Source organism: Puma concolor, chromosome E4 (genome assembly GCF_028749965.1).
Source record: "Puma concolor isolate L17-30 chromosome E4, mPumCon1.1.hap2, whole genome shotgun sequence".
Classification (NCBI taxonomy): domain Eukaryota; kingdom Metazoa; phylum Chordata; class Mammalia; order Carnivora; family Felidae; genus Puma; species Puma concolor.
Window position 1 is genome coordinate 59,050,491 of NC_141683.1, and position 71,812 is coordinate 59,122,302.

At 47.5% G+C, this 71,812-nt stretch overlaps 1 protein-coding gene across 1 annotated transcript; it reads left to right on the forward strand.

Moving 5' to 3' along the window:
• The first annotated feature begins 15,026 nt into the window (after nucleotides 1-15,026).
• On the forward strand, nucleotides 15,027-41,576 carry DPT (dermatopontin). Its single transcript, XM_025926315.2, has 4 exons — nucleotides 15,027-15,388; nucleotides 27,033-27,158; nucleotides 37,360-37,467; nucleotides 40,379-41,576. The coding sequence occupies exons 1-4, from the start codon at nucleotides 15,084-15,086 to the stop codon at nucleotides 40,443-40,445; spliced, it is 606 nt and encodes a 201-aa protein (XP_025782100.1). The 5' UTR covers nucleotides 15,027-15,083; the 3' UTR covers nucleotides 40,446-41,576.
• The last annotated feature ends 30,236 nt before the right edge of the window (nucleotides 41,577-71,812 follow it).

Here is a 71,812-nt window from a genome sequence, read left to right on the forward strand (position 1 = left end):
CTTTACAGCAAGATGGGCGCTTTACAGCAAGATGGGTTGAGCAAGTCGGACGCTCAACCGACTGAGCCACCTGGCGCCCCATAAACCATGTTTTTGAGCAGAGCGGGACGGCAGCCCCCGGCCCGGCCAGATCACCTCCGTGCATTTTGCCCGCCGAACCGCAGGCTCTGGGGGCACAACTTTATAGAACAGGGAGGGCTTCCTGGTTCCAGACTAAACCGAGCTGACCTGACGTCGGAGCCTCTGCGTCTCCTATTTCTCAGGAGCCTTCAGCTCTACTGCAATTTGCATTTCACACGGTCCCTGCCCCCCACTTGTCAGCCACCTTGACGGAGTGCCCCCCGCACCGGGCTCCAGGGCCCTGGCTTGGAAGGGCACAACGTGGAACAGAAACCCGCGCACCTGCTTACCAACTGGGCCCTCGGCTCCTTGAACTTCAGTTGCTCCGTCTGTAAAGCGGGGATACGGTTCACGGACATGCGGGGCTCTGTCCGTGCTCCACGAAAGCCACGAATACGACAAGTAGTAGAATAGCGTCATCATCAGGATGGTCATCACGAAAAGCAAAAAAAAAAAAAAAAAAAAAAGTGTGTGCGCGTGTGTGTGTGGAGGGAGGGGGATAAATTCAGAGATTCCATGACTGATAAATTCAGAGAGGCAGAATTATGGAGAATGACCTCAAAGGCATTGATTTCTGACAGATGGTCACCCTGGTTCCGATAAAAGGCAGTCAGCTCTAAGGGGGCCTCAGCTTTAAAACCGCATTTTAATGAGAAGGATTTTTAACTTAGTTATCATCTGGCTCAGGGGTGCTGGTGATCATTTCATTCACTCCACAAGTATTTCTACTGCCTACCATGGGCAGGGTTTTCAAAATAGAACAACTACCACATTCAGACGAGAGCGGTACACACGATTTCTTGCTAACCGCTCGGAATCCAGTGGGGGTGATACTGAAAAGAGGGCAGCGTGGCCAGTTCTTTCAAATCACAATGCAAGTGGAAAGAAAGATTGATTCATTGGGAAATTTTCATTTACAAATGTACAGAAAGAAAACTATGGCTTATAATTTGATGACATTTTGATTAAAATCGTATACTACTGTATGATATGGATTAAAGATCAGGAAATAACAGATTTAACATTTTTGAACCTGACACTCTCTGGAATATTGAATTTGAAATTAGTGTCTTGAGGGCAAAATTGATGTCCCTGTGGTTTACTCCCTCTTGGAATGAATTCGCAGTCATAAAATGCGAAGAGAGGAAAAAAAAATATGAGGACAGAATCCTTTAGAGCAGGGACCCACGGTCTGCAGATTGATTCCAAGTGTCCACAAATTCCCCCAGAGACGTATGCTAAAAGTCTAATGAGCATGTTTCTTCTGGAAAGAAAGTTTACATTTTTATCAGATTCTCAAACTTGTCTATGATTTCCCAAATGTTAAGAATCACCGTCTTGGGGTGCAGACCGTGCTTGGGATTCTCTCTCTCCCTGTCTCTCTATCCCTCACCCGCTTGTCCTCTCTCTCTCTCCGATAAATAAATAAACAAACATTAAAAAAAAAAAAATCAGTGTCTCAGAGATAAGCCACATCAGTCCTCCTTCAACCAGTTGGGCCACTGCTCCCTCCTTCTAAAATCTGAATGTGTTAGCAACCTGCCCAACATTCGCCAAGAGTGTGAGGAAGAGCTCAGGAACACAAGAATTGAAACCATGCCCCCTAGCACAGTTTGCCTTTCAGCCAAACAATAGAGGCTAAATTGAGTCTTTAAATATATCATTTCCACCGTAAGTAGCTTGTAAATGGCCCATTCACACTGACGGGGAGCTGGGACCTTACCCTTGAACAAACACTCTCCCCTTCCCTTCTCCCGAAATGCCTCCTGCGCACGTGTTTGGTGCCTTGGCAAGTGTCTGGTCTCCTTTGATGAAGTGGGGAGGCGCCATCCGCTTTGGTTTCATGGAAAAGCACTCCAGTGCCTGCCCTGACACCTGAAACCTCATAGCGCGCTTCTCATCCAACAGGTCTTTCGGGTGTGAGGCCTTTGCAAAGCGGCCCCTGGGATAATAACAGAGAAGATAAAATTTCACAGATAGGGAGGAAGTGGTGCGAGTGGAAACCTACAGGGGTTAGTCAATTTGCCCGCTCCGCTCCCCGCCTCCCCTTGTCTCCACCGCTGCCGGGGTCTGGCCCCGGGACGCCTGTCTGCACCCGTACTGCACAGAGCCGAGCCCGCACGTCCTACTTGTGAGTGATCCACCGAGTTCATTCTTCCTCTGCGGGCATAAGGTGCAAACTGCTCTGTCTCTAGCCGGTCGGGACTAAGCAAAGTTGGATCTGAAAGGTTAAACGGCCTGTCGGCCTTCGAGTGACCTCAGTTCCCTTTTCCGGCAAAGCTGGAGAGCACCGCCCCGTGCATCCATCTTGGGGCGCCCAGAACAGCCTGTTTCCCGCCACTGACTCCAGGAGTTGATGAAGTCCTTTCTCTCCGACACATAAAGAGTCGTCTCCGTGGTCTTATTAAAACTGCAACTTTCACCCACATGCTTCAGTCGCTTCTCACTTGCTGTCAATTTCCTGATGGCCCAGGGCAGGCGACTGTTAAACGTGACGTGCTATGGAAGTCTCTGGCACCCTGCTAAGTCTAGCCGCGTGGCCGCCTGACCCTTTCACGCTGGAAAGACATGCGGGCCATGTGTTAGGGCAGCTCAGAGATCGACTGTATCTTCGTTGTGTGATCGGGAGAATCCGCAGAGCGGAGGGCGCGTTGGAGCTGAGCCCGCATTGCCTATGATGGTTAACAGGTATCATTTATGGGGTGCTTACCACCGAGCACCGGGAATGTTCCCATCTCGTACTCACAACATCCTATGAAGGAGACACAACTCCAGCTACCCAGGGCACTTTTTGCTGATTCCAGCACCCGTGTCCTCACCCCTCCACCACGCACCTGCTTAGTTCACAAGGCTTGGTGACTGGCAGAAGACGGAAAGCATCCCAGGCTGTGCTTCCATGTTCATGGGGCAGACGGAAGAAATGCAGTCCCAGAGGGCAGGACTGCGGCAGTCTAGAAAATAAGATAGGAATGTTTCTCAACCCCCGCGCTGTCACTCTGTGCCCGGCTTGCCTGAGCACCCCGCAGACACAATTATAATCGCATCCTCATAATGATCTTGACAACCGAATATTATTATCGCAATTTCACAACTGAAGGGACCCAGAGAGTTGCAATTACTTACCTGAGGCATCAAAGAGTGTCGAAGAGCAGGGCTTTGACCTGGAGTCCCGGTCACTCCTTTCCAACCTCCCGAATCCACTAGAGGAAGAGGAATTTCCGCAGACCTGATCAAAGACCTCCGGTCTTTAAACCATGACTATACCTTTACCTCCGTCCTTTCTTCAACCCCGACGCAGAAGGCAAATTTAAAAAATCCTAGATCCCTTCTATCAAATTGTCTTCCTGTTGTCAGTCGGAACGTTATTGGTTGGATTATCGACTGACAACTCAAAAGAAAAGGGAGTAGATTAATGAGTATTATGTTCTCCATTTTACACATGAAAGAACTTATACTCAGTGTAGGGCCTTGATCAAAATCAGAGAGCCACTATATAGAGGGGGTAGGGATGAATTCATCACTGGTTATAGAGATTAGGAACACGTAAGACACTCAGGACGCTCAGATATTTATCCCTGGCCTCCTCTGGACTATTCTTTTAAGGGATTCAAAGTCAGAATTTGTAGATGGATCTCTTTCCTCATTGTTTGGATTAGGGGTGTTCTATTCCTTGTGTGGTTTGGGGAGCTTTTCATTGGACCCACCTTAAACGGTGACAAGTGGTCCTTTGCAGTTCGTTCCTGAAATGTTGGAAGTAGGTCCATTCTGAGGCCACTTTCACAGGTCTGGATCATCTCTACATAGAAGGCAAGGAAAATCCCCGTGGTTCCATGGCCCTCGGGGAGACTTTGCAAAAATGCGCTTCCTTCTCCGTTCCAGAAAAGTGAAAACAGCGTGTTTCTCAGATGGTCATAGAGTAAATGCCCAAACGCCCTTTGGGTAGCCACACCACGCTGGTGATGTATGGAGCGGCTCTCTAAAGACAGTGGCACTCAGAGGAACCAACTGACAACCACAGAGGTGAAAATCTTATTCCAAGGCACTAAACTCTCATGCAATTATTAGTGATTGAAAACTGCTCAGAGCTTAAAGTTCTACAAGAGCCACACTCTGTATTTATTGAGCACCTATTATGGGCCAGATACTCCGTTTAGAAATGGGATGCAAGGGTGAATAACATAAGATTTCTACCTTACCATCTAGAAGTGTCTAAAAACTAAAGAAGCAAGAACACTAGAGTTTGGAAAGTATATAATAGTGGCACTTGAAACAAACAAGAATGCCCAGCCGGGCACTATCCACCTGGGAGAGTCAAGGAAGCCTTCTCCAGAGAGGTGGCAGCTCAGCTGGAGTCTGCAGGGTGAATTAGGAGAGCCAGACGAATGGAAAGGGGAGATGGAGAGTGTCCCGTGCCGTTGAAAGATCGTGCAAGGGTCAGGATGTAAGAATGATCATGGTGTTTTAAAAAACCTAGTAGTAATTTGTGTGGCTAAATCGTACAGCTCGGGGAGGCGGGGGGGGAGAGGCAGGGGGCAGATCGTCAGAGGACATCTCCTATCCTCTCAATAACCGATTCTTCTCCCTAACCAATAATACGATGGTGACTTTGAAGTTTTAGAGACAGAAGCTTTGTCGACACTAAACAAAGTATTTATTTTTTCAAGATTATATTTTAAATGTATTTCCAGAGTCCGAAACGGCCTCTCGTCTAATGCACACCCCTTGTTTGACAAGGGAGGAAACTGAGGCTCAGGGAGGTTTGGTGACTTATCCAAAGTCCCCAACAAGCTTTTTTTTTTTTTTTAATGTTTATTTATTTTTGAGAGAGACAGAGACAGAATGCGAGTGGGTTAGGGGCAGAGAGAGAGGGAGACACAGAATCCAAAGCAGGCTCCAGGCCCCGAGCTGTCAGCACAGAGCCCGACGCGGGGCTCGAACCCACAAGCTGTGAGATCAAGCTGTGAGATCGTCCGAAGTCGGACGCTCAACCGACTGAGCCACCCAGGCGCCCCTGAAGTCCCCAACAAGCTTTAATCAAGCTTTTCTTTTAGTAAATGCATGACTATCTTACGTTCCTGGATGGCAAGAATATGTATCGCCAAAGTGAATACTTTTTCCAGATCCAGGTACAATGTTCATACAGCCCCCATTCAGCTGGTGAAAGGACTACGTAGAAACATCCCCCCAAAATCATTCTAGAAATCAGTGATACGGAACTCTTCCAGTCATTCCAATGGTAGCTGTCTATTCCACAGTACATTCTAGCTTCCAACCGTAATAATAATGGATGCTTATATAACGTCTTTTATCCTAGGGATTTACTAGCATCACAGTGCTTAGCTCCCTTCTGATTAGCCATGGGAAAACGTCAGCTCTCGTTTTGTCCGGGAAAAACCCCACTCCCATCACTGGAGCCGGCACCTGGCTTTGGTGTGAAGACCGTGGACGTCGAAGTCGGAATTCTGGAGTTCGAGCCCCACATGCTCTCTGACCTGGCTGTGTGACCTGGGGCTGAATCTGCCTACGAATCAGCGATTCTCACCTCCCACGTGGATCCAGGCCCACCTCAGAGGGTCGTTGTGAGGATTAAATGTGCACAAAGAGCTTAGCTGGGCACCCAGCATGGTCACAAGGTGGTTGTTGCTGTTGAACTTGCTTCCAGTTAAGCCAGGGACCCTTTGTTTTTGTAAAAAGGGACCAGGAGATAGTTTTTCTCTGTTATGATAATCAGGGTGTTTTAAAAAACCTATGAACTGAGACCTTGCCAAAACAGTATTAACGGTATCGGGCTAATACTCTTGGGTGTGGACCCCACTCTTGGGTCCTTTACTTCGAATACACCTTGCTTCGCATGTGTCGGCTCACTTGATTCTCCCACTCATTGTATGAAGTAGGGACTGTTAATTTTCCCGCTTGACAGAGGAGGAAACTGAGGCCCAGAGCCATTCATTAATTCGCTCGGGTGATGCCTCTGTGTCTTCCCAGGGTCAGCTAAAACTCAGCACCGGAGGCCAGGACTGAAATGTTCAGGCTCCGTTTGGGGGGTGCAAACCTGAATGTAAGAGACGGGGGAAGAGTCGAAGCATGGGCAGGCATGTTCCCTGGGCGTTTGGACCTCTCTGGAATGTTTACAAGGAGAAAGTACACTTGGGAGCAGTGGGCGGAAGGGAGGACCCATTCCCTCCATCCTCTGGATGCCCTTGGATGGAGGTGCCCCTTTCCCCCCACCCCCCAGGAGCTCCATTCTTGCCTCCAGGGCTCGTTCGTTACCCCGCGCGGTCCCCAGCTCAGCAGCTGCTCTGGAAGTCAACGCTGTGAGGCTCCGTCCGAGTTACAATGCGGAGGGGCCACTTGGAACAGGTAGGATGGGGTCAGAAAGAGAGGACGAGGGAGTGCTGGAGGGAGACTGAGAAGGCTGGTGGGGATCGTGTCTCATTCGAGGAGGGCAGCTGTCAGCCCGGTAGCAGAACCCCTGGAACCCGGAGGTACTTTTTTCCCAGGACTGCCCCCAATAAGTAACCACAAACCCGGTGGCTTCAAATAATGGAAATTGATTCTCCCACCATTCTGGAGGCTACGAGTCTGAAGGCAAGGTGTCCTCAGAGCCAAGGCCCTTGAAGGATCCAGGCAAGCATCAGGCTCCCGGCGATCTTGGGTGTTCCTGGGCTTGTGATGCATCACTGTGGTTTCTGTCCAACAATGTGTTGTCGGGACAAGATTTATCTTTGACTTCCTGAGGGGAACAGGTTGCAAAGGAGGACATTAGGACGGAGTGATTTTAGGGCTGAAGACGGAGAAACAGCAGGTGGACGTCTGTCTGGCCTCACACTGAAGAGGGAGCCATGCCGATACTGCCTGACATCGCCCAGAGGGCGAGAACTTTCTTCTCCTGTGAATAGCTAATGTCCACAGCAGCTGGAGACGGATGTTCAGTGCCTGGGACAGTCACGTCATTTCAGGATTTTCCTTGTATTGGATTCAGCCAGTCATCGCTTCTATCCATCAGGTCCCGGCAGGAAGCAGGTGCACGCTCGAGAGGGGTGTGGAGAGAATTAGTGGGAGAATTACTGGGGAGAATTAGTGAAGGAACTGTCGACTAAGGTAAGAGCAGGGTTAAGGTGGAACATTCCAAGGCCAGCTGTGGCTAGAAACTGCTGAAACACCTCTCCAGGCCTGAAGTGGCAGGGTTGGGGGGGGTGGGGCGGTGATGTTCCTGGAGGGACTGGCCAGCAGAAGCCAAGGCTTCATGGAGGGAAACCCAGCCACTGGCAGCCAGGGCTTGGCAGGCAGGGAACCAGGGGAATTAATAATCTGACCCTCTCCTCCCGTCCTTCAATAGTCCCCTGATGCCTGCCGTTGGCCAAGCCCCCCCACCAGGAGCCAGAGCGCAAGAGGCACATTCATGCAGCTAATTGAGAAGAGTTCCAGAAAGTGCAACAGAGAATGTGGAGCACAACACCTTGTAAAATGAGAACTCTTCTTCTTTTTTTTTTTTTTTTGAATACCTGACTCTGTTCAAGCCCTTTCCACGTATTGTCTCATTTAATTTTCACGAAGGAGGCAAAGTAAAGTATGTGCATGTGTGTGTGCGCGCGTGCGTGCGGGTGTGTGCCCACGCGCACGCACATGCACGCAAACACGTGCGCACGCATGCACACACACACACACACACACACACACACACACTGCAGCGCTTTGGCAACAGCAGAAATGCTGCGGCTCTGTTCGCGCAAGCCCACCGCGGAAGAGAGTCGAATTCTTCTGGGAGGTGTTAATATCGCAGCCTTTAAAAAGCTGCCAGAGAAAATGAGAGTCATTAGCTCAGCCGCAGGCCGGCGACGGGGACAGGAGGAGGACTGAGCCGCCATTCTGTTCTGCCCTGTCACTGCACAGTGGCGTGTGGTCAGGAGGCAGCTGGGGCTCCACAAAAGCAGGATTACAATGCAGAGCCCTCAGTTTACCCTGGGCCTGGACCAGCAGCGGGGGGACGGGGCAGAGGCGACTTGCCCCATTCGGCCTCACACTCGGGAAGAACACAAAACTCGGAAGCATCCTCCAGGAATGAAAATGCACCTTCGCCTACGGTTCCAGGCTCTCGCATGCATCGAGTCGGAGTGAGGGGAGAGCTCGTTGGGACCACAGATTGCAGGCTCCGCCGCCCCCCCCCCCCCCACTGTCTCCCGGGACTCCGCTTCAGCAGGAGTCACTAGCACGTCCCTCCCTGACTGTGATGCTGCTGGCTGCGGACCTCCCTGGGAAAGGCCGATTTTGGGGGGTGGGGGGGGCCTGTAAGCCTGGGAAAGGCAGGAGGCCTCCTCGGGGTCCACATCCAGCCCCGCAGCCTCAGAGGCGAAGCGACTGATCGATGCCAGGCGGTGTAGACGCCACCCGCCCTGCAGGGGAAGGGCCTCTCAGGGAGGCTACTGCCGCTGCTGAACCCCCAGTCCCACAGCCCTCAGAATGGTCAGCAGGAAGGGCTCGGTGAACGGGTATAACTGGATCTTCCGAAGCACTCCAGGATGGGTCCCCTCGCGTCCACGCAAGGCAGGTCCCCTGGAGCCCTGAGCCCAGGGTGCGCCGGGATTGCTCCTTACCCGGATTTGCAGGATGAGCTCACTGCCCCAGTGCCCAGGGGTTCTCCGAGCTGCTAATGACCACCTACCTTCGTGTCAAGCGTTACAATCTGCTCTCGCGCCCGGCCATCACCACTTGGCCCCCTGGGGTAAGGCCGTCGCCTCACTAAAAGAAACGGGCTGATGAATTCAAGTCCCCCTTTGGGTCTCGTGCCAGCTGTAAAAAGTGGGGTGAGTTACCCATCCTCTGTCCACCCCATTTTCCCCAGTGCTGAAAGGGTTATCCTAGGACTGATTGGCTGGTTAGCTCTCAGGGTTAACCTCGGCTGGCACCACGGTGGGTGCAAAAAGAGATCCGAGGAAAACAGTGGGTCGTGCCAAGGGTGGCAGGCTGGAGGGATGGGAGGACCAACAGGGATATTGCCGAGGCTATTTAAGTAAGACCTTCCCCGGCTGACAAACGTTCTTTTGGGCCGAAAGAGTATATATGCAGAATGTCTCAAGAAGGAATTCTATGCTTGAGGAAGCTCCCCGACTGGAGTGGGTCCAGACCCCAAAAAGGGTCCCCGGAATGGCTGTGGCTTTCCACAGCGTTTGCAATTCTACCTCTGGGTAGAGAAAGGAAAGGAAAACCTACGGCCGCCCAAGAACTTGCCCGTGAATGTTCAAAACCACGTTGTTCATAATGGCCACAAGGTGCAACCCAAACATTTAACGTAACAGCCCCAAATGTCCGTCAGCTTATGAATGGACAAATAGCAGGTAGTATATCCATACAATGGAATATTGGTTGGCCACAAAAAGAAATGAGGTCCTGACACAGGCTACAACATGGATCAAAAGTTATGCCAAGTGGCAGACCCGTCACAAAAGACCACATGATTCTATCGACATGAAATGTCCCGACTACACCAATCCGTAGAGACAGACTATAGATTTGTGATGACCCAGGGCCAAAGGCGGGGGTCCTGCTAATGGGTACGGGATTTCTTGCTGAGTGACAAAAATGTTCTAAAATCGGCTGTGGTGACAGTGGTACAATGGGAGTACCCTAAAAGCCATTGAATGATGTGCCTTAAACAGTGAATCATGGGGCGTGTGAGTTATATCTCAACAGAGCTGTTAAACGGAGAAGGAGGAGGAAGAAGAGGAAGAGAGGAAGAAGGAAAAAGAAGAATCATTCAGGCTTTGGAATGCCCATTGGCTGAGCCTGTCCAAAAGATCTCAAGTTCATTACTACTAGGAAGTGGGATAGTCCGGTGATCACTGTGTGGTCTCTGGAATGAAATGAATGATTTGGCATCTGATAGGCTTTGGTAGCACTCAGTTGCCCCTTACCAAGTGACTCCTGGAACTTGGGGAGAGTTTTCTGAGATGTCTTCCGTATAGTGGCTCTCACTTCGGCGTGAATCAGATTACCTGGAGGGCCTGTTGAAACACAGACTGCTGGAGAAGATATTTACAAATAGCATAGTATCCAAAGGGCGAGTATCCAAAATCTATGAGGAATTTATCAAACTCAACACCAAAAAATAAAAATAAAAAAATAAAATAATAACAATAACCCAGCGAAGAAACGGGCAAAGGACGTGAATAGACAGTTTTCCAAAGAAGACATCCAGATGGCTAACAGACTCATGAAAAAAACGCTCGCCATCACCCATCATCAGGGAAATACAAATCCAAACCACAATGAGATACCACCTCATACCTGTCAGAATGGCTAAAATTAACAACTCAAGCAACAGATAGACGTTGGCAAGGATGCATAGAAAGAGGAACCCTTTTGCACTGTTGGTGGGAATGCAAACTGGTGCAGCCACCCTGGAAAACAGTATGGAGGCTCCTCAAAAAATTAAAAATAGGATTACCCTACTACCCAGCAATTGTGTTACTTGGTACTTATCCAAAGGATACAAAAATGCTGATTCGAAGAGACACATGCACCCCCATGTTTAATAGCAGCGCTATCGACAATAGCCCAAGTATGGAAAGAGCCCAAATGTCCACCAACTGATGAATGGATAAAGAATACACGGTATATATATGCAATGGAGTGTTACTCGGCAATGAAAAAGAATGGAATCCTACCATTTGCAACAATGTGGAGAGAACTAGATGTATTATGCTAAGTGAAACAAGTCACTCAGGGAAAGGCAAAATCACATGTTTTCACTCATATGTGGAATTTAAGAGACATAACAGATGAACGTAGCGGAAGGGAAGGAAAAATAAGATAAAAACAGAGAAGGCGACAAACCATAAGAGACTCTTAAATACATGGGGCGCCTGGGCGCCCTTCGGTTAAGCCTCCGACTCTTGGTTTCAGCCCAGGTCATGAGTTCGAGCCCCTCAATGAGCTCCAATCCCTGCTTGGGATTCTCCCTCTCCTTCTATCGCTATCTTCTATCTCTGCCTCTCCCCCATTCGATCTCTCTGTCTCCAATAAATAAATAAATAAATACATACATAAATAAATAAACAAACAAACTTTAAAAAAAAGAGACTCTTAAATACAGAATACAAACTGAAGGTTGCTGGTGGGGTGTTGGGTAGGGGGATGGGGCTAAACGGACAAGGGGCATTCAGGAGGGCACTTGTTGGGATGAGCCCTGGGAATTGCTAAATTCTATTCCTGAAATCATTATTACATTCTGTTAACTAACTTGGATTTAAATAAAAAATAAGTTTAAAAAATCCGGAGATTAAAAAAAAAAAAAAACATGCAAAAGAGAAAAAAGCTAAAACACAGATTGCTGGGCCCCCACGTGTCTGATTCATTGGGTCTGGGGTGGGGCCAGAGGATTTGCATTTCTCACAAGTTTCCAGGCGGTGCTGAGGCTGCGGGTTCTAGAACCACACTTTGAAAACTCAGTTCTCGAGAGTCCTCAGATTATTGAGCACATGTTGCCGAGAGCCGCAGAAATCCATAGTGCAAATGAATCGTACGTGTGCGCGCTGAGATACATAACCTCATAAATATTTTACGTGGCGATCCATCCTGAGTGTTGATTTCTAGTGGTCTAGAAATGGACCTTCCCGTATGATTCTCATGGGCAGCCACTGTGGAGAACCACTGCTGTAGACGATTGATTGATTGACTTACTGATTTTCTTCCATCCCTTTCCCCTAAGGGTTTTAAGCGGTAGTATGCAGAAGCTCGTGAGTTATCCTGCATTCTGGGTACGACGTATGAGTCATCTGAAACCTTAACTCCCAGAGAGAGACGATGCAAGTGACTGTAAGCCCTTCACTCTATTGCACCTTCGTTTTCCAACCATTTCCAGGCCCCGCCTGTCCCCTGTTCTGGGCAGACCTCTCTGGCCTTACAGCTTAGAGATACCAGGGCTGGAATCCCAGTGTGCAAGAGTGAACATCTTGATAACATAGGCCAATGTGGGTGTAGCTTCCTCTTAGAGCCGAAAGCAGCCCAGCTTATGCAACGTCTCGGGGGATCCCAGAAACTGCTGAGGGCTTTGAAGCGAGTTGCCGGGGGCTTCACCGAGAAGGGTATTCCGGAGCGGACATTAGGAACCTGTTCCACACAGGAGAATCATACAGGAAGGTTTAAAAGGGTACTGTCGTCTGAGCCCTGCTCAGAAGCGTCTGGTCTGGTGGGTCCGGGAGGAGGCGCAGACATAGGTGTTTTTCAAAATCTCCCAGGTTTCTTTAGTGGTAATTTTTGACAGGGGGTGAGAATGATTATCCCAGCATATTATAAATCAGAGCAGCTGCCCTAAGCTTGAAGGACGCCGGTTGCCAGCCGTGGGGAATTACCTAAGGGCAAAGTGCTAGGAGAAGGTGATGCTAAAAACAAAACTAAGCCTCCGTCCAGCCCACGGCCTCCTCCCCTCCCTTTGGTAACCACAATCTCAGAGCAAATTGCATGCCCAACACACACACACACACACACACACACTCACACACACACACACTTGCTTTCTGTCCTAGTGCAACTTTCTTTCTCCTTCAAGGTTGCCTTGATGTTTAATCGAGCCCGAATGCCAGCTGGTGTATGGGCCATAGGTGGCACAAGGCGTGGGATTTCCAGTGGGATTTCTTTTTTCCCTAGCTCCACTTTCCTCTAGGAAAGTGGTTCTTCACCTTGGTGTGGATAGGAACCACGTGGAAAACTTTTAACTGTAGATACCTGTGCACCCCGCGTGAGGTTGTGATTTGGTACCTTCTGGAGTGGAGGCCAGGAGTCTGCATTTTAACAAGCTAAGAGATCATTGGTCTACAACCACAATTTAAGGAAACTTCCTTACGGTCAACCCCGAAGAAGATGGAAAATGGGAAATACTGTGCACTTCGGAGACACCCAGAAGGCTCAACAGATTTGAACAGTTAAATCACCTAACAAGGGGGCGCCTGGGTGGCTCAGTCAGTTAAGCGTCCGACTTCAGCTCAGGTCATGATCTCGCGGTCCGTGAGTTCGGGCCCCGCGTCCGGCTCTGTGCTGACGGCTCAGAGCCTGGAGCCTGTTTCAGATTCTGTGTCTCCCTCTCTCTCTGACCCTCCCCCATTCATGGTCTGTCTCTCTCTGTCTCAAAAATAAATAAACGTTAAAAAAAATTTTTTTAAAAAGAAAAAAAAATAAATCACCTAACAAGGCAGACAGTGCTGATAAACACATGACAAAATGCTCAAAATCCTTAGTCATTAGGGACATGCCAATCAAGACCCCACTGAAATACCTCTAGATGCCTATGACCCAATTAAAATGGTTAAAAAAAAGAAAGAAAGAAATGGCAGTTTTCTGGGAGAAATGCACAATGACTCAGCTGCTTTATAAATCAGATAGTTTCTTATAAACTTAAACATACACTTGCCTTATGGTCCAGCAACCCCACTCCTAGGTATTTGCCCAAATGAAATAAAAATGTGTTCACGCAGGGGCACCTGGGCGGCTCAGTCGGTTGAGCGTCCGGCTTCAGCTCAGGTCATGATATTGAAATTTGTGAGTTCGAGCCCCACGTCGGGCTCTGTGCTGACAGCTCAGAGCCCGGAACCTGCTTCGGATTCTGTGTCCCCCTCTCTCTCTGCCGCCCGCCCCCCCAGCCCCGCTCACGCTCTGTCTCTCAAAAATGAATAAACTTTAACAAAATAAAAAAAAATGTGTTCACATAAATTTTGTAACCAAAGTTCACACAAAACATCTGTCCGTGAATATTTATAGCAGCTTTTTTCACAATTACCAAAAACTGGGGGGAAAAAACCCTCCAAATGTCTTTCAGCTGTACCTGTGGTACAGCCATAACATAGAACACCACTCAACAGTACAAGGAGCTGAACTATTGACACACGCAACCGCAGGGATTGATCTAGAAAGCATTATTCTAAGGCAAAGGAGTCAGACACAAAAGACTACGTATGAGTCCATTTGCTGGACATTCTGGAAATCGCAAAGCTATAGTGACAGAAAGTAGATCAGGGATTACCAGGAACAGGGTATGGGGGAAGATTTGATCACCAAGGGGGTCTAAAAGGGATTCGGGGGCTGATGCACCCGTTCTACATCTCAGTTATAGTGTGGGCTAAATGACCGTATGCTAAACATTTTAAAAGATGAATTTTATTGTATGTACATTATACTTCAATACAAAGAAAACCCCCAACGTGGAGGAAAAACACTGAAGGATGAGTTCAAATGATTCGGATTAAATTCTTTAAGACTGGAGAGCAGAGCACAGCTTGTAGATGGGGGGGGGGGGGGGGTGGTCCAATTTCAGCAGCTCAGGGGGTTGCTCAAGTGCAGAGATGGTGCCTACCTTTGCTTCCCGGGGCCCACAGCACTTCCATGAGCGACTTACTAATTCACAGAGCAGCCTTGCAAACTGGCACGACATGCACACACTCAAGGTCAAAAGACATTGGGCTGGGAACTTCAAAGAAACCGGGCATCTGGCCTTGCAGAAATCTAAATGACTCCGTCCCTTCATCCCTACTATTTTGGTGTTTTGAAATCACTCCGGGTACCCGTGGGGTCCTGGAAGGCTAGTTGGGGGAACGAATCAGGGGGTTTGCTGGGGGAGGGGAGCAGAGGGAGGTGAGGTCCTGAGAGACGAGGGGCAGACACCCTGCGGTCTCAGGTGACTGCCTCTAAGGGGCGTGAAGCCATTTGCCTTTATAATCTCCCCGCAGGGTGGGTCTTTCTCCAGGGAGTTCCTTTCATTTGTATGTTCCTTACATTTGCCTAGCATTCCACCTTAAAACGAGCTGGACGGACTCATGGCCCGGGCTCTCCACGCTGAGGTTTTGCTTCAGCAATGACACAGTGCACTTGGAACCTGCTCTCCCACATCTGGAAGCCACATGTCGGCGGCAGCTGTATAAAACGGTCAGCCCCGCAGACCTAGGGTGACGTTTTTTGCCAGAAGCCCGGGCGGCATGGACCTCGCTCGGCTGTGGGTGCTGCTGGCCCTGGTCACCGTGGCCTGGGGCCAGTATGGTGACTACGGGTACCCCTACCAACAGTACCATGACTACAGCGATGACGGGTGGGTCAACCTGAACCGGCAAGGCTTCAGCTACCAGTGTCCCCATGGGCAGGTGGTGGTGGCCGTGAGGAGCATCTTCAACAAGAAAGAAGGCTCGGACAGACAGTGGAACTATGCCTGCATGCCCACACCCCAGAACCTCGGGGAGCCCACGGAGTGCTGGTGGGAGGAAATCAACAGAGCTGGAATGGAGTGGTAAGGGTGGCCTGGGCTCTTGGGCGGGGGCTTGGTGGCACATCTGTCCCCCGGCATCGGGGGGGGGGGGGGGGCGGGCCGCTGCCCAGCGGCGACATCAGACGACAGAGACCCAGGATGGGGAGTGCAGACGGGCTCCCCCCGCGCCTCTGCTCCTTCCAGAGGCCGCCCTCCTCGTAATCTGGTCCAGGGACTGCTTTGGGTCTGCGAGAAGGTTCCCAGCCTGCAGACCAGAGGAGTACGGAAATTGGCAGTCTTTAAGACACTTTAGAGCCCACAACCAACGTCGTTGTGGTGTCCGGACGGCGTTTTCGTTTCGCAGCAATTTATTTTTAGTGTTTCACCAAAGGACTGGTGCACGGTTGTCGGGGGACAAGAAATGACTGGCCCCTCCCCACAGACCGTTTGAGAAACATGAACTGAGAGCAAGCGAATGGGGGGGGGGGGCAGAGAAATGTAGGCAAAGAGAAGCGAAATGAAAAACCTCTCCGTCGCCCTGAGAAGATGTGCTCTCTCAACTATAAATACTGAGCCCCTTCTCTCTGCCCGAGCCGAAAGTGGGTTTCACCGCCGTAAAATAGTTTACGGAAAACTGTTGGGGGAGAAGGGCTGTTCTTTGCCCGACGGGGCTCCGCCACCGTCAATGGCATGGACACGGTCCAAGTCTGTGATTCGCTGTGGGGTGTGACCGTCCCAGCCCCAGCACTTGGTCAGGAGCCCATCCCAGTACTACTGATGGCTAGGCTGGTTATTCATTCAGCCTGGATTGGGGGCAGGAACCCTGTGGGGGTGGGGAGTGGGAAGGGGGAGGGGAGCCCTGGGAGGTTGGGAGGGGAGGGCAGCCCTAGGGGAGGCAGGTCCAGGGAGGAGGATGCCCAGCTGGGAGGCTGCTATAAGGCAGGGCTCTATGAAGGTTCCAGCAGGCATGTGGCTTAGAGGGGGTTGGGGTGGTCAAACTCTGGGGGATCGCTCGGTCAACAGACAGAACCATGATGAGAGGCCAAGAGGCAAAGACAGTGACCCGCGGAGGAGCCAGGCAAGAGAAGGGACCTCTGAGTGGGAAAAACAGCCACCGTTTACTGAGTGCTTCCGCTGGGCTGGCACCATGCTGAGTGCTTTGTATGGATTACCTCATCAGTGCTCAAAACAAATCTCTAAGTCATTTTATAGGCAGACAAACTGTGGTCTAGAGACCCAGGTGTTTCCTCAGCCGGAAAGTGCTAGAGCCAGGATTTGGATCTTAACTCCAAAGTGGATGTGCGTGGTCCCGGTGATGAGCTATTTGAGAGCCCGCTGCCCCCGCTCAGTGGGGACCATTGGCTCAGCTGGGGGGCCAGGGCTGGACTCAAGGCAGTTCTTCATCCTGGGAGGATGGGATCTGCAAAGGTCAGAGCACAAGCCCGGCCCTGGAGGACGGGGGACCAGCTCGGTACCCATGACTGACGAGGGGTTCCGCCAGCCTGTGGAAGGGATGGGGAGAGGGTCCCACAAGCAGCTGCAAGTGGGGCCCTTCATCCGGCCTTCCCCGTCTACCCCACTGCCTCCGGTGAGCAGATTTAATCAGCCCAAACTCCTTCTGGTAGGCGGCCAACTCAGAATGTAGCCTCACCTCAAAGACCGGAAGCAGGTGCCAGTGCCTGGCCTGGAGCTCAGGACCAACCCAGTTATACTTCCACCTGGTCCTTCCATCTGGGGGGCCGTGATATGGATGGGTCCCCTTTCTAATCCCCCCTTTTAGAGACAGAGTAAAACGGCACTCGGAGATGATTTCTTCACCCCAAAGGAAAAGCCCTGGGCTCTGAGTCAGAAGGCTTGGGTTTGGATCCGGGTTCTAAAGACCATGTGACCTTGGACCAGTGGTTCAACTCTCTAGGTTCCCACCTCATCTGGAAAATGAGTGGCCCCACTACATAATCCCAGAAGAATCCACATCTCCAGCACCCCACGCTCCGTTTGGCCCTGAAAACGCACTTGGATTTTTCTGGCATTCTGTTGATCCTTGTGTTTATCCCTGCTAGGCAGAGGAAGCAAATGATGTTTAGTTTTAAACTTGCCAGCTTGCTACTCTGCTAATCACAGAGTTAAAAATGCACAACCATGAAAAACAGCCCCTTTACGGTAAACCTCGGCTGCCCCAGGACCAACACCAATTACCCCAGAGGCATGTTTTTAGATGATTATTGCCTCGAGTTGAGACTTCATTGTCAGTGAAAACTCTGAAAGGAAGGGATTTGTTTGTAGGCTGAGGGGCAGTTACGTCTTCCCACGGGCTGCAAGCGTGTAATCTGCTCTGGGGAAAGAGTCGTTGATGGTTTTGCGCAATTTGGCCGCCTTTTATATATATATATATATGTATATTAAATATAACTTATTGTCAGAATGGTTTCCATACAACACCCATTACTCATCCCGACAGATGCCCTCAATGCCCATCACCCACTTCCCCCCCTCCCCTGTCCCCCATCCACCCTCAGTGTGTTCTCAGCATTTAAGAGTCTCTTGTGGTTTGCCTCCCTCCCTCTCTGTAACTTTTTCCCCCCTTCTTCCCCTCCCCCATGGTCTTCCGTTAAGTTTCTCAGGATCCACCTATGAGTGAAAACATATGGTATCTGTCTTTCTCTGCCTGACTTACTTCACTTAGCGTAATACTTTCCAGTTCCATCCACGTTGCTACAAATGGCCAGATTTCATTCTTTCTCGTTGCCAAGTAGTATTCCATTGTATATAGAAATCACAGCAATTTCTTAACTCGACACGTCTCCAAAGGCAAGGGAATGAAAACCAAAAATGAACTGTTGGGACCTCACCAAGATAAAAAGCTTCCGCACTGCAAAGGAAACAGTCAATGAAACTAAAAGGCAACCGACGGAACGGGAGAAGATATTTGCAAATGACATATCGGATAAAGGGCTAGTATCCAAAAGCAATTTGGCCGCCTTGTATAACTGACTCAGCTTGCCGGTTTATTTTAAGAGGCAGGAGGAATCTCGAGCTCAGGTATGACAACAATACATAAGATCTACTAAAGACGCTTGCTAAAAAATAATAATAATAAAAAATAAGTAAAAAAAAATAAAGACGCTTGCTAATAAGAGCACAGATTTGAAAGGTGCTCCAACCGTGGCTGAGCGGCTCGTAACACTGCTGTTTGCTGTGGTTTCTCTGTAGAAACCATAGTGCCAGATTCTGGTGTGTGGATCCTGGCTCCCCAACTAATGACCACCAGGAGGCTCTACGTAGGTCCCAAGCGTGGCATTTTGCTGTTTCAGGGCATGGTTGTGTTGTTCCCAGGGAATCTTCTCTAAATTGACACAGCACAAATTGTAGGACATGTCGGTCCTGGGCGGGACAAGATGAAGTTGGAATTTTCTAGTCAGGCTGAGCTGTTATGCGGTGAAAAGAGCTTTGGTCTTAGAGTCAGGAAACCCCTGATTCACAGCTCCTGTTTCTATCATCTGCCGGCCCTGTGGTCCTGCGCATTCATTCTAGAAAGAAAGAAAGGTGTAACACCCGCTTTGCAATAGGGGTGCAAGGAAAAATCTGTAGAGGAACCCTACGTGTATACGGGAACTCCAAATCTAAATGTAAACAGATGCCCGGCACATCCTGGGTGGTCAGTAAAGGTTCAGAGATTCTGGAATCTGCTGAGGCTGGGTTTGAACAAGCCACCTTTGCGTGGAGCCTGCATTCAGAGGAACAGCATTGTGTTTATTGGCACCTGCTTTCTTCCTCCACTCCCCTCCCCTGGACTTCAAAGGACCTCAGGAAGACCTTTTGCAATGGCTGCTTCCATCAGAGCTGACAATTTCAACGTATTCAAGTTCAATTTCTTACTCAACGTGCCTCCAAAGGCAAGGGAATTCAAAGCAAAACGAACCGTTCGTGAACAACAAGCCACGTGATGGGGAAGAGGAGAAAGGATAACTCTCCCACAGAGCTGTGGGAGCACCCACGTCAGTCTGAACCTGGGACTGGTGGGCAGAAACTCAGTTTTTTCCATAATCTCAGTGTTCCAATTCTAATGGAGACCGGGGCTCTGGGTAGTATGGGGCAAGCCCTCCTGATCTGTGGTTCTGAGCACTCAGGACACACAGCGCCCGCCTCCTCAGAGATCCTTCCTCAGACCACCCTCCACTCCCCAACCCGCTTTATGTTTGCGGTGGTGCACCGGTCATTAGCCAATGTGTATCTGTATGTTGCTCGTCTCCTTGAAAACAGGCTTCACAAATGTAGGGACTTCATCTTATTCAATGCTGCATAGAATATTCTCCAGCGCCGTGGATAAGGCTTGTGCAAAGCAGGCCCACTAAATACGTATGCAAGACTAAATCTGACTCGTTAGTGGCTTGGGCAGTCCCTATTCCAGCCAGTGTTCCCACCGCCCTCACCAAAGAAGCCTGCGGATGTTCCCGCAGGGGATGCTGTTTGGTTTCCATTTTTGAGTCTCGGTACTCCACTGTCCGTAATATAGGGCCCAACTTTATTGTTCACGTCTCACTGTGACGAGGTGCCTTTGCAGCCCTGCAGGATGGTCTTTTGAGATTTCCCAAAGTTCTCTAAAACATACAAAGGATGGCTGACACACTTACCTTAAGATAAATTCTTTTCTAACTTCCACTCTCCCACCCCCCCAAATGTTAACATCCCCATAAGCTTCACAAAAAAAAAAAAAGAAAATACAGTAGTGAGCTCTTTATCTCAAAAGCCACAGAGCCCAGTGCCATATGGATTCCGGGCTGGATCTCGGAACAGCAGAAGGGCATTAGTGTGAAAACCGGCGAAATTCCAAGTGAAGTCCGGACGTTAGGGCTGTACTGATGTCACTTCCTTGGTGTTCATCAAGGCACCGGAGTTCTGAGAGATAAGGTCAAGGGAACGACTCCTCTGTAAATCTGCATCTATTTCAAACTAAAAAGATATTTGAAAACCACGATGCAGGCTAGTAGGGTATGTACCGGGAGTTTATGAGGAAACGGCAACAGAGTCGAAGAAGCTCGGAGCTGGGAGGGATCTGGAGAATAATCCACAGCAGTCTCCTTGCTTTGTATAAGAGGAATAAAGGCCAAGAGAGCCAGAAATACATTCGGCATAGGAGCTATTACCCTTGGCCTAATTTATGTGACGCTTTGGAGTTTATAAACATTCCCCATTTATACGTTCCTTTGCTCATTCATTCACTACCAAATGCTCATCATCACAAACTTTGCCAGACTCCCGGAACCTGAAGACAAATGATATATAGTCTACGTACGCCCTTGGCTTCCTCATGGTCTACCTAATCTTACTTGTTCCTCACGGTAATACTGGGAGGCAGGCCTTACTATTTCCCGGTTTCGCAGATGAGAGACTGTAGCTCAGAGCGTTGGGAGACTTGCCGGCTCCGAGCTGATGAGTAGCAGAGGGGGGGGCCCAAGCCAGACAGTCTGATGCCACAGCGCTGACGGCGGATGTGAAAGGTCGGCATTGTTTTTGTGCTTGGATGGAGCCGTGGTGAGTGCTGGGCTGGCGATGATATCCCATCCACCGAAGAATGACTTCTGGAGGCAAGGAGGCAAGTGTGGGAGGAGGGTTATGGCAGATCCAGGATTCTTGCCAACTTTCCATCTAGGTCGCGCCTCTAAGTACTAGGAATCAATCGTCTGGGGGAAACCTTGAATTCTGCGAACTTGGCTCTTGGTTGGGCTGATCAGGATGGCAAAGCTTCCCTCCTCCGGTAGGGGGTTTGCTCCTGCCGGGGTACTTGTCAGACATAATTTTCCCAGTAAGTAAGTCTGACCCACAGACTTAGGATAGCTTCTTCTGGGCGTCCGCGTGTGTGTTTCTTTGAAGCAGTGGAGAGGTAATTTTTGGAGTCAAACAGGACCATTCTTAAAACGCTGCCCCCCCCCCCCCAGCTGACGCAAATCATGTCCACGTTCCAAGACCCAGTTTCTACCTCTACAAAGACAACCCCCTAGAATTGTTGTGATAAGCACCTTCGATAATATTGTAGGCATTCCTGGCTGTGTGTCCTTGGGGGAATCACTTAACCTCTCCCAACCTGAGTATCCTTGTGTACCAAATGCGAGTGGTGGGGGGGGGGGGGAAGGGGGGGCTGGTTATTCAAGCCATTTCACAGGATTGTTTGGATGATTGAAATAACGAACACAGAGACAGTGCTGAGCACAACGGCTGGCACATGGAAAGTCCCCGGCAAAGGTCGCTTCTTTTTACTCTTACGACTACTCTGTAGAAACCGAAACTCAGTTTCACACAGTGAATTGGACAGCTGGCGCTGAAATATAAATCGGGCTTACAGGGCTTACAAAGACCCCTGATGGGTACGTACCATTTTGTTTTAGGAACATGCAATTCGGTTCTGATCTATGAATATTTAAATGTACATTACGAGCGTCTTGAATATTTGTCACATTTTCAGTTAGACCTGGAGGTAGCGTTAGATCTCCTAATCAACAAACATTGCGATAATTGATGTTCAAGGTCTCCCGGGGCTGAGCCTGCAGTCCCCACGTGACCTGAAATTATTCCCAGGCCATAGCTGATCTCAGGCCATAAATCCATCATAGAAGCTCATCTGCATCTTCTCAGAGGCCTTCGGGGTAGCCTTGACTTCTGGTGTTTTTCCAAAACGGGGCAGGAGTTTGTATTGTGGGGAGAATCTGTCTTTCTCCCTCGGTCCTGGCCTGTGTCTTTTTATCCAGAAAAGCTGTTCAGCAGGCCATTCGTGCTTCCCCATCTGGAAACCTGGCAGACAGGCCGGCAGACATGAAACCGGGACAGAGAAGACGGCAGAACTCTTCCCCAGATGCGGGCAGGCAGAGAACAGCCTGCGGACAGCTCGACATTATTTAAATAGGTAGTTCGCGTCTCCACCATTGTGGCAGGAGGCCCAGTACTCAGCGGTGCAGCACTGACCTCCAAAAACTCTGCACTGTCACACTTTGCCCCTAAACTGAGTTCGTCTCTGCCCCTGGCCGCTTCCCTGTCCCAAGGTCCCCACCTGGTCTCTCATTTTTCTTCTCTGCCTTTAGTGTCAACCCCCTTCTCCCCACTGTCTGAATTTCCACAGTGAGTGCTTCCCAGCACAGCCCTCTGGAAAGACCAAGGATAGCACCAGGCACAGAGGAAGTTCTGATGAGGGTCTGTTGAAAGACTTAAGAAACATTCTAAAGCCCTGTGAACTCTGGTATAAATGCCTTAGAGGAACCCAAAGGATTATTCTGGGGAAAAGAGAATTAGCGGGAATCGAGGCTTCACTCCAAAATACCGAGTCTCTCTTGGGGGGACTTGAGCCCTCCTCAAGCCGGGTTGGGGGAGAAGTTTGGCGGAGTGAAGGAGGCCGGGTCACCGTGTCTCACACAGTCTCCCCAACACCGGCTTTTCCGGTTTCTGTCTTGGCCAAGACTTTTGCAGGCGTTCTTTCATTCGGTCCTCACGGTGACTTGGGTGAGGCTCCGCACGGCCTGGTAAGGACAGGACAGGCGCAGACCTCAACAAAAACTCTTCCCCTGCATGCTTCTTTGTTGGACGGCGGCAGATACAGGAGAACGTTTTCTGTCTCTGCTTTCGGGGCAACAGGCCCGAGACAAGCCATTTTCCAAAGGCCACTTCCCAGAGAAGGTTCCTCCCTGAGGATCGTAAGGGGGGGACTCAGTAACTGCCTCCGAGCCGGGCCAACGATGATCCAGGTTGTGAGACAAAACTGAGCCTCCGGCCTTCACGGGGTTGGTGAGGAGGAAAGGCTGCCTTCCGACGTGGGGAATAGACAGCCTCTGAAGCAGGGCACCCCGAGGTTCTCAGGGAATCTGGGCCCAGGGCTTCCATGGGGTCCCGTCATAAGCCACCCAGAAGCCTACGGGCTTGGGTCCTTATCCTCCCGTAGGCCCCTTCAGGAGCATCGCACAGGTGCCGGAATGGGGAGCAGAGCCTCTGTTGTGTCTTTTCATCACCAACCACTTCCTTTTCTTAATGTTTATTTATTTTTCAAGAGAGAGAGCACACGAGCAGGTGAGGGGCAGAGAGAGGGAAGAGAGAGTCCCAACAAGGCTCCCCGCTGTCCGCACAGAGCCTGATGCAGGGCTCAACCCCATGACCCTGGGATCGTGGCTGGAGCCAAAGTCAAGAGCAGGACGCTCAACTGACTGAGCCACCCAGGCGCCCCCATCACTAACCAATGTTAACGACTGGTTTGAATCACTCGAGCCATGCCAGCCCTCCCCTGCTCCCCCGCACCCCTCCCCTCTACAGCCACCCTCACCCTTCTTCTCCCCTGCCTGCTCCGTGTTTGTGATTCTGCAGCTTGTGGCCAAATGTTTAAGTGACTCTTGTCAAATAAGGTGCTTTCAGAAAAGATCGAAAGTTGCCAGGAGGGAGGGGAGGAATGCCCAAAGCTCTATTCAGTTGACACCTTCAGCCTGAGGAGGCTTGGTTCCTGAGGGCGATGGTGGATGTGGGGAGATGATCACTCACTTGGGTTCTGGAAATTTCATGGGCGGGGAGTTTCAGGGTCCTTTCTGGGTCTAAGCGATGGGCTCTCCCAAGTCAACTCGGTCATCAGTCATCCGTTCGTTTGTTCTTCTGTTAAACATCTAGACCCCTTGTGTCAGGCACTGTGGGGACTTCAAACTAAAGATCAAGCTGTCCCTTAAGGATTTTACCTTCTACTGGGGGTTATAAGTGAGACCTAAGTATCTATACTACAAAGTGGTGTGTGTGTCAGGGCACCTGGGCGGCTCAGTCGGTTGAGAGACCAACTTCGGCTCGGGTCACGGTCTCACGGTCCGTGGGTTCGGGCCCCGCGTCGGGCTCTGTGCCGACAGCTCGGAGCCCGGAGCCTGCTTCAGATTCTGCGTCTCCCTCTCCCTCTGCCCCTCCCCGGCACAGGCGCTGTCTCTCTCTGTCAAAAATCAAATAAATATTTTTTAAAAATTAAAAAAAAAAAAAACCCAAAGTGGGTGTGTGTCTACAACCAAGGCATCCAACCCCCATGAGCTTTGTTTTAGGGAAACAAACCCTCAGAGAATGCACTGGAGTCCACCAGCTTTCCTCTGACCGGAGACTGGGGAGCCGAGGCTGCTTTGGTTGCGTATCCTCAACAGTCGTCAAGTGGACGAAATGAAAGTATGATGGCAATAATAAATGACCGAGCAAGCGTCGAAAGCGTCAATAATAAGTCATTTAGTAAGCGCCAGGATTTTATCTGCATGGTGTTATTTCGTCTTCACGATAACCTACATAAGTATGTGCGATTATTATGCCCGTTTTGCAAATGAGAAAACCGAGGCTGTTGGAGGCTATGAAACCCACCCAAGGTGACACAGTTGGGGGTGGTTGGAGCACTTGGTCCGGCAGCATATCCCATGCTGTTAGCCTTTCTGCTCTGCCGATCGCCACGTGAGAATGAAAACGGACCCCGACAAAAATCCACTTCAGGGAGGAATAATTTCATGGCTTGGCCACACGCACTACCAAAACCCCGGTGCAGGCTCACTCTAGCAACACATGTAGGTGACGGGACAGAAGGTAGGAGAGGCGAGCCCTGTGTGGTTCTCTAACTTTTACCACACAGTCTTACGCCCCGCGCCTGTCGTGTCCAAATGATCTTCACAGGGCAGCCTTCCTGAGGTGGCGAATGAGGGAGTGACAGGCACACTTGCCCTGCGGGACAGTGGGGCCAGCTGCCCGGCTGACCGCCGGCAGAGAATTCACAGGACGCGGAATGCCTTCAGCACCAGGACTCCACGGGCTCAGGTCAGCTTCTCTTGCCGCACTAATTTTTACTCGAGGGAAATGATCACCCTGGGAACCCTGTCCCTGTGGTGATCCGAGTGCCTCTGACAAACCAGAACAATGGAACAACAGCCACAGGGAAACCACAGCCTGGCTCAGTTCTGAGAAGGAACATTTTTTCTTTTCTTTTTTTTTTTTAGAGGAAGCCAGAATTGTAGTGATGGTAAGAAAGAAGACACCAGAAGCTTCATGGACAACTTTTAGCGCTTTCTATTGAAAAGCTCTCACTCACACTGCCAGAATGAGGGAGGCTATCATAGACCATCTTGGACACTCCACTGCCCCAGAGCCCGGCAGCCCATTCCAATCACGTGGCTTCCAACACGTGCCAGGCGTCTTCCCAAGGGGGTACTGCTTCCGATAAGATGTGGGCAACGGTAGGGCAGAGAAGGCTAGCGCGTCAAGGGCATTTTCATCTGCGTTCCTGAGCTCCTGGAGCTGAGGGCTCTAGGGTCCCGGCACCTGTTGCAAGTTCCAGGGACAGCAACCCAGGCTAATCTGCATGGCTGGCCAAGCACCAAGCCCAGGTCTCAGTTCTCTCCACACGGAAGCACGGAGATGGATGCAAGAGTAAGAGTACCGGGGTCCATGTGTGTCTGGTGGATGAATGACCACATACACGCATATTTGATGCATGAATGGATACGTGACTAGATGAGCCAAAAGGACAGAAACTTTCCAATCAGAGCCATGAAATATATTTAATAGCTAGTGTCGTCAGATCCACAAGATCGTTTCTAGCACTTCCAAAGAATCACGTGAAACCCGTCACCACCGATGGTTTTCTAGTTTGTGTGTCAGCACAGCCCCTCCCACCCGTCAGCACGGAGCACTGATTCTTTATCTGTGATCGTTTCTGGAAACGTACCGGTACTTGGGAAAATGGGGTTGTGTTCCAGCAGCTGTCAGGCCAGGATGCGGAGATAACCGCCTGCTCCGCTCACTTGAGAGACGGATCGGGCTCCATGGCCGGATGGGTGGGGAATGCAGAGAATCCGAAGGAGCTAAAGACTTATTTTGGAAGGACTTGTGAGTGACCCCCACCCCCCTTGCGGGGGGAGCGCTCTGTGGCCAGGTGGAGAACAGCGTCCTCAATATCAGCTGGAGGTGGCAACCTTCAGGCCCCAGTGTGATTGGGGGGGGGGGGGTGGGAGAGAGGAAGTGGGGCAAAGGAGGTGGGACAAAGGAAGAAATGATCACATACTGTCCAAAACCAACAGTTAGTGAGGAAGGCGCTGTGAAGGGAAAAGGGGCCGATCCCCAGAGTGAGGGCCCAGCGACAAGGAAAGGGTGACCACGCCCGCTGTCGAGGGGAGGGTCTGTGGACCAGAAAGGAGGGGTTGCCTTCTGTGAAGAATTAGAACGCAGTGTCTCAGGCAGGAAAAATGCTCGTCCAGGGAGTTTGAGGCCCAGTTTGAGGCCCAGTTGGCCTGTCACCACCCTGTGGCGGTGCCTCCATATACCAGGACCCACCGTGGGCACTGGGGATAAATCTGACCCAAATCTGCTCTGACCAGGTAGAGCTTATGGTTTAGCGGGAGGTAGGAAGACTCCTGGGTAAGTGCCTCCATCCATTCACACTCTCTTCTATCCAACTCCACATTCGTAGAAGTCTGTCGGGAACAGTGTTCCCCCAAGTTTCCTTCAGCTGAAAGATTCTGAATCATGTGAATTTTAACGGTGAGCGTAATGTGATTTCTACAAATATAACGAAGTCTTGACTGTTTGCATACAAATGGAATACGGTGTTGGGAATCTAGGTCAGTCAAAGCATGGCCTGGCTTGGTAACGGTGGCAGCCGGGGTCTTGGGTGTCTCTGTCGTTAGTTCACTTTGGATTGTTCTCTTCTCTTCAGGTACCAGACGTGCTCCAACAATGGGCTGGTGGCGGGGTTCCAGAGCCGCTATTTTGAGTCCGTGCTGGATCGGGAATGGCAGTTTTACTGCTGTCGCTACAGCAAGAGATGTCCATATTCCTGCTGGTGAGCCTGGCGGAAGGAGCCTGGAGTCCAGAGGGGAGCTTGGGGGGTGCTCTGGTCCATGTTTCTGGCTTCAGATAAGCCTGGGCGGTCACAGACAAGCTTAGAATGCAACAGCCAGCAAATAGAAGGAAATGAACAAATAAAATTAAGGAAAAGGCTAGAATAATATCCAAGCAGGGAGGGACCTTACGGGTCGCCAACCCAATGCGCCCACACCCCTCTTTTGGCAGGAAAGAAAACAGACAGAACGATAGGACAAGGAAGTCACTTGTCCGAAGTCACCCAGCTGTTTCATGGGGATGTCACCTCTAGAACTTGTCCCAAGTTCCTGGGTGTGCAAACAAGCCAGGCATTTCCGCCTTGGACAAATGGATCCCAAAGTGGCAACATTTGAAGGGTGGCTCACTCAAGTGATTTCTCTCTCTGTGGTGTGATGCCAGAAAGGGCAGCCTTGCGGGTTATGCTCTCTTCTGCAGCCAGAGTTCCTCCACAGATGCCTGCGTGGCTCTGAGGATGGGCAGTTCCAAAGGCTTAACATTTTTCTGTCCAAAGTTATGGTGACTAGAAAATCCAGATTCCACATGATGGAGCAGGGGCCTCCTCCAACTCCCCACAGCTGCCTCCATAAAGCAGTTCTTACCCCACCGTGGCAGGTGCACAGGCATGACTAGGACATAGGCTGGAACTGTGACAGGTCCCAAAGGCAAAGACCTAAAGCCCGTGCGTGGTGGCACAGCGTGGAAACCCTGATGGGGCAACAAGAAGCTTGAGGTTGTGTCTCTGTGCTGACGTGTCCTCTCCCTCCCTCCCCTCCTCCCCCAGCCTTCCTCCTCGTCCACTGTGACATCTCTAGAAAGTCTCTTTCTCTACAGGGTCTCAAGTCTAGCCATCTTTTCTGGATCTCTGAGGTTTTTAAGAATCTCATGAAAGCTATAGACCCTGTCTTTGGTGTGTTTAAACAAAAGTTTACAGAGAATTTCCAGGAGTCCTTAAACTCCCGAAAGCCACCAAAAGATCTTTGAGGTTGTTTTGAGCCCTAAAAATTCCTTGACTCCAAAGGTGCTTTTGCAAAGGGCAACCAGATGCCCAGAATTGTTTCCAAAGAGAGGATGAGGGTCCAAAAGATGACTGGGCCCCACTGAGAGAGAGAAGGAGGTAGGAGCCTGCCCACTGTGACCTGAGAAATGGGGCTTTCCCCAATCTTCCCGGCCCGAGTCGGCCGACAGAGGCCACCCCCACCATGAAATCCGCCTCCCTTGTGGCAAGGCATTCGGAGCCAGTTACATTGCAAATAAATTATCTGAAAGAGCAAGCCACAAACTAATAGTCAGTTAATCCATCACCACATTGGCAAGATTTCCCCTTAGGCTCCAAAGGAGCCATCAGGGTTGCAGGATACTGGGTGGCCCAGAGGAGCATGTTCAGGAGAGAGGGGGTAAAGAGGAGTCAGCCCAGAGCGGGCCTCCCTGGGCAGGATGGACACCCGCCCTAATTTTGTGAGGACTGAGATAATATATACCCGGTATTGCCACCGGCTATGATCTGTCCCCTTCAACCCTCCCAGCTACCGTGTAGACCCAGCCTCCTGGCCAACTAATAAATGCTGAGACCCCAGAGGCATCCAGATCGTTATATCTCAAAATTCCATTAATTTTCTCATGATGCCCCGGACTTCCCTTGATCACTGGAACGCTGGTTTCAGCCTCCATCCTGCTCCTCACAAGGGCTGGATGTCCTTCCTCTACGCACTTTAGAAACGACTCTTTGAGTTCCCTTAGATGCAACCCACGACTTGCTAGGATGTGAAGAATTTCATGAACGGGGACGTAGATACAAAGGAACAAACGCCTTGGGTTAAAGACGGGAAAAGGGAGAAGAGCAACTTTTCTTCAGTTGCCGGAGACGTTCAGGGCCCCATGGCAAAACTCACCCCGAGCCTCGCCTGCGGTGCCCCCCCTCCCGCCTCCCCACCCTAGAGGGTTGGCAGAACCAGTGGGGGGAAAGTGGAGAGAATGACTCAGAAAGACACGGCAAGTCAACTTGGAGGCAAGCCCCTCTGAGGAATGCTTTGCTTAGCTGCATCTATTCTGACTGCATGGTGTCAGAGCCGAGAGCCACCATGGCTGTCCCAAGGAAAACTTGGAGAAGCTGCAAAGTGAGATTGCCACACGCACTCACTATCCCACTGGGCTGTCTAGACATCTTAGTGGCATCTTTGAATTGCCTGAGTCATGACGTTCCTTATATCATATGTCTTTAAATTGACTGAGTCATGACATTCCTTCTATTATATGTCTTTCTAAACTGAATGAAGTCTCTAGGGAAAAAATTAGGTCTTGTTCGCCAAGGACTGCCTGGCACAAAACAGGCCCTTCATCAATTTCTAGGATGAACGTTGCAAGCCCACAGGAACAGGAACCGTGGTGAAACCTGACACTGTTAGGATGACGTTTTCTAGTTGAAAAGGATTTTTCCACGCGCATTGTTTTCTTTGATCCTTTTAACAGCCTGTCGGGGTGAGGAGTGTTTTCGCACACCTTCCCACAGTGAAAACCGCTGATAACCTTCCAATCTGTAGCCTCCCTTTCTGTCACTTAAACTGGCTTGAATTACCTCCCCGGGAACTAGACGCATGTGTGGGGGGATGTTTTTTCTCTCCCACTTTGAAAGCCGATCTGCTGCACTGAACCCGACACTGTTTGGAAGTCGCTAAATGAGCATCTATCCTCTTTGTGTGTGCAGGCCTTTAAGGATTCAGAAATAGCACCGCTCTTGCAGGGAGAGAAAAAAAAAAAAAAAAAAACACAAATCATCCCACCACCTCCCAGATGAGCGAGAGATTCATTTGTTTAGTTCGGACCGAGGTGCTGCTCTCGCTTCAGACTGAAGTTTCTCAGAGAGTAGAGCAAAAGAGAGAATTTCTGATAGATTCAGACACGCTGTCACTAACCAGTCCCCACTGGATGGGTTCCATATGTACATCTTACACGTCTTTATTTACATGTGAGAATTCAAAATCTTTGTCCGGTTGTCTGCAAACCACAAACACATGTCGCTGACGGAACCACAACCCTTCAGAGCCTGTGTGTTAATAATCCCCAGGCTCCCAGCAGCTACAGCTGCTGCCTGCCATGTACCAGAACGTCCCCCATCAGCAGGTGACGCCGGCCACGTGTAGACAATGGGTCCCAGGAACCAACGGTTTTGAATTGAGCATCTATTTCCTTTTTCTCATGGTTCTTCTCCAGACCTGTGGCCTTTCATTACGTTCATTGCATAGTATGTTTGGATGGACAAAGAATAATGTTCTTCCTCAGAATCAATATAGACGACATGTTCAGTTCTCCTCCAACCCAGACGTCCCATGACTCTAGCACGTTATACTCTCTGCTGCCCAGCTCCCCTCTCCCTGAAGCTCGAGTCTGATGCCAGAGAATATTTTCCTTAATGCCTAGATAGCTCGAGTCCACGACAATGAAATCAGCTTACCAGAACACTCTTCTCCCCCCACTCTAGAGCACTCGATCAAACTAACCTTCAACTCTGGGTCTCGTGGTTCAGATTTCAATACAAGATGGGTGGTGTTTGCCTGAAGTCATGGCAGGGACAAGAATGACGTCACAGGCACCTCCACTGCTGTATCTGTCACCCCCGCCCCTGCTCAGCGCTGTGCCCAGAGTCTGGGAAGAAAGGCGGCTTCTACACTGGTTCCTCCAAGCCATTGGGAGCCAGTATCAGAAAGGTGGAGACACCCACGCTTTGAGACAATAGGACCGGATGTTGCATTTTTTTTAATAAGAAATTTATTGTCAAATTGGTTTCCATACAACACCCAGTGCTCATCCCAACAGGTGCCGTCCTCAATGCCCATCACCCACCCACCCCTCCCTCCCACCCCCCATAAACCCTCAGTTTGTTCTCAGTTTTTAAGAGTCTCTTATGTTTTGGCTCCCTCCCTCTCTAACCACTTTTTTCCCCTTCCGCTCCCATTTTAAAGCAACTCACATTGAGTTTAGTCACTTCCTCTATGAACAGTGGCTGCCTCGCATTGCCTGAGGCCCAAAGCGCTCCTTTAGGCGGACAACAGCCGCTCTGAGCCTGAGCAGAATCAGTCACACCTTTCATCAGCCCGAGCGGCTGTTCACAGTGTTTTGCACTTGAGAAATGTATGTGCTGCCTGCATGGCAGTGGTGCGTTTCCCCCCACCACCCCCACCCTAGGCTCAAAGTTCAAAAGCAGCAATTTCAGAGGTGTGGCTCGTTGGCGAGTGAGCGTCGGCCACCCCAAGGCCAGGCCCCGTAGCTCCTCAGAACAAGGCAAGCCTCGCGGCGATAGACGTAATCTGTTGCGTTATTCTAGCTAGTCTGCTTGCCTTTACTGGAGTCTAGAGACCATCACTCCTTCCATTAATTTTGCCTCAGCAGCCAGTGAATGTGAATGGATATAAAATAGGTTACCATTTAGAGACTTGGATTCAGTTCCCAGGAAGGATGATGACAGTACCCTTTATGCCTTGAGCACCTAGCGTGCGCCCGCTGTTTACTTCAAGCAGGTCCAGCTGCCTCCCAGCCCTAGGCTCCGCACGCAGTGCTGAGCTCTCTCAATCCAGAGAAGAAACTAAGACCCACAGGGGCGAAGTACCAGGGAGTAAGGCGGCGGGGCCTCTAGAAGGGAAAACAGCAGAGAAGGGGGTGATGTGAGCTGGGGCAGAGATGTGGGACGCGGAGTTGTTCCCCTCAGTGTTGAAGACCGGGGCGACCGTGATGCAATGTGGCTGATGAGAGCCAGGAAGCGTGGAAATAAATGTGTTTGCTGAGCAGCCCTGGGCGTGGCCAGTGAGCTAGAAATTCAGTTCCAGGAGAGCAATTGGGAAAATATTTAGAGGTTCTCCTCTTCTGACTGAAGTCAGACATGTCTCTGGAACCGCATTTCCATGTGCTGTGATACGTATTTGAACCTTTTGCGATCTAAATCTCCAAAACGCCAAGAGAAGGTCGACATGAGCATCCGAGGTTCTTTTTTTCCTCCCTTCAGGGTCTAAGGTCTCTCCACAGAGGATGGCACTTGGGTGACAGCAGAGACCTGGGCCTTCAGCCCCACGGGGCCAGTTCCCCAGCTCTCTGGGGGAGAAGCCAGGTGGCTGTTCCTTCGCAGGTGCTTTCCTTCACGCATAACTGCATTTGGGTCTTTGCACATCTTTGCACAAATAATTCAGACAGGTTCTGATGAGGCTCCTATTGGAGATGCCAGGCCATTAGCAAATTAGTCCAACCTGAAATATCCTCATGCCTGCTGGCTTGTCTGGAATAGCTTTGTGCAAGAGGATTGATCGTGAGCAGATTGTTTATTTAAAAAACAAAAACAGGGGCGCCTGGGTGGCGCAGTCGGTTAAGCGTCTGACTTCAGCCAGGTCACGATCTCGCGGTCCGTGAGTTCGAGCCCCGCGTCAGGCTCTGGGCTGATGGCTCGGAGCCTGGAGCCTGTTTCCGATTCTGTGTCTCCCTCTCTCTCTGCCCCTCCCCCGTTCATGCTCTGTCTCTGTCCCAAAAATAAATAAACGTTGAAAAAAAAATTTTTTTTTTAAATAAAAAAATAAAAATAAAAAACAAAAACAAAAACAAAAACAAAAACAAAAACAAAAACAAACTTCTCCGTGATTTGCCTGCCAGAGAGGGACAACCTCTTTGTAGCCGAATGTAGAACGTAGGCCAACCTCAACACATCAGTTCTACAAATGCTGAATTTCTCCTTCACGCCACTGTGGGGGCCACTGTCCCCTTAAGGAGTTCACTGCATTGGTCATCATCGTGAAAAAAAGACATATTTATGGGATCCTGTTTTTGTAATTAAATGCTACGTATGTGGGGCCGACAAGTAATAGGACATTAGAAGAGGGTATTTAAAATCAGGTGCGCAAGGCACCTGGGTGGCTCCGTTGGTTAAGCGTCCGACTCTTGATTTCAGCTCAGGTCATGATCCCACGGTTCGCGGGTTCGAACGCAGCATTAGGCTCTGAGCTAACAGCGTGGAGACTGCTTGGGATTCTCTGTCTCCCTCTCTTTCTGTCCCTCCCCTGCTCTCTCTCTCTCTCTCTCCCCCCTCTCAAACTATGAAATAAAAATAAATAAAATAAAATAAAATAAAATAAAATAAAATAAAATAAAAAGGTGCCGATTGGGAAGTGGAGGAAACAGGAAGAAAACAGGATTAGAGGTTGGACTGACCAGAAGCAGCTTCTCTAAAATGTCGATTGAACGTGGGCTACTCACCAAAGAACGGGTCAGAAAACATCCTCAGTTTATTCTTGTTTAGACAGAAGCTGAAGCTCCCATCCTGACGCGTTAATTTGTAAAAGCTGGGTTGTTCTTCCAGCTTTTACCTTCGGGAGGCTGTGGTGTGTGCTCCCCTGCTGTCCCATGCGGCGGGATAAGGTTGGGGACGTGGTCCTCGCTGACTTGGGGCCACGAGACAAGGCCCCGTTGTCCGTGTGCACATCGGTGGGGCACACGGCCCGACAGCAGCCTGCAGGAGGCCGTCGTATAATCCAGTTGTCCCCACCGCCAGCAGATCAGGCGGGTGGGAAACCGATCCTGGGGCTGCGACGTTTGATTGCAGGTTCAACTGCCCCGTAATCGATGATAGAGGTGGATTTTCTTACGGTTTTACACTGAGTCACTCTCCGCCGAGGAATATATTTAAAACCCTTTCCTTTATTAAACCCAGTCCTCAGCCAAACCTCTAACAACCAGTAAGACCAGCCTCTTTATCCAACTAAATCGTAGCTATACTCCCTCTTTTGAAATGGCTGTGATAACATATATCTGGGCCTGGCTCTGTGATAGGCCCCATTCTCACAGCAAAAGGAGCAGGGACATCTGTCGGCTGTGGCTCCATCAATGGTAACGAACACCGCAGCAGCCCTGTTTTGACTCTAGTTGGGTCTGTTGATAATTTCAGGGCTTTAATCTTAGATGAGAATCTTAGATGAGAATCTCCTCTAGCAATCTTAAAAATCCCTTCAGTTTGAGTTTTCTTCAGCTCGTAAGTGAGATGTTGTTTAATTTCTTTCCATCTCGCTCGACCCCATCTAACACAGGAAGTTGTAAAGGGGTTCTACGTTATCGAGTTCTCGCTTAGTTTCCCTCACTTTGCAAGTTCTCAGTCAAGTTCTTTGTCTTGCCTGCAGATGGCATAAATGGGGTATCATTTATGTATGTAGTTATGTATGTAGGTAGGTATCATGGGGTGAGAAAGTGTACCCCAGTAGTCATTCATCCAAAGTGATAGGAGGAACGCACACACACATACACACACGCGCACACACACACACAGTTCTGTGTAAGGGAGTATGTGAGGATCCCAATAGAGACCTTCAATAATCTACCCATTTCAGTGTTTTTCTGCTTCCTTATGGGCTCTTTTGATGTCCTGACAAGTCCCCACGCCCCTGTTTCAGTGTCCAACTATGAAAGTTTACATTCTTTCTTTTCTCTCATAGAAGCTATTGCTGGGGCTTTCCTCTATTAAGACATGTTGTGTGTGCCCAACACCATCAAGAACTAAAATGGCGACACATCTATTTGGTTCTAAAACTCAGGATCCTGGATCGTACTGAAACAGTAGTTCCCTCTATGGATGGTCTTTGGGTTGTTCACTTCCCACTCATGACTTGGGCCATTTCTTTCTCTACATTTTTAGCGTCAGAGAGCAGGCATAATTTCCATCAATATGTAAATTCCTTCCCTGGCCCCGTTAATCCAGGGTCCGGTAAGAGAGTCCAAACTTGATCTCACAGTTTTGGAACAAAATAACAACAAGAACCAAACATCAAATAAAACAAAAACCCGGCGGGACCGAGACAGAAATGTACTAATGAGCATGCACGCCTTCTCTGGGGCAATCTAGAAATTTACTGGATCGCAGTCCCCCACAGAGACCAACTGTCCAGTTGATCAGGGGACCTGTATCTGATCACTACCAAAAATAAAGCAATAGAAAATGCTAGTTAAAGTATTGGATACATTTGTCCCCTTCGAAGCTTAGAACTTCGTGATTTTTTTTTTAATGCAAGCCTCTTTTTTCCACGTTAGTCCAAATTTGTTTAACTAACCAAGTAATCTGAGGTCAGATCAGTAAAAATTTAAAAACAAATAAATATCTAGCCTGGTCATTTCCAAATAATTTTAGTAATTGGATTTAGCTCAATAGAGTATTGCCATATGTAGATTCTGCCTTCACACATATAAAACTGTGTGGCACTTGGCTTTCATGCATTGTATCCAAAGAGTGTTTCAAAGTTCCGGAAAATATTTTACGTTCCCTGAAGTAAGGAAAACACCTCCTACCCCATTTCTTTTAATCCTAATTTGCATCATTAACATTCTCAACCAATGCCTCTTTTTTTTTTTTTTTTTTTTTTTTGGATAAACTTTAGTCTAGCACTTGTTAGAATCCTCGCGGATCAGAAACCAATGGGATCCAAGTGAGGCCCTATTAAGTCCATTTATGAGTCATTTAACATTTTCATTAGAAAGGGAAGTTCCTGTTCTGGGTCCCTTTAGAAGCACTGAATAGATTTCTGAATTAGCAGAGTCTAATTTTCCTTCATGAACACATTAGGCAAAAACACATATAACCCCCCCTCGGTTGGGCTTGGCATCCCAATGGAGCATAATTATGTCTTGAGAAAAGTCTCAGAAGGAGGGCAACTGTATAATGTGAAGACGAATTGTGAGCTTCGAGAACGGGCTTTTGGGGCTCTAGCTAACCCCACGTTGTCCTGAGCTAACCATTGATCTTGCTGCAGCCAAGCTCTGAGATCCTCCTCCGAGCCCTTCCAGTTTATAAATCAGTCTTTTCAAGATTTCATGACAATCATTGCAATACTAAGTCCACATAATGGAAGGTCTTTGGATCATCAACAGATATACAATAATGCACAATGACCTGGTGAATCCAAATCGGATGGAATTATTGACACTCACTAACTGCCTTGGAGACACAGATAAAGACTTTGGCACACCCATTTCACACTGAAAGGACCCTGTTTGGTCCTGAAGTTCCCCTTACGAGCCTCAGGAGGTTCTAGACTTATTCCAGGGTGGACCACAGCAAACCTACTTTTAGGGAGGCCTGGGATCAGCCTAATCTTGGAGGAGAAGGAAGAAAAAGGAGGAGGAAGAAGAAACAAATTTCTCCTTATGGCTCAACTTCTACCATTTGCACATCACACATACGAGTATTAGTTCCAATAACAAACTCATAAGGTAGTTTTCATTCTTCTCTACACCGGGAAATTGAGATTAAGTGACTCTCCCAAGGCCATTTATTTATTCAGCAAATACCTACTACATAGAAGGAACTGTTCCAGGTGCCACAAAACAATAGTGGACAAGGAAAAGACTACCTTTGTGGGGATTAAATATTATTTTAATATTTTTCAAACCCTTTTATCATGACTCACAGTAAAAAAATACATACTAAACTATCACACCAGGCGTACATCATAGTTACACACACATATACAGTATATTTGAAACAAAGTTTTTACACACATGTACACAACCTTCAGCATGTGCTCTGATATTTCCTATTCTACTTTTTATTTTTTTATTTTTATTTTTTAATGTTTATTTATTTTTGAGAGAGAGGGAGAGTCAGGGCGCGAGCGGGGGAGGGGCAGAGAGAGAGAGGGAGACACAGAATCTGAAACAGGCTCCGGGCTCTGAGCCCTCTGTGCTGAGTCAGCACAGAGCCCGACGCGGGGCTCGAACCCACGAACCGCGAGATCATGACCTGAGCTGAAGTGGGACGCTTAACCGACTGAGCCACCCAAGCGCCCCTATGTTTTAAAGCTCACTTGGAAATAACCAGGTAAGTTCATTTCATGATCTACTAAGAAGTCACAATCCACAGTTTGGAAACACGATTCCAGTGCACTTGTCTGGAACGGACCACTAGTGATATTAATTAATATTTCCTCAAGGCCCGAGGAGTTATCTACATCTTTTTCAGTGTGTAGTTTAATGGCAAGAAGAAGGAAGATGAGAAGTGGGAGGCAACTGCCCATCACCTTTCTGCAGCTGGAAAGGTTTACCGGAGGCCATCAAACTCTGGCTTGGATTTCCCGTGATGTTCAGACGCCCTCTCTTCTTTGTAATGACAGTGCTTTTTCCTCTAAACTTTTCTTCTTCCCGCATAGGCTGACCACAGAATATCCAGGCCACTATGGGGAAGAAATGGACATGATTTCCTACAATTACGACTACTATATGCGAGGAGCGACCACCACCTTCTCTGCGGTGGAAAGGTGAGCCTGCCCAGGGGCTAGGAGTCCAAGGAACTGGGGACCCCAGCAAGGACCATGTCAGCAGGAACTTCCATCCGGGGTTTTCTCTAGTTTATTTCCTCGTTGGTCTAGAATTAAGGGAGAGGTTGCCAGGGCGATGGACAGCTGTGGGAATGGAGATATTCTCATCAACCATTTCATGGAGCAGCTCACCCTTGGAAATAATGATGGGTTCCAGGCCGCTCCAGAGAAGGAAAACCCCAGCTAGGTCTCCCATGATGTTCTAAGCTCTGCCTTTCACTCGACTTCAGAGAGCGCTTTCCCTATAAATTCAGGGACTTTCTGTCAGGTGATAATCGCCTCACACAGCATATGAATTCCCAAAAAGTCACCCAAACGTGTTTTGCAAACAGAACAAAACTTACATCGACTCATTCAATAATGGACTATGATGAATGTGAGTGTGGCTTACCTCTTGGGGAAATTTATGCTTTTAAATGAAACGACATCTCACCTAACTGAAGTGATCGTATTTAACATGGCCCAGGATTTGACAAACAAAAAAGAAAAAACAAAAGAACAAACATTAAGCAGCTCTGAAAAGGCACCCTACATGGTTCAGGCTCCATCATCAAAGAACCTTTATGTTTATTCATAAGGGAACCCTTCACTTCTCACACATTAATTGTTCTTATTTTAGACGCATTTTAAACTAGCTTAGTTGTCTATTTTCTAGAAGCACAAAGTCTAAAAATGATCAGGGAAAATAGTGCTTAGAATGAAACTCTTCACCAGGGAGAAGAAATCGCCAAATGGCATCACACACACACACACACACACACACACACACTATTTTTAAGAAAAGAAAAGACCTGAGAACTCAAAAACCAGGGGAGCCTGGTGAAAATCAGTGGCTGTGCCGTCCCAGAGGGCAGACTGGGTAACAGTGTAGCAGGGCATTCAGTGTTCTTGTGACGTCTCCACATCAACAGGAAAATTAGCTCTGCATTGCCTGTTTAAGAAGGCAGGAAAGACTACAATATGGAAAGAATACCATCCAAAATCACTACAAAAGACATATATGTTGGTGGTTAAAATACCCAATTCCCATTGGCTTGAAATGTATCAGTTATGGGGATTAACCCAGGACCTTGGAAAACTGAGATATCGTGTCACGCGTTTGTTTACTATGAACGTGCCCGTGAGATTTTGCTGCTGTCGCTAACAGTCAGTGGCTTAAAGATCCACAGTGTGGGCTCCTTCGGCTCTGTTGAAAGATGCTAAGGCCACCTCCTTGGAGAAATATTGTCAGGGCAGGACCGACCTACTGGGCAGGGGCTTTCCTTCCATATGCAAATCATAATGGGTTCTTCTTGGTATGGAGTTGCTCAGCCTGAGTGCTGTAGATATCTGGGGCCAGATGATTCTCTGTTGCAGGCGCCAGTCCAGGCATTCCAGATGTTTAGCGGCATCCCTGACCCCTATCACTAGATGGCACTAGCAACCTCCCCTCCCCCATAGCTGTGACAACTAAAAAACCCCTTGGGGAGCAACTGGGAGACCCTCCTGCCAATGATTTTAAGCAAATGACTTGGAACAACAGACTCAGAACTCCAAATCCAGACTCAGGCTGAGCAGCATGCCCTAGAGCTGCTGGCCAGAGGTATATCCCAGAACTACCTTCCAGATCGGAGGCTGGATGGAGACCTTCTCGGGATCGGTTATTGTTCACGATAACTGGGAAGTAGCCTGGCAGGTTGAAAGGGGAGAAGGATAATTCTAAGATTAAACGACAGGCTGCCCTTTGGAAGGATCTGCGTGACCACGGATGGAATGGGTTTTTATTTTTGCCCTTCGTTGGGACTTTGCGAAGGATGTGACAGCCATGTCCTCCGGTGGGGTTACGGGCACGTAGTTACAGTTGGTATCGTGGGACAGGAGAAAGAGCAAGATTTGAGTTCAACACTCTTGGAATCTGAAATCACTGCCTAGTTATCTTAAGGAAAGGCACGTATTTCTCGGAGTCTGCTTCTTCACTTAAACCCATGAATCACTGTCAAGGTTAAACGAGCAAACCCGTGCACCAGTGTGACGCTGGGTGTACCAAAGTTGCTCCGCAAATAGCGGGTATAATTGTCATATCGCTGTTAGGCGGTATTATTATGCCAGAAGAGCACCACGCAGGCGCTCAAAAATATACGCAGTATATACGTATATATACGCAGTTAAATGTGCAGTTAAATGGGTGAACAAAGAACGTAGGCTTGCCCTTAGCAAAGAACATCCATTGAAATGTACCCACCACACCTCATTTTCCCCAATTGAACAATGCTATGGCCTTTCATCCGCGTGCCTGACCTCTAGGACGAATACACGATTCAATTTCTGCCGTGCGTGGATGGGGGGCGTTTTCTTGTTCGCTTTATGGGGGTTTAGGGTTGTGGGCCCCCCACTTCATTTCCCCGTCATGGTGTTTTCTGAATGGAAACACACAGTGTATGGTGTGGAGCCTAGAACTCAGGAAGCACTCAGTAAAGTAATAAACGAGCAAATGGATGGCCCATGGAAGAGAAGATTCTTTACAGTGAAAAGGAGACGATGCTAAATAAATGCTTTTATTCCAAACTGTGCACCTATTTGTCCTAGAGGTACTCATGGGACAGAGCAGTGGCCAGCAGACCCCGGGTGACAAACGGGACCTCCACGTGGCCAGGAACCTGTCAGTCACCTGCAAGGTGCGACCTGCCCTGACCAAGGAGGTGTCGAGAACTGACCTCACAGATGGATTACCTGTCGGTTTTCTAGAGACTTCGTAGAGATCGACATGAGATTAGGCGCCCCTTCGGTTCCTAAATCCTCCAAAAGCCGTTCACTGCTTCTCCCTCGGCAGCGATAGTCCTCACTGGCTTGCCTTTTGACTCTCTCCCCACAGGGATCGCCAGTGGAAGTTCATAATGTGCCGAATGACCGACTATGACTGTGAATTTGCGAATGTTTAGAGCTTCCACCTACCAAATCTGGGCGAGGGGAACGGGGCCAGGAGACCGGAGGATGTCCACACAGGTCCACGTCAGCTGGAGCTCCAAAGCGGTTTCTGCTGCTCTTTCCTTCTCCCTGAGCTGGTTAGTGGCCACAGCGCCAGCTTTCTGGGCCTTCCTGACTAGTATCACACTCCTAATAAAATCCACAATTAAATCGTGTTCTCACTTTCCGCACGTTCCATAGCAACCGTTTCACGTGACTGACAATGGCTTTCTTGCACACTGCATATACAGTGGGCATGCTCACAGCCGGAAAAATGCCTGGTTCCAGGAGCACCTGTCACCGCCTCCCTACGGCTTTTACCCTCAAATGAGCTGCAGGCAGGCCCGGGGCTGAGTGCTGTCTATGAAGGGGTTCAGTGGAGGGGAGTGAATGACAGAAACTGAAGAGGGTGGCAGGGAAGGTCTTGGCAGCTCAGTCTGTTTGGATGAAACCCAGGGTCCTCAGCAAGCCTTGAGGGGATATGCTTCCACTCTCCCCCTCCACATAAACCAGGCTTGTCTGGAAGTCCAAGTGCAGCGCTCTGCGCTCCAGGAGGGAGGAGACAGGGAGGTAAAATGAGGAGATGAGAGGGTCTGGGGCAGAGCTAAAAGACCCAGCGTTGGAAGAATCTTCTGAGTGGGAGGAAGGTTGTTGGCATACCTCTGAGGTATGACAATGGTAATGACAGTGATGCAGAAACCAGAGGAACGCGTGCAAATCTGGCTCGAGTCAGACAAGTACAAGGAAGGAGACAGAGACCAGAGCATGGGACTCGAGTCAGGAACTTGAGAGGGGAAAAAAAAGAGTGGCCAGGTTGTTTTGGGAATAGAAGAGAGGGCTTGAGCCCCTGGCACCTGGAGATATGGCCAGGACTCCTGGGAAGGCTGGCATATGCCCTGTAGCCATGGGAGTTACTGGAAAACTCACCTGGATTGGTCCCGATTTTCCAGCTGGGAAAGGCGGCCCTGGGACTCCATTTCTCTTCTGTGTACAGTTTAGGGGTGTTTTCTGCAGAGGTGACACTGTCTTTCCTCTTCCTCTGATGCCTCTGTCCCCAGCCCTCTGTACTCTCTTCTTCATAAAAGAAATAAAAATGTTAACATTCACTGCGCTGCAAATGTTAAGGGTCGATTTTTGCTGTCTGCCCCTCTCCTTCCCAATGACTCACGCCAGCCGATCAGCAAATGTCACTTAGCGTTGTGATTTGTGTCAAGCACCAAGCACCGTGCGAGGCACCGGGACCACAACGATGGCAAGGACAGAGTCTGGCTGGCGAATCTAATAATTAAGACATAAAGCACCAAGTGCCTTCACTAAGGACCGGACCGAGGGTAGAACCACGTTTTTGCCTTTGAACCTAACCTGATTTGCCATCAGCCTCCTTCAGCCCCCCTCCCACCAGCTTGCCACATGCACTTGTAACTCTGGGAGCCCCTATTCCTCTTATCCACACAGTTTACCTTTTGTTTTCAAACCTGTGCCGCCCTTCCCTCCTCCTCTCCCCCGTGGACCCAGGAGAGCAGGCAGCCGGGCAAAACCAAAGGTGGCCAAGATGGTGAATCCCAGCCAACGCACCTGCCATTTCCCGTGGCGACGCCTGGTGCCGTGAAAGGGAAGCAGAGCTAAGATACCCTCCTTTGCCTCCATTGCCCTATAAGGCCATTTTTCGTGTTCTGACTTTGCTTAACGTCTTCCATTGCTTCGTTTCCACCTCCCTGGCAATTTTAATTTACAGCAGGCTTCACTGTGTTATTTTTCACACAGGGAGCCATTAATATTTTAGCAACTGCTGCACTGGTTCAGGATGCAGCCAGGAAATGGCCTTAGAGGGGTGTGTGGAGCCCAGCTGGAAGGCAGCCATGAGGAAAACAAAGGGCTGGTGAGAGCGTGGGGGGTACAGGGGCTGGGGGGCTGGAGGGACGACTGTGGCGTGGAGGGGAGGTCCAGGGGACTGCAAGGGAGCAAAGTTGATTTAAAAACAACAACTTGGGGCGCCTGGGTGGCGCAGTCGGTCAAGCGTCCGACTTCAGCCAGGTCACGATCTCGCGGTCCGTGAGTTCGAGCCCCGCGTCGGGCTCTGGGCTGATGGCTCGGAGCCTGGAGCCTGTTTCCGATTCTGTGTCTCCCTCTCTCTCTGCCCCTCCCCCATTCATGCTCTGTCTCTCTCTGTCCCAAAAATAAATAAACGTTGAAAAAAAAAATTTAAAAAAAAAAATAAAAACAACAACAACAACAAAACCTGATAAAGCAATCCCATAAGGGCCCGCACCAAGCAGAATAAATAGGTTTCACTAAGAATAAAACTAGTCTTTGCATGCGGGCCAAGGACAATGATAGTAAAGGCATTACCCACTTGGTTCAAATCTGAATAATTTATACTCGATAACGTACGTCAATCAGTAAGAACACAGGCTAATTCCGTGTTCTCACTACTCCAATCTTTCTGCTAACATGCATCACAGCCTTGGCTATGCCACCTCCCCATTCTATGACGACATTTATTTCAGATAACCATTGCGGGTTCTTGCAATTCTAGAATTCTGTGAACTCCATCACCGGCCCCCAATTGCTTGTAAGGAGCCTTGCTAAGGCATTTTCTTCCAGATTAGAAGCCCAGCACGAGAGCTGAAAAGCTAAGTACGACCCCTGGCTCTGACAGAGGGTGGCCTTGTAGTATTCCGCAAATCCCCAGGCCGCCATTTTCCTCAGCCGCCTGGTAGGGACAGAAACCGCTCTCCTGACAACCTCATAAGATGGTGGGCACACAAAATGGGAAAAAGGGAGAGTATTCATGCCTCCCAGGGCCTATAGTCCTAACGGGGAGAGATGAGAACATGGACAATGAAGACACAAGTGGAGGAAAGATTCCTGAGGAAGCCAAGTCTCTGCCCAGCCCCGAGGGACAACGAGAACCCCTGAAGTGAGTGGAAAAACATGGGAGACCTTGTTCAGACTATCCAGGCACAGATCTTGGCTCTGTCACTTACCAACTTCATGACCTCTCTGTACCCGGTCCTCCATCTAACCCCCAGCCTGCTAGGCTCTCTCCTTGCCCTCCCAGTCGTTCTCCCCCTATTAACAAGGGAGAATGTTGCTTCACACAGCCCACGCCCAAACAGGTACACCAACACAACCAAGGTCGTATAGCCGATAGCATCCACTCTCAAAAAAACCCCAATCAATTTCAATTAAACAACTTCTGTTTAGTTCTGTTAAATCAAAATGCGCTGCTAAGGAGCGATAGCAGAACCTGGTTAACGTTCTGGGTTCCGGAGTCAGTGAGGTAAGGGAAACCCTTTGCAAAATGGCGCGTAAGCCTACGTGGCTGTGTTACCCTCTAGGTATCGAACTGCTGAGTTTCTTTTATCAGTTCATTCTTTTGTAAAGCCAGGAGAAGAAACACACCTCCTTCAAAAGTCATTTTAATGATTAATAATAATACATTCACACACAACTCAGATTTTCATGGAGCTTACAACTTCTCAACAGAATGGAATGTCCATTGTCTCCTAAAAACCAAAAAACAACCACAACCCCTCACGTTCTGTAAACCTATTTATTAGGAAATGTTTGAAATTGGAAATTTTGGAAAATGCAAATTATTGTATTGTCCTAGACTCTAAGTCTAAAGTTCTCTTTCTTCTTAGCAAAAGAGCGGACGGAAGATTAAAACGAGAGACGGCTAATGTCCGGGGAAAAAGACAAGAGCCCCGAATAAGGGTCCTTGCCTCGTATTTATTCAGATCAGAAGGCTTACAAACGTGATGGGCGTGTACAAAGAGACAAAGAAACTGTGAACATTAACTTGAGGACGTGAGGGGGAAAAGGGGGGTCTTGAAGATATACAGTGTTTGGGGTTTGGGTCAATATAAAACAAAATCCAGGTGCCGGGCAGATGGGTAGATGGTTGTTAACAGCAGAGAGGAGGCGCCTTGCCTGTTTATCTTTGCCAGCCTAGGGGATGAGACAGATAGGAGGAGTAACCTCAGGGTTAAGAAGACACCTTTTCTTTCGTTAACCATCTCTGCTCCGGGCTGTTTTGCCTGCAGGGCAGTGGTCCAAAGTCCAATACACCAATTTACCTGCCCTGGCCCTATTCTCCTATGAAAGCAGCTTTCTGCTGTGGTACTAAACTTGGGGTGCTTTCACCCTGAATATCTAATCTCGTTATTCCCATGTATTGGGCACCTTTGCGTTGGTTCAATTTCGGGCCTTTGCCTTTCCCTCTCTATCTTGGGCGGTATAGTAACCCCTCCCTATTTTGGGGTGCCTTTGCAACCCCCTATTCTTGGCAACTTTGTGCCTCCCTATTCTTGGCATGCCAATCTGTTTTTCCCGAACTCGGGTGTAAGCATGTTATGACTTTGTGTTTCTTTACGCCTTGTTAACCCATTGGTGCAGGCCCAGGGGATTCCTAATCTTAGCCCCCACATTATATCATTTGTGCCGTGACATCACTCTTTATTTCTTTGTTCTTCTTTCCTTTTCTATCTTCCTCGGCTTTAAAAAATGATTACCATTGACTGTTGATAATCAAAAAAAAAAAAAAAGAAGAAGAAGAAAAGTAATTCTAATCTTCTGGAACAAAAACAGTCACCAGCTGCCAAGCAGTTCGGCCCTGGGACCGCGTCCCAGTCTAAAGGTAAAAGCATATGGCGGCTTCATGGAAGGAGATTATAAAACCAAACCCTATCATCCAACCAGTTGACTGGTGGCTCATGATCTCATATGCAGAAATTCCTGCTCCTTCCCGTGCTGTTCACCATTCCCAGAGACAGTGGAACAGGTGTTCACTCTGTCAGGTGGCCAATGGGAAACTGACACTTCAAACTCCTTCACTCCCCGAAGTCCTCCGTGAGGGTTAATGCCCTCCAGCATCATTGGGTGACCCTTAATTTTAGCCTTTAAAGAGCTACTTACTCACTAACGTCGGGTGTGTTGGAAAAACACACCAATCAGTCACAATTGTCACTTACACGTTCAGAAAGCGTATGTCACCACACTAGGTACCCGAATGCCAATTTTGTTGTGGTGGTGACCTCTGAACTGTAGTGAAATCAACATCTGAGCAGCCAGCACAGGACTCTGCACGTGCTGAGTGTGACCCTAGCGCTTTGCTAACGAGCCCCGGGGCGGAGACTGGGGGACTAAGGAACAAAGGGGTTCAGGCTGGGAAAATAGGGGCAATCCTGTATGAATCGAGACGCATCTGAGTCCAGGGGAGGTAGAGCCGTGAGTTTTGTTTGATTGTACCCCCTGCACAGCAAATATTTAATGAATAAATAAAAGTAGAGCCCGAAGACAAATCCTAACCTGGATTATGACTTCATGAATGGAGACTTGCTTCATGCCTGACCCTTTCTCTTTGTTCTTACTCCCACTGAGGGTTCACTTGTGGAACTAGCTGCTGGTTAGCTGGACCCAAGCAGTAAAACCGGTTTCTCAGCATTAGGTGGTTTCCTGTTTATAGGCTTGCCTGGCAGGCATTCAGAGACCACTCTGGTGTCCCGCGTTTTCCCCCTCCACGGCTGGATTTCCACTGATCTGTGTGTTTCCATGGGTCTCATTTGTTGGCAGACTCAAAGGTGAGCTCATTCGCCATCCCCCCCAGGAAAGATGTTCCTGGAAATCAAACTCGCTCTGAGTCACATCTGCCTGTCCCCTACCGAGATGGTGCAATGTCATGCAGATTGGCTCTGCCCACAGGCTTCCAGGAGACAGGAATGGCAAACCTCTCACAGCACAAAACAGCGCAGCCCCAGTTGGAGATCCGAAGCGAAGGCAGGCTTTTAGTTCACTGCATGCGTAGGTAAGCCTTGATAAAATTTGCAAGTTTCTGCCAAGGGGTTAAAAAAAACAAAAACGATGGGGCGCCTGGGTGGCGCAGTCGGTTAGGCGTCCGACTTCAGCCAGGTCACGATCTCGCGGTCCGGGAGTTCGAGCCCCGCGTCGGGCTCTGGGCTGATGGCTCAGAGCCTGGAGCCTGTTTCCGATTCTGTGTCTCCCTCTCTCTCTGCCCCTCCCCCGTTCATGCTCTGTCTCTCTCTGTCCCAAAAATAAATAAAAACGTTGAAAAAAAAATTAAAAAAAAAAAAACCAAAAACGAGAAGAGCTGCACAAGTGGATTGTTTGGAGCAGAGGGACCAGGCTTGGCTCTTCTCAGAATGACACCATTTCTGGTTCTCAAATCGAAAACCTCGCACATCTGTGCTTTTCTCCACATCAGGTTGACTGTCACTTCAACAAGGTGCCCTTAACCACCTGCTTTGCTCCTGGCACATACCGACCGAGGCCAAGCGTATAAAACACACTCCTTTACCCAGGGAGACGTTCGCTCGAGATAGGGAGACAAGAGCTAAAATCTGGAGAGGTTAATACAGAAAATAAGGCTGTTCACAATCAAGTCATGATGAGTGACGCAGGAAATCTAATGCTACTGCAGACATAGGAGGATCGCCATGGGCTTGATGAGACCGAAGCCCGTAGCACAGGTACAAGAACACTAAGGTTCACGCCAGTGGTGGAAACGTCTGAGCAAACGTGAGCCAGAGAGGTTGTTCCTCCAGGAACCCAGGGGAACCTTGGGGATTAGGAGTCCCCTTCTTACATCTTACCCATAGGAGGCTGGAGCCCACTGAGGTCAATGACTTACCCAAGGACACCTCACGTGTTAGTGGCAGAGTCGGATCTACTCTACTAGAGTAGAGTAGAGTAGAGTAGAGTAGAGTAGAGTAGAGTAGAGTGCTGCTACTCTACTTTTTCATAGTATGGCAGGCTTCACCCATCATGGTAAAACCTGGAGCAGACTCAACATCTCCTGCAATTACAATAACGTCTGTTGTCTACCCTTGAAGAAAATGACTCATACACCGCAAGCCCTCAATTCCACAAACTCAGTCTAACCCAAGGAAGACTTGAGACATTAATGTCTTTGCTCGGTCTTCCAGCCTCCACGACGGTTTTGGCTGTCCACGCAGGGTCACGGCCTTGTTCCTCCTCCCACGTGGGCTCCGAGAAGCTTTCAGCCTGGAGAATCAGCTAGCTCGACGAGCACCACATTCTCCCCAGTGGATTAAGCCCCAGGACTCCCTGTCTGTTAGCAGAAATGTGTTGGGCTGACTTCAAAACTCTAACCCGTCTCATTGCATGAGGCTTTCCCCCAGGGTAGTTTTGGAGCGTGCAGTGACCTGCATCGTAAACCAAACCAGTCACTGGCATCTGGTAGTTACAACCAATTCGTTAGATACGTACATGATGTTTCGTTAGCTGGAAATTTGGACGCCTAATCCAAAACAAGAGACTATTGTGTTGCCGTTTTGGGAGACATTGTAGAGATTTCACCTGCTGAAAGCAGAGAAGTAAGCAAGTTTATGGTAGTGGCCACGTTGAGGTCCTTCCACATGAAACCAATCTCTATGGCCATTAAGGACGCTGCTTCTGACATTAGGTGCAGCTTTGACCTACACTGGCCTCAGTGAATTCAGAGGAGGTCTCCATTTCCTGAGGTAGCTGGGTTTTTTATTTACCTGTGGCTATAGATATATGCACCAGATACTGATGATGACGAAAATTATTTTTGCGCGTACTCAGAGCAAGGTACCTTACTCGGTCCTTAAAGCACCCCATTTGAATACTCATAGCAGACGTACAAGGTGGCTGTCATTATCTTCATATTACAATGAAAAAATTGAGACTCATCAGTTGGATTGTTTTCTCAAGGCACACATCCTCCACATCAGAGCAGACTCCGGCTTGGCCGAGTCCAGAACATCGATATTCCAATATAGACGTTGCTATGCTGCCTTCCATGGTCAATGCCGTGGATGCCAATGGCATCCTTTCTTTCACTACCTGGGGCCAGCACGGGCACCAGATCAACTTAAAGTCAAGCTTATCTGAAATCGCAGGGCCAGTCAATTCCTCCCTGGGACCCATGGAGCAGAAGGGAATGATTGTATTTCCTTCACCTAGAGGAATACCTTGTACATCATTGGAGATTAATACATATTTGTGGAGTGAATGAATGACTTACTTGGTTGATCATTCTTGGCTAATGCTCTAAGTGGCAGCCACTTTATCCACCTTCTCTCCCATACTATTAATTCATATTCTTTTGATTATATCCCCTGTTCTCATCCTCACATCCCCAAACATTCACCTCATCTAAGCTCCGGGAACCTCTATCACACAGCTCAAAATAATCCTAATCCTAATCATCCAGCTTCCTTCTTTTCACAGACTCATGCCTCACCTTCTGGTTTTACATGAATCTTGTCCCCCCCCCCCCATCCCCCACAGCCTTCTTGGCCGTGCGTTCACATATGCTCTGAGTACTATGGACTCATCGGTCATAATTTTTGCCCCGTAAGCAATTCTTGATCTTCACCTGTTTTATTTATTCCCCCACTACCACCTTTTTCCAGACCCTTATCACTGCTTCCCCATCTCCTTAGCCTGGGAAAAGAAGAAGAAGTCTTCTAAAAAGAAGTCTTCTAAAAAGAAGAAGAAGAAGAAAAGAAGTCTTTTCTTAGGAGCCATCTTAGGAGACGATCTTTCTGAACATAAATGCAAGAAGCTACAGCCCTACTTAAAATCTTTTCATAACCCACAACTAATACGGTCAATTAACCCTCAACAAATCAGGAAAGAATATCCAATGGAAAAAAGACAGTCTCTTCAACAAGTGGTGTTGGGAAAGCTGGACAGCGACATGCAAAAGAAGGAAACTGGACCACTTTCTTTTGCCATACACAAAAATAAATTCAAAATGGATTAAAGACCTGAAACCATAAAAATCCTAGAAGGGAATACAGGCAGTAACTTCTTTGACATTGGCCATAACAACTTCCTTTTAGATATGTCGCCTGAGGCAAGGGAAACAAAAGCAAAAATAAAAAACCTTTGGGGCACCGGGATGGCTCTGTCAGTTAAGGGTCCAACTCTTGATTTCAGCTCAGGTTGTAATCTCACGGGTCACGGGATCAAGCCCCACATAGGGCTCTGTGCTGACAGCACAGGGTCTGCTTGGGATTCTCTCCCTCTCTGCCCTGCTCTGACTTGCACTCACGAGAGATCTGTCTCTCTCAAAATAAATAAATAAATAAGCTTAAAAGGAAAAAAAAGGCTTCTGCACGGCAAAGGAAACAATCCACAAAACTAAAAGTCAACCTACAGAATGGAAGAAGATACTTGCAAATGACAGATCGGATAAAGGGTTAGCACCCAAAAAATATAAGGCACTTACAAAACTCCACACCCAAACCCCAAATAATCCAACTTAAAAAAGAGCAGGAGACATGAGTAGACATTTCCCCAAAGAAGACAGCCAAGAGACACGTGAAAAGATGCCCGATGTCATTGATCATCAGGGCAATACAAATCAAAGCTACAAGGAGATGTCACCTCACACCTGTCAGAATGGCTGACAACAACAACATTAAGAAACAACGCGTGTTGGCAAGGCTGTGGGGGCAGGCAACCCTCTTGCTCTGTTGGCGGGAATGCAGAGGGGAGAAGCCACTGTGGAAAATACGACGGAAGTTCCTCAAAACGTTAAAAGTAGAACCACCCTATGATGCAACAGTTGCAATTCTAGGCATTCACCCAAAGAATACAAACATCCTATTTCAAAGGGAGGTATGCATCCAACGTATAGAGCGTCACTATCTACAATAGCCAAATTACGGAAACAGCCCAAGTGTCCATCGACATATATATATATATATGGAATAAAAAGGAATGAAATGTTACCAGTTGCAAGGACATGGATGGAACTAGATAGAGGGTATAACGCTAAGTAAAACAAGCCAGTCAGAAAAAGACAAATACCATATGAGTTCACTCAGGTAGAATTTAAGAAACAAAGCAAATAACCATAGGGGAAGAAAAGAGAGAGAGGCAAACCAAGAAACAGACTCCTAATTATAGAGAACAAATCGAGGGTTCCCAGAGGGGAGGAGGGGTAGAGATGGGTGGAGTGGGTGATGGGGATTAAGGAGGTCGCTTGTGATGAGCCCCAGGTAGTGCATAGAAAGCATGCCCCTGAAACTAATCTTACACCGTCCGTTAACGAACTGGAATTTAAATAAAAGCTGGAAAAAAAATCCTTTTGTGATTCCTAAACGCGTTCCGAGCAGAACATACATGCCTTTCAATGACATGATATCCGTTACATGCTGGCCCCCAAGTGCCTGTGCTCCGGCCGTGCAGAATTTTCCCATTTCCCTGCAGCGATCGTGTCTGTCTTGTATTATTTCCCAAACCCAGAGGGCTCTGTACCTGAACCTTCTTTCCCAGGCTGACTTGAAGTGCTGTGTTTCCTGGTTCCCAGGGCGAGTTAGAGGTCCCTGGCCGGTGCTGCCGTAACACCTAATCATACACATACCTCATAGCCCGTGTCATACTTGCGCCTCGGCCTGTTTTGACAGAGACTAAATGGTTTTTTTTTTCTTTTTGCACCCAGCATCAGTGCGTATTTATTACCTATTAACTATATAAGTATTCAAACGGTGAGAGAAGTGCCTTGTAACACCTGAGAGTCTATGGTTCCATGAAAAACACACATAGGGGCGCCTGGGTGGCTCGGCCGGTTGAGCGTCCGACTTCGGCTCAGGTCATGATCTCACGGGTTCGTGGGTTCGAGCCCCGCGTGGGGCTCTGTGCTGACCGCTCGGAGCCTGGAGCCTACTTCAGATTCTGTGTCTCCCTCTCTCTCGGCCCCTAACCCACTCGCCTTCTGTCTCTGCCTCTCTCAAAAACAAATAAACGTTAAAAAAAAATTTTTTTTTAAAGAAAAGAAAAATACACACAAAGCCCATCATCTTTCCCAAAAAGCAATAGCTTTTTACCCAGGCTTTTTGGGTCCATCCTTCCTCATCACCTTCAAATCCCACGTACACTTGGCTGCCAGAGTGAGCAGGCAGTGATCTCTCCCTCTAATCTTACACTTTCCATGCTTCCCACAGGGCATGGGTTTAAGTCCTATTTCCTCATAGAGCATCGACACTCTCCCTGCCCCATTCCCTGCCTGCCTTCATCCCTCGCGGGCTGGGTTAGAAAGCTTTCGTGGAGAGTCCCACAATACTGTGTGCAGAACACTATCACCTCTGCCACAATGCTTTATGGCAACTATTTAAATGATGTTCCTATCGCCAGACAGTAAATTCCTCGAGGACAGGGGCTGTGTCATATTCATCGCTGGGTCCCTGGTAGCTAGCACGGTTATTGACCTATAGCTGGTGCTCAATCATGGGTACTGAATTAATCGTATCTGGGTTGGCGAGAGAAGTGTTGCAAAGAGAAGCATCTTTTGGACAAAGAACAGGCCTCTTAACAGACTTGAAACTTCATGTATCCCAGAAGGGCTAGGGGACTTACATTTTTCATCAAACGTCTTCAACTGAGGACGGTATTTCGTAAATACCCTTTGGTACAAATCGAAATCTGATTAGATCATAAAAATAAGTAGAAAACAAAATCACAGATAATCTTCATAAAATGCAGTGAATTGCATAAAGCAAGTTTTTAACATGCATTGCCATAACTAATGATACATAACATTAACATCATTGCATTTCTTCGTAGTATATACATGGCTGATTGCATTCTGTTATATGTTCCGTCTCACTGTTTGCCAATGCGTGATAATCCCCATCAACAGGCAAGGTTTCAGTCAACTGGCCAACAAGTATTTGTCAAAAACTTCTTGCGAGGGGGCACCTGGGTGGCTCAGTCGGTTAAGCGTCTGACTTCAGCTCAGGTCATGAACTCGCGGTCCGTGGGTTCGAGCCCCGCGTCGAGCTCTGTGCTGACAGCTCAGAGCCTGTTTCGGATTCTGTGTCTCCCTCTCTCTCTTCCCCTCCCCCGTTCATGCTCTGTCTCTCTCTGTCTCAAAAATAAATAAACGTTAAAAAAAGAAAAGAAGAAGAAGGTTCTTACAAGCTGTGAGGGGACACGCCCACTACCTTTGTCTGTCTCTTCATTCATTTACCAGACACGCATTAAAATTGAAGATGCCGAACCAATTGATCCCCATCTCAGAGAGCAGCTTTGGTCGCTGTCATACATGTTCGATTCATGATTATTACCACGAGCACTGTAGGAGATTGCACAACAAAGCCAGCCAGCTTAGCTAGGAAAGTCTCTTTTGAAATAGCGTCGTGAGGCCATAAGGGAGGAGAAACCACGCAGGTTTTCATCAGAGGAACTATGAAACTTTTTGCCAGCTGCAGGCCCTCGGCCTGGCCTTACCTCCCTCCTCACCCCGACATGGGAATCGTTTGCATTCCTCACTTAGAAAGGAGCCGATGGGATTTGACAAGTTTCAATCCTCATTTGTGTATTAACCCAGCCAATCCCGGTTAACCCAGTTTCATAGAGGACCTGTTTTACGTAGAGGAACTACATGAGAAGAACTCCGCCCTCTTTGCCTTCCTTGGAACACCGGTCAGGTTTCTACCTGATTCTGTGTCTCCTGAAATTGGAATTCTCATGGCCCAAATAAATGCCCATTAGCTTGAATTTTCAGGGACTTCTTTTTCAGTCGACAACACAAACGTAACAAATAACCATATAGCTCTACTACAGACCTGTGTGGTGAGTTTCACTACCCCTGTTTTGCAAATGAGCAGGTGGCCACCCGGAAATTGGGACTTTTCCAGGTTTCCGTAGCTATAGGGGACCAGACGAAAATTCGAACTCACATCTTCTGACCCTGAAGCCCAATGTCTTCCTAGTATCGTGCAAGGGACAGATGTCAAATATTGCCAAACAGAATCATTCATCCTTCCAAATTCCTTCCAGCGTGAGATTTTATGGATGTGATCTGTTAGGGCAGATTTGCTTACACGTGTTGGGCTAGGAAATCTATAATGTGTCTTCTAATCTGAAAAGTACATAATTCTCACTGGACTATATTTATAGACACCATCAATGTTGTCATGATTCAGCCATTACATATGTTGGATTGTTCCATCAGGCAACCGATCAGGGCAATGAAGAAACAATGTATCTGATTTATCTAGCCAAGTGATTTAAGCACCATGATTAAGCCACTTAAGAGTGAAACACAGCCATGGTCATGTCCAAGATTAATATTATCTCATTCCTTCAGTATTGTAACATGTAATATGCTGGATCCCTGTTTGTCAACAGCACTATACCTTCATTAAACTGTATTTTGGGTATTGGAGAGTCTGTTAAAATTCATGTTAGCCATCCAGAAGTACTCAAATTAGTCTCTTCTGGCTTCCATCAGATCTCTATACTCTTCCGCAATACCCCTTGCTTATTTTTTCAATTTCTGTTAAATTGACAAATGTGTTATTGCTATGACTTGGGCATTATGTACTTACTAAATGTTCACAGAATTCTCCACTCTTCTAGGACACTCAAGGTATGCCTTAAACTACGACTCTGAATCACTAGCAAGAGAATATTTGGAGCTTCTAATTCCACCCCCCCCCCTTGACTGGAAGACAGCATCCAATGTTTGAGGCAAATTTGCAACTGTCAGGCAACTCCTATATGGTAAATTTTTGCCCTCAGGGTAAACTCTGAGAAGCCAGGGATGGTGGCTTGCTTCCTCCTAGTGCCACCATGAATGAGAATAGTCCTAAAATATCACAAGGAGAGAGCCTAAGTACAGCCCAGGGACATTAGCCTCTCTGCCTTCAGCAACTAGTAGGATTAGTCAGCTGACTTCCAAGCCTGGTCACCTACTGTAATTGCTAAATTCCAGGACAAACATCCTCCTTGAAGGACGACATTGTACCTTAAAATGCAAGCAATCTGCCCCCAACTGGGACCACAAGTCTTATGTAAATTTAGTTCCAATGAGAAAAGCTGGAAAGGAATTTCTTTATCTATCGGGAGAGTTCTTGCTTCCAGGGCAAAGTATGGCACTTCCTGCCTTGGATCAGATGCATACAGATACAGAGGAGGTTTGGTAGGGAAATATGTCATCAACTGAGCAGGGAAGGCAGCAGCGCGGCACCATTGGGAGGGTATGGAATATACCGTCAGGATTCCTGGTCCTCATTCTGCCTCTAAAATGTGCCGTCTGCACAACTTTGGGCGAGTAAGTCAATTCTCATGAGTCAGAGTCTTTCTCTGTAAAATAAAGATAGCTGTCCAAATTCCTCCCTTCCTCACTGAGCTGTTGTGAAGATCAATTTAGTTATGGTGAAACATACTATACATAACCATATGCTGATACGTTATGAGCATCAATTCCACATTCTTTTATTATTATTATTTACTTAAATTCAAGTTACTTAATCTACAGTGTAGTGTTGGTTTCAGGAGTAGAATTTAGTGATTCATCACTTACATATGACATCCACGGCTCATCCCAACAAGTGCCCCCTTAATGCCCATCACCCATTTAGCCCATCCCTCCACCTCCCCTCCAGCAACCCTGAGTTTTGTTCTCTGTATTTAAGAGTCCCTTATGGTTTGCCCCCCTTTCTGTTTTGCTCTTATTTTTCCTTCCCTTCCCTATGTAGTTCCACATTCTTACCTGCCCTTTGGGATGGCATGAGTAAATCCTTTTAGGATGCCCTAAATGTCCTCAAAGAGTTGGTAAAGCAAGCATTCATTGAGCACCAAGTGTGTGTCCCATACTCCATCAGGAGTTACAAGGGTTAACAATAAATAAAGGAAAAGTGTGCAAATCCCGACTTTAAGGACCTTGTAATCTAATTGTGCAGATGATATGGATGCAAAAGAAATAAATACTGAAGAAAATCAAGATGAGGTAGATTTAAGGCCAATTAAGTGAGACCTAACAGATGGATTCAAACATAACAGGGGTGAAGGGTAGACAAGGCTTTGTGGGAAAAGATTCACGAGCTAGGTGAAGATTGGGCATCTAGAGAGGTTAAACTAAGGAAATGCTCATCCCTTAATGAAGCAACTTGAACTGAGACCAATGCTAAAAGAAACAGAGGTATATTAAAATTTTTAAGAGTTTGAGCAAAAATCAAATGGGATTGGCCAGTATCTGTTCTAGCAAATGGAAAGGAGCTCCAAGGAACTGTACAAAAGGAAAGACTTCCATAGCCACAAAGAAGCGGGAACAAGGAAGTTATGCTAGGCCGAAAAGTGAGTTGGTATGAAAAGGTCACTTTCCTGTAGCATGTGGGAGGGATCTATCAGGCAGATTACTTCACTCGCTCTGATCAGGTGATTCTTCATCGCCCAGTTTAAAATTCCAGTTCTGGGAGAGCCGAAACTGTACTCAAGTTAAGCCTCAGTTTGGTGACTCGGGGCTCAGCATATGCAACTCCATTTGGGCCTGTTGTCTTGAGTTTATCCAGAAAAGAAGGACAAAGTAATTGAAGGGACACCAAATGATGGAATCCAAAATTTAGGTCTTAGCCCATTGATTCCTGTCTGCCTAGACAAAGGTGGAAGTGTTGGCAAATGTATAAGGAAACTGTTATGCCCAGAATTCGTGATCCCCAAAGACCACTAGGGAGCCGAGTCCGATGCAAAAGCAAAGAGCCTTTATTCGAGCTAGCTCGAGCTCAATCCCCTACCTGCACCGACGCAGCGGTGAGATACCAGGGAAAGAGAGCGAGTTTCAAAAGGACAAAGGTTTTATTGGGGCCTGGGGCAGTTGGTGAGGTAATGGCTATGGCCTCAACCGATTGGCTGGGGAAGGGTCCTGGGGAAGGGTCCGAGTCCTGTTAGGCAGGTGAGGGGGGGGTTACTCAAGGGGAGGAGGTGTGGTCAAGGTGAAGGACACAGAACAAGATGGAGTCGGCTGGCGTAGGCCCGCCCTTTCAGAAACCTGTTCAGCGAAGTTTGCTGCAAGGCAGAATAGAAAATTCTAAGTGTTTTGACTGACAAGGTCCGTCAAGAGGCCTTGGAGTGGAACCAAACACAATGAGATACTCATGCATGTGATTCCAGCCCACAAACTAGGAAAAATATCTTACTAGAGTCTGTAACGTGTCCAAGATAAGTATACTTATAAAGATAACTATCAAGATAAAGATTTCTAAATCTCCCCTAATTTCATACAACTCCCCAATAAGCTAAGTTTTTAAATCTCCATGTTATAGATGATAAAATTAATGCATTAGAGCAGTGGATTAACTTGCCCACGTAAGTGGCCGAGTTAGGATTCCAAGAGTCATGCATTCAATCATTGTTTTCTTTTTTATTTTCATGAGCTACTTGTTTGCTCAAGGGCTGACAGGCTGCAAAACTTTTATGGCAGAAATGGCTACAAGTGGATATCTATTCTGTCATTTTGTTTTTCTCTGTGAATTGGGACATCATCCCCATTGTCCTATTTTAGTGACAGAACACATTAGCACTAAACGTTTTAATCGTGGAATGTGGAGTGTCTGCTGTAGGATCTTGGTTTGAAAACCACCGCTGAGCAAGTTAAAAACTTGGAGAAATGCAAGAGCAAGGATCCTTGTCTGGCACCAAGAACACTTCTGGCAGCAAATTAATTGGCTTTCTCTAGCAATTTTGCAATGCTCAGGGTTGGGATCCCAGGGGGCACCAAGAAAACAGCTGCTGGGCTCTTTGGGAGATTCAGTCACCATTAAAGACAGTTGGATAAAATATGGTTTTGACAACCCAGTGGTTTTTCAAACGGTGCCCTGAGTTCCAGCTGGTGGCTCTGGATATTTCTGCCTCTGTTTACACCACCCAACTGAAAATCTCCCAGTGTTGAAGGTAAACCATTGGACCTTCCCACGGCAGCTCTTCCTCTCCCTAAAACGTGTGTGCAGCCTGCAGGGATCTGAGCAGCTCATAGAATGGGGCTGAGGGAGGTCACAACCTCTGAGGCTTGCTAGACATCTTCTCTTTCCAGTTGACCCAGAGTCTGCTTCTCCTCCCTGGAGGTACTTCTGTGTTCCAGAAATGTGCTCATAGGTCATGGTGCAATTCAGTGCAGCTGAAATATTACTCAGGAGATAGATGTACTTTTTTCTTCTTGTTTTGATTGCTTCATTTTGTTTTTGTGGACATGTGAAGAGTTGCAGAAACTTGTTGATCTCGCTAGGGAACACGTTCTAAATGAACAACATTGAAAAATGGGGAAATTCAGACAACAGGCCATTAAGGCAAAGTCTACCCCCCTCCCAAGACGAGATCAGTAGAGATATTAAATTTCTTAAATCCTGAAAGAAAACTATCATTCCCAGAGTTCCCCCATTCAGGTTTTTTGTTTGTTTGTTTTCTGCAGTGTAAGCCTCTCAGGAAAATGGACCTCTTAGGCAAAATTTAGCCCCTCACTCAACTGGATCAAAAGATTCTAGAGCTCCAAATACCTCCTTAGATTGTCCACCTGCAGAAAGGGAGGGGGCTGAGCGGTGAAGGAGGGTGAGTAATCACCACAAGTAAAAATAAATGAAAAACAGAGGAGGAAAAAGATTAGAAGAGACAGTGAATGCATACAACAGTAGAGTAAGCCAACCACACCTCAAATTCAAATAGCCCACCAGGTGGTCACAGGCCACACTCCTTTCTGACTCTGGCCCGGAGTGGAGGGGGAGGATTGGGGAATCGTCAGTGATGAAGTAAGGGGAAGTTCATTTCTGGAGATTAGTGGTGAGGACCATTTGTTGAAGACAGACCCTTCAGAAATAAAAGAATTCCATAAAAGATGCAGAGAAGGGAAGATCAAAGATGAATCCTAGAGATCCAGCCAGTGGTTCTTCCATTCAATGACACTTCTCAGGGAGTTTCAGAAACTTCCTGTCTTCCTTATTGGCCTCAGTTGAAGCATCTGGCTCAGATGCACAGGCTCTTTCTTTGCACGTATCCAAATGTACAGAAGGGAGCAATGATCAGATTACCCACGCCCCATGCCCACGTCTCCCTGGTTTCAGATTACCAACAATAATAAACCTCTTTGTCTCAATTGTGCAGACGACCACTTCAATTCTTTTTTTCCATGGTGAAGCTCCCTGTCACTTTACTTTCGCCACTCAGATAAGTGGCCAGGCAAAAGGGTGCTGAGAAGGAAGAACAGAGTGGAGACAGAAAGGTAGCCCCAGGGAAAGCCATTGCAGGATCTTGGTGAGCAGAGACAGTTATGGCAAATTTAGAAGATGGGCCTCATAACCTGTATTTATCTACTGGCTAAATAGCGTCGACCCTTTTGGAGTATAGGGACCTCTGTAACATAGGATGACCAGCCATCCCAGTTTGCCCAGGATTATCACCGGAAGTGTTTTAGCACTGAAAGTCTCTTGTCTCCACCTGGTGCATAAAAGCCCAATGGCCGTCAACATGGAAGAGCACAGGGAAAGTACAGCCCAAAAAACAGGGCCAAAAGAACACTGTTTTTGGTACCAAATGCATGTAACGCAGATTACCCAGCTTCTAGGGTGGCTATTGCTGCTTTTTTTCCCCCCATGACTCCTTTAGTCTGGGCTGCTGTAACAGAACACCCCAGACTGAATAGCTTAGAAACAACAGAAAGTTCTTTCTCCCTCTTCTGGCCAGGAGTCCAAAATCAAGGCATTGGCGGAATCTGTGTTTGGTGAGAGCCCACTCCCAGTTCACGGAGGGCATCTTTCCACTGTCCCCGTGTGGCACCAGAGGCAAGGGAGCTCTCTTGGCCTCTTTTGTAAAGGCACAAAGCCCATTCAGGAGGGCGCCACTCTCACGTCCCAATCACCTCCGAATGGCACCACGTCCTAACTCCATTGCCTTGGGGGTTAGGTTTCAATACATGAATTCAAGACGGACACAAATATTCAGACGACAGCAACGGCTGATGTGGACAACCATTATTTATAGTTCACAGTAATGGATTCTTCACTGTTGCATTACTCTGAGTGCATGTATGTGTGTGTGTGTGTGTGTGTGTGTGTGTGTGTTTGCATTATTTAAATCCAAGTTTGTTGATATACATTGTAGCACTGGCTTCAGGAGTAGAATTTGGCGATGCATCAGATGCATCACTTACATATAACACCCAGTGCTCATCCCAACAAGTGCCCTCCTTCATGCCCATCACCCATTGTGCCCACCCCCCCCCACACACACACACACTTCCCCTCTAGAAACCTCCAGTTTGTTCTCTGTATTTAAGAGTCTTTTATGGGTTGCCTCCCTCTCTGGTTTTATCTTATGTTTCCCTCCCTCCCTCTATGTTCATCTGTTGTGTTTCTTAAATTCCACACATGAGTGAAATTATATGATATTTGTCTTTCTCTGCCTGAGTTGTTTTGTTTAGCGTGATACACTCTAGTTCCACCCACACTGTTGCAAATGACAAGAGTCCATTCTTTTTGATCACCAAGTAGTATTCCATTATATTTATAATCCACATCTCCTTTATCCATTCATCAGTTGATGGACATTTGGGTTCTTTGCACAAGTTGCCTATTGTTGACAGCACTGTTAATTGTATGAACATTGGGGTGCCCCTTTGGGTCAGCATTTTTGTATCCTTTGAATAAATACCTAGTAGTGCAATTGCTAGGTTGTAGGCTATTTCCATTTTTAACTTTTTTGAGGAGCCTCCATACTGTTTCCCAGAGGGCTGCACCAGTTTGCATTCCCACCAGCAGTGCAAAAGGATTCCCTCTCTCCGCATCTTCACCAACATCTGTTGTTGCCTGAGTTGTTGATGTTAGCCATTCTGACAGGTGTGAGGTGGTATCTCATTATGGTTTGGATTTGTATTTCCCTGATGATGAGTGATGTTGACCATCTTTTCATGTGTCTGTCAGCCATCTGGATGTCTTCTTTGGAAAAGTGTCTGCCCATTTCTTCACTGGATCACTTGTATTTTGGGTGTTGCTGTGGCCAAGGTCAAAGAGGTTGCTGTCTTTTTTCTCCTCTAGGATTTTGATGGTTTCCTGTCTCACATTTACATCTTTAATCCATTTTGAATTTGCTTTTTTGTATGGTGTAAGAAAGTGGTCCAGCAAAAATAAATAAATAAATATATATATAAATATATAAACATATATTTATATATTTTAAAGAAAGTGGCCCAGATTCATTCTTCTCCATGTTGCTGTCCAGTTGCCCTACACCATTTTCTGAGAGACGTTTTTCCATTGGATAATCTTTCCTGCTTTGACAAAGATAGGTTGGCCATACATTTGTGGGTTTATTTCTGGGTCTCTATTCTGTGCCATTGATTTATGTGTGCATTTTTGTGCCAGTGCCATACTGGGAATGTTTCTCCATTTCTTTGCGTCTTCTTCAATTTCTTTCTATAGTTTTCAGGGGACAGATATTTTACCTCTTCGGTTAAGTTTCTTCCTAAGTATTTTATGGTTTTCTGGTTCGATTGTAAATGATATCAATTCCTTGATTTCTCTTTCTGCTGCTTCATTATTAATGTAGACTTCCACACACTGATTTTATATCCTGCGACACTGCTAAATTCACATATCAGTTCTAGCAGGTTTTTGGTGGAGTCTTTCCGGGTTTTCCATCCGTGAAGAGTGAAAGTTTGACTTCTTCTTTGCCAACCTATATGCCTTTTATTTCTTTTTGTTGTCTGATTGCTGAGGCTAGGACCTCCAGTGCTATGTTGAACAACAGTGGTGAGAGTGGACGTCCTTGTCATGTTCCTGACCTTAGGGAAAGCTCTCAGTTTTTCCCCATTGAGGATTATATTAGCTATGGGCCTTTCACACGTGGCTTTTTATGATGTTGAGGTATATTCCTTCTATCCCTCCTTTCTCGAGGGTTTTTATCAAGAAAGGTGCTATATTTTGTCAAATGCTTTTTCTGCATCTATTGAAAGAATCATATGGTTCTTATCCTTTCTTTTACTAATGTGGTGTGTTACATTGATAGATTTGTGGATATTGAACCAGGCTGGAAGCCCAGGAATAATCCCACCTGATCATGGTGAATAATTCTTTTAATGTATTGTTAAATTTGATTTGCTGGTATATTCTTGAAAATTCTCACATACAGATGCATCAGGGATATTGGCCTGTGATTCTCCATTTTAGTTGGGTCGTGGTCTGGTTTTGGAATCAAGGTAATGCTGGCTTCATAGGATGAGTTTGGAAGGTTTATTTCCATTTTGGGGGAACAATTGAGTAGAATAAGTATTAACTCTTCTTACAATGTCTGGTAGAATTCCCCTGGGAAGCCATCTGACTCAGAACTCTTATTTGCTAGGAGATTTTTGATAACTGATTCCATTTCTTTTTGGTTATGGACCTGTTCAAATTTTCTACTTCTTCCTGTTTGAGTTTTGGCAGTGTGTAAGTGTCTAGAATTTGTTCACCTTTTCCAGATTGTCCAGTTTGTTGGCATATAATCTTCATAGTACTCTCTTATAATTGTGTTTCTGTGGTGTTGGTTGTGATCTCTCTTCTTTCATTTGTGATTTTAACTACTTGGGTTCTCTCTCTCTCTCTCTCTCTCTCTCTTTTGAGAAGTCTGGCTAAGGGTTTATCAATTGTGTTTATTCTTTCAAAAAAAAGCAGCTTTTAGTTTAATCTCTTCTACTGTTTTTTTTTTTTATTCTATATCATTTATTTCTGCTCCAATTTTATTATTTCTCTTCTTCTGCTCACTTTGGGCTTTATTGCCTGCTCCTTTTTTAGCTCCTTTAGGTGTAAGGTGAGGTTGTATATTTTGGACCTTTCTTGCTTCTTGAAATAGACCTGAATTGCAATGTACTTTCCTCTTAGGACTGTCTTTCCTGCATTCCAAAGTGTTTTGACTGTTGTGTTTTCATTTTCATTTGCTTCCATGTATTTTTTTTTACTTCTTCCTTAATTTCCCGATTAATCCATTCATCTTTTAGTAGAATGTTTCTTAACCTCCATGTATTGGGAGCCCTCCAATTTTTTTCTTGTGGTTGATTTCACGTTTCATAGCATTGTGACCTGAAACCATGCATGGTATGGTCCCAATAATTTTGTACCTGTTGAGGGCTGATTTGTGACCCAGTATCTATTCTGGAGAATGTTCCATGTACACTCAAGAACGATGTGTATTCTGCTGCTTTAGGATGAAATCTTAATATATCCGTTAAGTCCATCTGGTCCAGCGTGTCGTTCAAAGCCATTGTTTCCTTGTTGATTTTCTGCTTTGCGATCTGTCCACGGCTTTAAGTAGGGTATTAAAGTCTCCTAGTATTATGTTATTATTATCAATAAGTTTCTTTATGTTTGTGATTAATTTCTTTATATATTTGGGTGTTTCAAGTTGGGGACATAAGTATTTACAACTGTTTGATCTCCTGGATAGTTATGATATAATACCCTGCTTTAGTATGGCTGAAGTATGGTTACTCCGTCTTTCTTTCAACCTCCATCAGCATATTAAATGGTTCTACATCCCCTCACTTTCTGTCTGCAGGTATCCTGACATCTAAAATGAGTCTCTTGTAGGCAGCATATAGATGGATCTTATTTTTTAGTCCATTCTGATACCGGATGTCTTTTGATTAGAGCATTTAGTCCATTTACATTCAGAGTGATTATTGAAAGATAAGAATTTAGTGCCATTGTGTTATCTGTAGATTTGATGTTTCTGGTGGTGTTATCTGGTCCTTTGTAGTCTTTGCTGCTTTGTTGTTATTGTTGTTGTTGTTGTTGTCGTTGTTGTTGTTGTTGTTTTCCTCCCCTCAGAGAGTCCCCCTTAAAATTTCTTGCAGGGCTGGTGTAGTAATCACGAACCCCTTCAATTTTTGTTTTTCTGGCAAAGTTTCTCTCTCTCCTTCTATTCTGAATGACAGCCTTGCTGGATAAAGGATTCTTAGCTGCATATTTTTCTTATCCAACACATTGAACATTTCCTGCCACTCTCTTCTGGCCTGCCAACTTTCAGTGGGCAGGTCTGCTGCTAACTTTATGTGTCTACCCTTGTAGGTTAAGGACATTTTGTGCCTAGCTGCTTTCAGAATTCTCTCTGTATCCTTGTATTTTGCCAGTTTCACTATGATACGTCGTGCAGAAGATGGATTCATGTTACGTCTGAAGGGAGGTCTCTGTGCCTCTTGGACTTGGATGCCTGTGTCCTTCTCCAGATCAGGGAAGTTCTCAGCTATGATTTGTTCAAGTACACCTTCAGCCCCTTTCTCTCGCTCTTCCCCTTCTGGAATTCCTATGATACGGATATTGTTCCATTTCATTCCATCACTTAGTTCTCCAAGTCTCTCCTCATCATGTAGTAACTTCCTTTCCCTCTTGTTTTCAGCTTCATTGTTTTCCATTTTATCTTCTATTTCACTTATTCTCTCCTCTGCTTCTTCAGTCCTCGGCGTGACTATATCCAGTCGGTTTTGCATCTCGGTTATAGCATTCTTTTATTTCAGCCTGACCAGTTTTTAGGTCTTTGAGCTCTGCAGCAAGGGTTTCTCTGGTGTCCTTGACGCTTTTTTTCAAGCCCGGCTAGTAGTCTTATGCTTGTGATTCTAAATTTTGCCCAGATATATTGCTTATATCTGTTTTGAGCAAGTCTCTGGCTGTGATTTCTTCTTCTTGACCTTTCTTTTGGGGAGAATTCCTCTGTCTTGTCATTTTGGCTAAGTTTCTATCTTTTGCATGTTTTAAAAGCTTGTTATGTTTCCTGCACCTGAGAGTACTGCTCTATTAAAAAGGGCCCATACATTGTTCAGGGCCTAGCACTTCGGGAAGCATTTCTGGTGTATGTTGCATGCAGTCTGCTGTTGCATTTTGGTCACTCTTTCCCACTGGCCAGTCCTCCGCAGAGCTCCTCCTGGCTTGGACCCTTTACTAGATGTGCTTTTGTTTGTTGAAGTAACCCTGGAAAAAGAAGGGGGGAGGGAAGCCTGATCCCATAAAAAGAGAAAAGGAAAGGGAACACACACGCAAAAACAGAGATTCAAAAAACTATAAAGCAGATTCCAAGGAGAGAGAAAAAAAAAGCAGAAGAAAAAAGAAGGAAAAAGAAAAGAAAAAGAAGGAAAAACAAAAGCCTTCTGATCCAAGAAAAAAGATACAATGCCAAAAGAGAGAGAGAGAGAGAGAGAGAGAGAGAGAGAAACTGAGCCTGATTCCAAAAGGAAAGGGGAGGAGGAAAAAAATTAAAAATGAGTTGTCTGTAGGTCCCTGAGGGTGGCGGCTATACTGGTCTAAAGGGGAGGCCAGCTGTGTTGGCTCAAAATCAGTCTTGCCCCAGGAAATAAGCAGTTGTCAGGCCCAGAGGGGCAGGGTTTGGTGGAAGCGGGTCCCACCTCCACTGGGGGCTGCCATGTTGTTCTCTGAAGTCCCACCACGTTGGTGCTGGGGGTGGGGGGAAATGGCGCCACCCCAGCTTCTCACTCCCAGACCGAAGATCTCAACTCCCACCAGCCCTCACAGAATAGCGAGGGCAGCCAGATTGCCCTGTGCCACAAGTATTCCATGCCTTCTCTTTGGCGCATGGCTGGGATTCAAAACCCAATGTCTTAAAGGAGCTGGCACGGTGTGGATCTGCTCCCCTCCTCTGGAGTAGACCCTCTCCACCCTGCTGATGGAAAGCCTTTGGTGGGCCACTGCAGCATCTTTTAATCCCTGGGGACGCAATAAACCCTCTTCCAAAAGTACTCCAGGAAGGGGACTTCTCTCCCGGTGTGCACCAGAGATGTCTACACCATGCTACACACTCTGGGCCAGCTCCCCGAGAGCACGCACCGTGGCTCCACTCCAGAGAAAGCTGCACACTCCCCACACTTGAGAGTTTGAGCTCCAAAAGCTGTTTGCAAAAAAAGAACTGGGACACTCAGTACTTCTCGCTCCCCAGTCTGCGGTCCAGAGAGGTTTTCATCTCGTGTTAACTTGATGCTGCACTTTCTCAACCCCTCTCTCTTGCTCTCCCTTTTGTCTCTTCACAGAAGGGGTCTCCTCTCCTCCGTGGCTCTGCCATTTTTCTCTCCCCCAATTCACATCCACACACCTCGCGTCTGCCAAGCTGTCTCCCTCCAACTGTGGAGATCCTTCTGCCGCAGAAGATCTATTCCCTGGTTGTTCCAAGTAATCTGACCTTAATACAACTGTGTTTGAGGGACAAGGAAAGCCCAGGGTCCCCCTACTTCTCCGCCATCTTAACTCCCTTCCTCCAAGCATTAAGTGCACAACTTACGTGCGTGGTATACCTAAGCATTTACACTCCGCTTTTTACTTTGCCCCTGGATCCATTATTGTGCTCTGTATCGGATTAAACCTAATTTTAATTTTTCCACATGGTGTTGGTTGTGACCATGTTTTCTAAGAGTTCAGGTAACAAAAATGAGAAGGCTTGCAATACCTACTGCAGCATGACAGGGAAATTGCTAGAAAAGAAGGGGCAAATGACTCTGCTATTTTCATGACAGTTGGAGGACAGGTACAACGGGATAGAGGGACTAAGTAATCAAAACAGAGCATGGTGCACTCACTGCCTGCAGTAAAGAATTTAGATCGGGGCACAGCAAAGGGGCACTTATGATGAAAGCACGGACTTGGAGACCTAATCTCGTCGGTTCAAAATGAGACAGGCACATGTTTCTTTCAGTGTAGAGGGGTTGTTTTGTTTTTGCTTTTGTTTTTGTCTCCTAAAACACACCAACACTCAGCTGAGAAAAGCAACCAGTGAATTAGTTGAGGCATCCCTCACAATGAAGGAACGTTGTAATATCTTTCCCACGGCATCTCTATGAACCGGAGAAGTTATATGTTCTGACTCAAGTTACAACTGAAATGCCTGTTGTTCAATAAAAAAGAAAATTGGGGGGGGGGGGTTGCCTGGGTGGCTCAGTTGGTTGAGCATCTGGCTCTTGATTTTTGACTCAGGTCATTGTTCCCAGGTCATGAGATTGAGACTTGTGTTGGGCTGTGCATTGAGCATGGAGCCAAAATGAAAATTTTGATAATAGATGTGCTGGCCCCTTACAGTAGATGTTGATTCTCTCAGATATTACCAATGACCATGTTTTCCTCAGTTAATGCAGTGTTGAGTCAAGCTGAGGCAACAAAAAAATGTCCTTCCTCGATCTTCAGAACTCGGGTTTGAAAAACGGGCTTTCCAATCATTCCCTTGAATTCTGTGAAGATTTTAAAGAAACCACGGACAACATAAAACAAAAGATCCTTGATATCTTATCTAACCACAGGCTAGACTTAGCAAATGTATCTGCATAGTTGACAGACACTGCAGGTGAATATCTGGGTGAATTCCACTCAGTCTATACACTTCTGATGAAAGCAAATGAAAGATGTAGTTGCTAAATGCCCTACCCACCTGGTACCCAACGCTGCTAAAAGCAGATGTGATTTACTACTCTGAAATTGAGGCTCTCATAATGAAAGTTTCTGCTATGAGGAATGTTTTGCTTTCCTCAAAATGTGCAGAAGCCTTGAATGAGATATTTTACAGAAATGAAAGGAGGTAGCCTCCTGGAACATGTGTCTCAAAGATGGCCATCATTGTTACCAGCCATCAAAAAATATTTTATGGCCGCCCAATATTTTGACACCTTTCGCATGGCTTCCCTTCGGCAGATGATGTGGAGGGAGGAGCTTAAAACACATATCCAGAAAGTTTTGGGGACACTTCCGTTTAAGAAGTGGAGGTTTATTGCCCTCCCGTGAAGAACCACTTTGCCAGGTAAAGTATTCTTGGTTGGCAATTTTTTTTTTCCTTTCCGCACTTGAGTCTTAGAGAGGATCTCTTTAGGTTTACTTTCTTTGGTGACCTACGAGCTTTATGAACTTGGGTGTTCAAATCTCTCCCCCAGTGTGAAACATGCCCAGCCACTTTTTCTTTACATATCCACAAGTGCGTGGTCCTTGGCAAGCACAGCAGTGAGTCTACAGTGGCTAAAAGGGCTGGGGGGGTCCTCCATGGCACCCCCAGGTCCAGCGACCAGGTCCAGCAGGCCACAGTGATGGCCAGAGCTGGTGGAGTACCACCACAAACGTAGCTGCAAGAGCCAGCTACAGGTGCCTCTGCATTAGCAGAGGCCATTTGCAGACACGCATGGCGATGGGGTCAGGGCAGGCAGAAAGGGCCAGAGCCAATGGCAGGCACCCTGGGAGCTGCGGGAGCCCTGGATGTTCATGTGCACTGCCGTGGCTGCTGGGTTTTGTCATATGTGCACAGCAGTGGAGGCCAACGATAGGGGTCAGGCTGGGAGGGTGCAGGCACGTGGCTGGAAAGGCTGGTCACAGAGGAGTGAGGTCGTGCAGGCCAGGGACAGAAGACAGGCACCGCAAGCAGCTGTGGGGGTCCTGGCTTTCTGCAAGTGCCGGGGGCAAAATCTGCCATGGCTTTGTTAGTACTCGGTTTCTTTAGAAATGAAATCTGCTAGGTTTGCCTGCCAAGCAAATCACCGGGAACCACGGCAGCTGCTGTTAGCAGACCCCGCGTTTCTTCCTTTTTCCACTCTGTCTCCGTACGTCTCAGTTCTGCCAATTTGCAGAGGGTGGAATCCAAGCAGGACCTTTCCCTGGTGCCCCGAAAGGCAAGGGAAGCTTGCCCCCATCTTCCTTGTCTGGCAAGGGCAACCCTTCCTAGCTGGGAGGCCCCCTTTTGGTGATGAGCAGTACTGGCTTGGGGATGGGATAATACAGGCCAAATGAAGCTGACATCACTCTCTTTTTGGGTGCTTATTCTCAGGTTTTGTGTTCTCCTGTGTTGTTGAAGTTCCTTAAGTGGACTCCAGAGCTCTCTTGGAGCTGCTTCTGTTTGTAGACGGCTCTCTAATTGTTGATCTTTGTTGGGGGCTGGAGGTTGGGATCTCCTATGTCACTGTTTTTCCAGACTTGAGCTTTGAGGTGACTGCGGGCCTGACTGAGAGCTTGATGGGAGTCCTGTGAAAGACCATCAACCAGAGACGTTCGGCCAGGCTGGGCTGACCCACAAAAACTATGAGGTGAAAATACCCATCATTTTCAGCTGCCACGTTTGGAGTCTGTTACATAGCAATAAAGAACCAATATGATGTGGTACTTGTCACAAGGGGAGATCTAATTCAAATCACCCACTCAGGGCACCTGGGTGGCTCAGTCGGTTGAGCCTCCGACTTCGGCTCAGGTCGTGATCTCGCGGTCCATGAGTTCGAGCCCCGCGTCGGGCTCTGCGCTGACAGCTCGGAGCCTGTAGCCTGTTTCAGATTCTGTGTCTCCCTCTCTCTCTGACCCTTCCCCGTTCATGCTTTGTCTCTCTCTGTCTCAAAAATAAATAAACGTTAAAAAAAATTTTTTTAAATCACCCACTCAAGCTAGAACCTATCTCCTTCTGCCTCCTGGGGAACCTCATGCTGCCCATTCATCCTCGCCTCTTTCCTGAATCTCCCTCTCTGCTTCTACTGTCACAACATTTCAGTGTTCAAAACTTTCTCATAATAAACCCGTCCTCAACTGACATTTCCCCCTAGTGACTTCTGTAGCCTGTGCCTCTTCCTTCAGAGCTGACCTTCTTCAAACAATTCTCATTTCTTCAGGTTCCATTTACAAACATCACACCCCCTCTAACTGGGAGATGTTAGTTCAGATATCACTCGTATCTCACTCAATACACTTAATTCCAGTGACTTATTATGCGTCTTTCATTGGATTGTCCTACATGGACCCAGCATTTACTGTACCTGAAACCTTGCCATCATTCTCTCTCTCTCTCTCTCTCTCTCTCTCTCCCACCGTCTACCCATCCTAACCATCACCAAGCTAAGCTCCATCCACCTCTTTACTGTCTGGTGTCTCCATCACACCTGGGGATCCAGGCTTATATAACCATTCACAGTCTCTTGAATGAACTTTCTAGATTCTCTTGCCTCTGGGCTTTTGTACATGCTCCTTTTTTCACCCCTTTTCCTTCCCCAACTAACTCCTAACATCCTCAGGGGTCTTCCTTAAATACCCCATACTGGGTCGGGTACCCCTGCTCTGCATTTCTCTAACTCCTTGGGCTTATCCTTCTCATAGAACTTACCACATCACGTGATAATGACTTTATTTTGTTTGTCTGGTGTATTTTACAAACGTATTTTGCTCACTGTTATGTCCCCAGCACCTAGGGCAGGGCCTTTCACAAAGAGCAGTCACACAATAAATGCTTATTCGTATCTATGAATAAGTGACATAAGGCTATGTATTCATTTTTTAGGGCTATCCTAACAAACTACCACAAATTTGGTGGCTTAAAACAGCAGAAATATATTCTCTCACAGTTTCGGAGACCAAAAGTTGGGAGCCAAGGTGTCAGCAGGGCCATGCTTACCATAAGGACCCTCGTGGAGAGTCCTTTCTTGCCCCTTCAGCGTCTGTTGGCTCCTGGCATTCCTTGGCTTGTGCCAACAACACTTCCTTCTCTGTTTCCATCTTCACGTAAACTTCTCCCCTACATCTCTGTGCCTCTTCTCCTTCTCTATCCCTTATAAGGACACTTATCATTGGATTTAGAGCTCAACCTAATCCAGGATAAGCTCCTCGCAAGATTCTTAATTACATCTTCAAATACCCTTATTCCAAATAAAGTCACATTCCGAGGTTCCGGGTGGACATAATTTGGGCGGGGGGAACGATCCCCTATTCAACCCACCACATTCTGCCCTCTGGTCTCTTTTTTTTTTTTTTATTTTTTTTTAATGTTTATTTATTTTGAGAGAGAGGCAGAGCATGAGTGGGGGAGGAGCAAAGAGAGAGGGAGACACAGAATCCAAAGCAGGGTACAGGCTCTGAGCTGTCAGCACAGAGCCCTACGTGGGGCTTGAACTCACAAACCGTGAGATCATGACCTGAGCCGAAGTCGGACGCTTAACCGACTGAGCCACCCAGGCGCCCCTGCCCTCTGGTCTCTTAATTCATGTCCACTCCCTGTGAAAAAATATATTCACTCCATCCCAACATCCCCAAAGTCTTAACCCATGACGACATCAACTCTATGTCCAAGGTCTTCGCTAAATACCATCAGCTCAAAAGGGCCTCCGTTTCATCACCTAAGTCATCTGAGTCAGGTATGAGTGAGAGACTCTAGGTATATACTGAACTACAAGGCAAATCTACTTCCAAAATACATCAGTGGGACAGGTGTCAGGTAAGTATTCTCACTCCCAAAGGGAGAAAATGGAAGGAATTAAGGGGTCACTGGCCTCAGTAGAGTTCAACACCCAACAAGAAAAATTCCTGTAGGTTACAAGGCCTGTGAAGAGTCTTCTGTGGCTTGAGTCTCCACCGTCTGGGTGCACGGCTCCATCACCTCCTACCCCTGCACAGCAGCCCCATGGCCCCCACCCTGTGCCCTCAGCAGCTGCTCCATCACCCTGAGCCCCCGGGCTGCATCTCTATCCTCCAGGTCATTCCTCCTCCTGGAAGAGGAGCATGTGTGTGCAGCCTCATAACTCTATGGGCTCATTTCCTGTCTGTAGAATCTGGGAAAGCTGACAACCTGGTTTTTGGGGGTGCTTGTGGGTAAATTATGCTCAGTCACTGCCCATTTAGGTCCAACCTAGAAGTGTTTCTGCTGGTTCTCCAAAATCTCATGGTCCCCTGTGTATGTCAAGAGGACCCACTCATTAGACAAGAGAATTCTCGACAGAGTCTCCCTGGAAAATCCCATGTCTATCCCAGGATTCTTCTGAGAGGTCTGACTGGATCCATGAGCCGTCTCTTCAACAAAAGGTTACACAGCCATATCCTTGGCCTTCTCCTCAGAGAAGACGACATAGAAAGAGATTGTGGCAAAGTTAGGGAACATCACTTGTTACACAGCGTAAGCCAGCTAACGTCCCTGACAAAACACCAGACAACAACAACAAAAAAAGCTAAACAAAATGAACCCCTTCTTTGATGAATTTTCTATAGCTGTGCGCCTGACTTTCAGCTGCGTGGGTTCAGAGACTCTACGTCCTGGAGTTGATTTAACGTAAGAAGCTGATTCAAGCTAATAAATCTCACCAGAAACCAATTTCTAGAGTCAGCATATCAAAGTATTAATTTAAAGTAAAACTATACTGAGTGAACTGGATGTGTGTATCCACCTGACTATCCCTTTCTTCACAGAAAAGCTTCCTGGGTCTCATAAAATGAGATAAATGGAAACTGAAAGAATCAAGTAGTGAACAGACTTAAGGCTTTGCTAAATGAATGCTTCCACGTGTACAGCAGGGATTGATTGACAGGTCACAAGAACCAAGTCCTTGTGTCTATCTAAACCCCTCTTTTCCAGAAAGAGCTTGAATAGCCCATTGCCAGTATCTAAATCCATGACTCTGCTTCTGTGTTACTAAGGCAGCTGACTTACATGTACAATCTAATTGTTGTATTCTTCAGCTACATAAACCATTTCAGTGTGTTTACAGTCCATAGTCACGTTGGCCTGTGGACCAATCATTTTCTTGAAGATGGGCTAGTAGTCATTATAGGGACCCACTCTGAGCACATGCCCTTGATAGCCTCTTTGA

Coding starts and splice junctions, on each gene's coding strand:
- DPT (XM_025926315.2), top strand. CDS start 15,084: ATGGACCTCGCTCGGCTGTGGGTGCTGCTGGCCCTGGTCACCGTGGCC. Junction 15,389..27,032: donor AACAGAGCTGGAATGGAGTG/GTAAGGGTGGCC, acceptor TCTTCTCTTCAG/GTACCAGACGTGCTCCAACA. Junction 37,468..40,378: donor ACCTTCTCTGCGGTGGAAAG/GTGAGCCTGCCC, acceptor CTCTCCCCACAG/GGATCGCCAGTGGAAGTTCA.